We start from the raw sequence: 72,089 nt of genomic DNA, 5'->3' as shown, positions 1-72,089 counted from the left end.
GTCCAGAGCATGGAGGCGCTACCAGGAGACAGGCCAGTACATCAGGAGATGTGGAGGAGGCCGTAGGAGGGCAACAACCCAGCAGCAGGACTGCTACCTCCGCCTTTGTGCAAGGAGGAGCAGGAGGAGCACTGCCAGAGCCCTGCAAAATGACCTCCAGCAGGCCACAAATGTGCATGTGTCTGCTCAAACGGTCAGAAACAGACTCCATGAGGGTGGTATGAGGGCCCGACGTCCACAGGTGGGGGTTGTGCTTACAGCCCAACACCGTGCAGGACGTTTGGCATTTGCCAGAGAAGACCAAGATTGGCAAATTCGCCACTGGCGCCCTGTGCTCTTCACAGATGAAAGCAGGTTCACACTGAGCACATGTGACAGAGTCTGGAGACACCGTGGAGAACGTTCTGCTGCCTGCAACATCCTCCAGCATGACCGGTTTGGCGGTGGGTCAGTCATGGTGTGGGGTGGCATTTCATTGGGGGGGCCGCACAGCCCTCCATGTGCTCGCCAGAGGTAGCCTGACTGCCATCAGGTACCGAGATGAGATCCTCAGACCCCTTGTGAGACCATATCCTGGTGCGGTTGGCCCTGGGTTCCTCCTAATGCAAGACAATGCTAGACCTCATGTGGCTGGAGTGTGTCAGCAGTTCCTGCAAGAGGAAGGCATTGATGCTATGGACTGGCCCGCCCGTTCCCCAGACCTGAATCCAATTGAGCACATCTGGGACATCATGTCTCGCTCCATCCACCAACGCCAAGTTGCACCACAGACTGTCCAGGAGTTGGCGGATGCTTTAGTCCAGGTCTGGGAGGAGATCCCTCAGGAGACCATCCGCCACCTCATCAGGAGCATGCCCAGGTGTTGTAGGGAGGTCATACAGTCATACAGGCATATTTTTTCCACACACTACTGAGCCTCATTTTGACTTGTTTTAAGGACATTACATCAAAGTTGGATCAGCCTGTAGTGTGGTTTTCCACTTTAATTTTGAGTGTGACTCCAAATCCAGACTTCCATGGGTTGATAAATTTGATTTCCATTGATCATTTTTGTGTGATTTTGTTGTCAGCACATTCAACTATGTAAAGAAAAAAGTATTTAATAAGAATATTTCATTCATTCAGATCTAGGATGTGTTATTTTAGTGTTCCCTTAATTTTTTTGAGCAGTGAATATATTTTAGTTACGAATTGAACTTTAATTAAATGAGTTGACTCTTCACATGCATATTGCATCTCCATCCCAAAGCATCCCAAAGCCATCCCCAAGCTCTTGCTTGGAAGTGTACTCTGCCAGACTGCCAAGAACCTTGCCCTCATCCAGGCCAAGGTGGCGAGACACGGTAGTGATGACACCATAGGCCTTGTTGATCTCTGCACCAGACAGGATGCTCTTGCCAGCGTACTTGGGGTCCAACATGTACTCTGCGGGGTGCACGGGCTTCAGGCAGAAGTCTTCACACTTTTTGATGTATTTCAGAACTTCATTTTCCTCTGCTTGGAGCAACAGTGAAGTGGGCAGGGCAGTACAGATTTCTTCTCTTACATCTGCATGCAGAGTCTGAACATCAGACAAGATGGCATTGTCTTCCTCAATCTGTGCAATGTCTACTGCTATAGGTTTCAGGAGTTTCAGGCTGCTTACCACTCTCTCCCAAAATACATCATCCAGGAGGATCCTCTTGATGGAGCTGTCCATATCGGCAGACTGTGATATGGCCATTTCTTCCCCTCCAGGAGACTGTCAAACATGATGACAACACCACCCCAACCGGTGTTGCTGGGCAGCTTCAATGTGGTGCTCTTATTCTTCTCACTTTGCTTGGTGAGGTAGATTGCTGCTATAACTTGATGACCCTTCACATACCTAACCATTTCCTTGGCTCTCTTGTAGAGTGCATTGTTTTCAGTGCCATGATGTCCTTGAGGAGCAGATTCAATGCATGAGCAGCACAGCCAATGGGTGTGATGTGAGGGTAGGACTCCTCCACTTTAGACCAAAGCAGCCTTAATGTTCGCAGCATTGTCTGTCACCAGTGCAAATACTTTCTGTGGTCCAAGGGCATTGATGACTCCCTTCAGCTCATCTGCAATGTAGAGACCGGTGTGTCTGTTGTCCCTTGTGTCTGTGCTCTTGTAGAATACTGGTTGAGGGGTGGAGATTATGTAGTTAATTATTCCTTGCCCAGGAACATTCGACCACCCATCACAGATGATTGCAATACAGTCTGCTTTCTCTATGATTTGCTTGACCTTCACTTGAACTCTGTTGAACTCTGCATCCAGCAAATGAGTAGATAAAGCATGTCTGGTTGGAGGGGTGCATGCTGGACGAAAAACATTCAGAAATCTCTTCCAATACACATTGCCTGTGAGCATCAGAGTTGAACTAGTAGCATACACAGCTCGAGCAAGACATTCATCAGCATTTCTCTGACTACGTTCCTCCATTGAGTCAAAAAAAACTTCTGATTCCAGGAGGACCCTGAGCTGTTGCTATCGATAAGGTGTCTGATTCATCATTTTCACCTCGGAATAGTAGAGGGACTTTTGTCAGAGGTTGTTTGTTGTGAGGGCTGAGGGAACCTTATGCACTTTGCCAGATGATTCTGCATCTTTGTTGAGTTCTTCACATATGATTTGGCACTGTATTTGCAAATGTACACAGCTTTTCCTGTAGTGAAATGTCTCCACTCATCAGATAGTGCCCGTGGCATTTTCCTGTAAAGATTAGAAACAAATGAGTAAAAAAAAAAAAAAAAAAATTATATGTACAGATAAATAGTTAAGCAGTTAGATTAAACAACTCCTATGTAAGATGCATGTTTTAAAATGAAACATGTATGGAAACAGGTGAATTAACACTCCTCAGTTACCAGGCTGAAGCAAGCTAAAACCCACATGGTAGCAAAAACTAACTAGCAGAAATTGTTAACAAGTTAGAAATGATTTAAACACACTTTGCTGTAGGCTACTATTTACTAGTTAACTTCTTGACACTACCAATCTCTGTAGCGGGATAATTTTAGCAACCGCTGAATAGCATAGTGCAACAGTCAAATAATATGACTAGAAAATATTTATATTCATGAAATCACAAGTGCAATATTTTGAAACATAGCTTAGCCTTTTGTTAATCACTGTCGTCTCAGATTTTGAAATTATGCTTTACAGAGAAAGCAATCCAAGCGTGTAAGTTTATCGATAGCCTAGCATAGCATTATGTACACTTAGCATCAGGAAGCTTGGTCACGAAAACCAGAAAAGCAATCAAATGAACCGTTTACCTTTGATGATCTTCAAATGTTTTCACTCACGAGACTCCCAGTTACACAGCAAATGTTCCTTTTGTTCCATAAAGATTATTTTATACCCAAAATACCGACGTTTGTTTGTCGCGTTATGTTCAGAAATCCACAAGGAAAGAGCAGTCATGACAACGCAGACGGAAATTCAAAATGGTCTTCATAATGTCCACAGAAACATGTCAAACGTTTTTTTATCATTCCTCAGGTAGTTTTTAAAATATATATTTGATAATATATCAACTGCAATATCAGTTCTGCTATAACCACAGACAATATTTTTACAGTTTTGGAAACTTTAGAGTGTTTTCTATCCTAATCTGTCAATTATATGCATATTCTAGCATCTGGTCATGAGAAATAGGCCGTTTACTTTGGGAACGTTATTTTTCCAAACATAAAAATAGTTCCCCCTAGCTTCAAGAGGTTTTAACAAAAAATCACGTGTGTCATATAAAATATATTCACCCCTACCCAGTATTGTAATCAAAACTTACCAGAAAGCATGTAGTCCTGGGCTCAGACAGTGTAGTAGTGTGGACTCAATAGCATCTCATTAGTGTGTAAGATCTTGAGAATCAGCTGTACATGTGATGGAAGAATGCACTGTGCATGCAGAGGGTTGCAATTCTATTGAATTGGGGATAGTATGCCACAAAATATGCCACAAGACCTATAATTGCCTTATGTGTATCCCACAAAAAGGTTCACTGTTATAAGATAACTTTTTTTAATGAATTTAAGCAGAATTCCCCAAATTCCAGGGCCTAACTTCCCATGGAAAAATTACGGAAATGTACCAGAAAGTTTCCGACCCTTTGCAACCCTAATCCTGACTTTCTTTAATCCTGACTTTCTTTAATCCTGACTTTCTTTAATCCTGACTCAGAAATATCTTTATGTTTCTTGTAACCGATAACTATTGAGAAACTCCACATTGAGTTGGAATGTGCAATGATTTTGTTAACACTGATAGGATTGTGCCAACTCATTCTAATGAGGGAAAGACAGATTTTAAAATCATGAAAGACACTGGAAAATGTTTACAAAATATTTAGGGAAAAAAAATGTATTGGGAGAAAAATATAGAATATATTAAAATATGCCAAGGAGTGTATTTTTTATTGTTATTATATTACAGTCTGTATTAAAGAGTTGTAGCATGTTAGCATTTTGAAAAAGGGTCAACTAGGGAGAACTTATATTTGTCCTGTATCATTGCATGTACAAGTGGGTAACCTGTACGAGGTGTGAAATGGAAACGTATTTTTGCATATCCCACCTCGCCATGAGACACGCTCGGAGAGCCACGTCCAGGTGTCAGACATTTTTCACCTGGTCGGCTCAGGGATTCAATCCAGAAACCTTTTTTGGTTACTTGCCCAATGTTAATCGGTAGCTTATCTGCCGCCCTTAGTATGGGTACTGTGTTACATTAACTTAGTAGTTCAGACACTGTAGAATGCCTTAAGTCAAGACTGCTATTATTGTTCAACTGAATAATCCAAGCTAATAGTTAGCCATTATAAATTCACTAAAAAATATAGTTCTCATGATTGATCCCTTTTTAGATTTGATTTGTGTAAAAAAAAAATTGCAACTAATAAAGGCTATTTGCAATTTGGCACATAGATGTGTCTTTATACTGTGACACAGTCTGGTTTGGAAGGCCTGGCGTGACAGTCTGGTTAGGAAGGCCTGGCGTGACAGTCTGGTTAGGAAGGCCTTGTGTGACAGTCTGGTTAGGAAGGCCTTGTGTGACAGTCTGGTTTGGAAGGCCTGGCGGGACAGTCTGGTTAGGAAAGCCTGCCGTGACAGGCTGGTTAGGAAGGCCTGCCGTGACAGTCTGGTTAGGAAGGCCTGGCGGGACAGTCTGGTTAGGAAGGCCTTGTGTGACAGTCTGGTTAGGAAGGCCTGGCGGGACAGTCTGGTTAGGAAGGCCTTGTGTGACAGTCTGGTTAGGAAGACCTTGTGTGACAGTCTGGTTAGGAAGGCCTTGTGACACAGTCTGGTTAGGAAGGCCTGGCGGGACAGTCTGGTTTGGAAGGCCTGGCGGGACAGTCTGGTTAGGAAAGCCTGCCGTGACAGGCTGGTTAGGAAGGCCTGCCGTGACAGTCTGGTTAGGAAGGCCTGGCGGGACAGTCTGGTTAGGAAGGCCTTGTGTGACAGTCTGGTTAAGAAGACCTTGTGACACAGTCTGGTTTGGAAGGCCTTGTGACACAGTCTGGTTTGGAAGGCCTTGTGTGACAGTCTGGTTAGGAAGGCCTGGCGGGACAGTCTGGTTTGGAAGGCCTGGCGGGACAGTCTGGTTAGGAAGGCCTTGTGTGACAGTCTGGTTAGGAAGGCCTTGTGTGACAGTCTGGTTAGGAAGGCCTGGCGGGACAGTCTGGTTAGGAAGGCCTTGTGTGACAGTCTGGTTAGGAAGGCCTTGTGTGACAGTCTGGTTAGGAAGGCCTTGTGTGACAGTCTGGTTAGGAAGGCCTGCCGTGACAGTCTGGTTAGGAAGGCCTGCCGTGACAGTCTGGTTAGGAAGGCCTTGTGTGACAGTCTGGTTAGGAAGGCCTTGTGTGACAGTCTGGTTAGGAAGGCCTGCCGTGACAGTCTGGTTAGGAAGGCCTTGTGTGACAGTCTGGTTAGGAGGACCTTGTGTGACAGTCTGGTTAGGAAGGCCTTGTGTGACAGTCTGGTTAGGAAGGCCTGCCGTGACAGTCTGGTTAGGAAGGAAGGCCTGACAGTCTGGTTAGGAAGGCCTGGCGTGACAGTCTGGTTAGGAAGGTCTTGTGTGACACAGGCTGGTTAGGAAGGCCTGGTGTGACAGTCTGGTTAGGAAGGCCTGCCGTGACAGTCTGGTTAGGAAGGCCTTGTGACACAGTCTGGTTTGGAAGGCCTTGTGTGACACAGTCTGGTTTGGAAGGCCTTGTGTGACAGTCTGGTTAGGAAGGCCTTGTGTGACAGTCCGGTTTGGAAGGCCTTGTGTGACAGTCCGTTTAGGAAGGCCTTGTGTGACAGTCTGGTTAGGAAGGCCTTGTGTGACAGTCTGGTTTGGAAGGCCTTGTGTGACAGTCTGGTTAGGAAGGCCTTGTGTGACAGTCTGGTTAGGAAGGTCTTGTGTGACAGTCTGGTTAGGAAGGCCTTGTGTGACAGTCTGGTTAGGAAGGCCTTGTGTGACAGTCTGGTTAGGAAGGCCTTGTGTGACAGTCTGGTTAGGAAGGCCTTGTGTGACAGTCTGGTTAGGAAGGCCTTGTGTGACAGTCTGGTTAGGAAGGCCTGGCGTGACAGTCTGGTTAGGAAGGAAGGCCTAACAGTCTGGTTAGGAAGGCCTTGTGTGACAGTCTGGTTAGGAAGGCCTGGCGTGACAGTCTGGTTAGGAAGGAAGGCCTAACAGTCTGGTTAGGAAGGCCTGGCGTGACAGTCTGGTTAGGAAGGTCTTGTGTGACACAGGCTGGTTAGGAAGGCCTGGCGTGACAGTCTGGTTAGGAAGGCCTGCCGTGACAGTCTGGTTAGGAAGGCCTGCCGTGACAGTCTGGTTAGGAAGGCCTGCCGTGACAGTCTGGTTTGGAAGGCCTTGTGTGACAGTCTGGTTAGGAAGGCCTGGCGGGACAGTCTGGTTTGGAAGGCCTGGCGGGACAGTCTGGTTAGGAAGGCCTTGTGTGACAGTCTGGTTAGGAAGGCCTTGTGTGACAGTCTGGTTAGGAAGGCCTGGCGGGACAGTCTGGTTAGGAAGGCCTTGTGTGACAGTCTGGTTAGGAAGGCCTTGTGTGACAGTCTGGTTAGGAAGGCCTTGTGTGACAGTCTGGTTAGGAAGGCCTGCCGTGACAGTCTGGTTAGGAAGGCCTGCCGTGACAGTCTGGTTAGGAAGGCCTTGTGTGACAGTCTGGTTAGGAAGACCTTGTGTGACAGTCTGGTTAGGAAGGCCTTGTGTGACAGTCTGGTTAGGAATGCCTGCCGTGACAGTCTGGTTAGGAAGGAAGGCCTGACAGTCTGGTTAGGAAGGCCTTGTGTGACAGTCTGGTTAGGAAGACCTTGTGTGACAGTCTAGTTAGGAAGGCCTTGTGTGACAGTCTGGTTAGGAAGGCCTGCCGTGACAGTCTGGTTAGGAAGGAAGGCCTGACAGTCTGGTTAGGAAGGCCTGGCGTGACAGTCTGGTTAGGAAGGTCTTGTGTGACACAGGCTGGTTAGGAAGGCCTGGCGTGACAGTCTGGTTAGGAAGGCCTGCCGTGACAGTCTGGTTAGGAAGGCCTTGTGACACAGTCTGGTTTGGAAGGCCTTGTGTGACACAGTCTGGTTTGGAAGGCCTTGTGTGACAGTCTGGTTAGGAAGGCCTTGTGTGACAGTCTGGTTTGGAAGGCCTTGTGTGACAGTCTGGTTAGGAAGGCCTTGTGTGACAGTCTGGTTAGGAAGGTCTTGTGTGACAGTCTGGTTAGGAAGGCCTTGTGTGACAGTCTGGTTAGGAAGGCCTTTTGTGACAGTCTGGTTAGGAAGGCCTTGTGTGACAGTCTGGTTAGGAAGGCCTTGTGTGACAGTCTGGTTAGGAAGGCCTTGTGTGACAGTCTGGCTAGGAAGGCCTGGCGTGACAGTCTGGTTAGGAAGGAAGGCCTAACAGTCTGGTTAGGAAGGCCTTGTGTGACAGTCTGGTTAGGAAGGCCTGGCGTGACAGTCTGGTTAGGAAGGAAGGCCTAACAGTCTGGTTAGGAAGGCCTGGCGTGACAGTCTGGTTAGGAAGGTCTTGTGTGACACAGGCTGGTTAGGAAGGCCTGGCGTGACAGTCTGGTTAGGAAGGCCTGCCGTGACAGTCTGGTTAGGAAGGCCTGCCGTGACAGTCTGGTTAGGAAGGCCTTGTGTGACAGTCTGGTTAGGAAGGCCTGCCGTGACAGTCTGGTTAGGAAGGCCTGGCGTGACAGTCTGGTTAGGAAGGCCTGCCGTGACAGTCTGGTTAGGAAAGCCTGCCGTGACAGTCTGGTTAGGAAAGCCTGCCGTGACAGGCTGGTTAGGAAAGCCTGCCGTGACAGGCTGGTTAGGAAGGCCTGCCGTGACAGGCTGGTTAGGAAAGCCTGCCGTGACAGGCTGGTTAGGAAGGCCTGCCGTGACAGTCTGGTTAGGAAGGCCTTGTGTGACACAGTCTGGTTAGGAAGGCCTTGTGTGACAGTCTGGTTAGGAAGGCCTGCCGTGACAGTCTGGTTAGGAAGGCCTGCCGTGACAGTCTGGTTAGGAAAGCCTGGCGTGACAGTCTGGTTTGGGAGGCCTGGCGTGAAACAAATACTTCACTTTGAGCAAATGATGGTGAACTTATAATTTTTTTTACAAAATCACAAAAAATGTCATTCATATTACTACACTGCTACTAGACTGACAATTAAAATTTCTCCTTATGGCATTTCATTAGAGAGAGAGAGAGATCAAAGTTACATTTCGTCATGCATTGGAGGTATTGATACTTTAGGAAAAGTTCATTGAGGTTCATTTAACCTAATAAAGGGATTGTAATTCATATGAAGGGGCATTCTGTTACAGAAAGGGGGACATATATAGCCTATCTAAATAGAGGACCTGCCAGAGAAACATATTAGGGGGACATACACGTGACTGGTGAGTGCAGAAAAGGGCTCTGATAGGCTTACCTGGTGACTATGTCATCCCTAATAGGCTTACCTGGTGACTATGTCATCCCTAATAGGCTTACCTGGTGACTATGTCATCCTGATAGGCTTACCTGGTCATTATGTCATACCTGATAGGCATACCTGGTCACTATGTCATCCCTGATAGGCATACCTGGTCACTATGTCATCCCTAATAGGCTTACCTGGTGACTATGTCATCCCTGATAGGCATACCTGGGCACTATGTCATCCCTGATAGGCATACCTGGTTACTATGTCATCCCTGATAGGCATACCTGGTCACTATGTCATCCCTGATAGGCATACCTGGTCATTATGTCATACCTGGTCATTATGTCATACCTGGTGACAATGTCATCCCTAATAGGCTTACCTGGTGACTATGTCATCCCTGATAGGCTTACCTGGTGACTATGTCATCCCTAATAGGCTTACCTGGTGACTATGTCATCCTGATAGGCTTACCTGGTCATTATGTCATACCTGATAGGCATACCTGGGCACTATGTTATCCCTGATAGGCATACCTGGGCACTATGTCATCCCTGATAGGCATACCTGGTCACTATGTCATCCCTGATAGGCATACCTGGTCACTATGTTATCCCTGATAGGCATACCTGGGCACTATGTCATCCCTGATAGGCATACCTGGTCACTATGTTATCCCTGATAGGCTTACCTGGTCACTATGTCATCCCTGATAGGCATACCTGGTCATTATGTCATAACTGGTCATTATGTCATACCTGGTGACAATGTCATCCCTAATAGGCTTACCTGGTGACTATGTCATCCCTGATAGGCTTACCTGTTCATTATGTCATACCTGGTCACTATGTCATCCCTGATAGACATACTTGGTCATCATGTCATAACTTGTTTATTCCAGCAGATCTATGTGAGTTTGTTATTGTGACAAAATTACTAACATTTTTTAACACTCAGTGACATGTTTCTAACACTTCATTAACTAAAATGTATGAAATGTCATTAACTAAAATGTATAAAATCTAATTATGAAATGTGTTTCTGAACAAAAAGATAACTATTTAAAAAGGACAATAAAATACATGGCTGAGACTAGAAATGGTTTTATTACTTAATTTCCATGTGAACAAATAGCTATTCGATACTACAGGTCTGGGTAGGGGGTGTACTACAGGTCAGGGTAGTGGGAGGGTACTACAGGTCAGGGTAGTGGGAGGGTACTACAGGTCAGGGTAGTGGGAGGGTACTACAGGTCAGGGTAGTGGGAGGGTACTACAGGTCAGGGTAGAAGGGGGGGATACTACAGGTCAGGGTAGTGGGAGGGTACTACAGGTCAGGGTAGTGGGAGGGTACTACAGGTCTGGGTAGGGGGTGTACTACAGGTCAGGGTAGTGGGAGGGTACTACAGGTCAGGGTAGTGGGAGGGTACTACAGGTCTGGGTAGGGGGTGTACTACAGGTCAGGGTAGAAGGGGGGGATACTACAGGTCAGGGTAGTGGGAGGGTACTACAGGTCTGGGTAGGGGGTGTACTACAGGTCAGGGTAGAAGGGGGGGATACTACAGGTCAGGGTAGTGGGAGGGTACTACAGGTCAGGGTAGTGGGAGGGTACTACAGGTCAGGGTAGGGGGTGTACTACAGGTCAGGGTAGTGGGAGGGTACTACAGGTCAGGGTAGTGGGAGGGTACTACAGGTCTGGGTAGGGGGTGTACTACAGGTCAGGGTAGTGGGAGGGTACTACAGGTCAGGGTAGTGGGAGGGTACTACAGGTCTGGGTAGGGGGTGTACTACAGGTCAGGGTAGAAGGGGGGGATACTACAGGTCAGGGTAGTGGGAGGGTACTACAGGTCAGGGTAGTGGGGGGGTACTACAGGTCAGGGTAGTGGGGGGGTACTACAGGTCTGGGTAGTGGGGGGGGTACTACAGGTCTGGGTAGTAGGAGGGTACTACAGGTCTGGGTAGTAGGAGGGTACTACAGGTCTGGGTAGTAGGAGGGTACTACAGGTCTGGGTAGTAGGAGGGTACTACAGGTCTGGGTAGTAGGAGGGTACTACAGGTCTGGGTAGTAGGAGGGTACTACAGGTCTGGGTAGTAGGAGGGTACTACAGGTCTGGGTAGTAGGAGGGTACTACAGGTCTGGGTAGTAGGAGGGTACTACAGGTCTGGGTAGGGGGTGTACTACAGGTCAGGGTAGAAGGGGGGGATACTACAGGTCAGGGTAGTGGGGGGGTACTACAGGTCTGGGTAGTGGGAGGGTACTACAGGTCTGGGTAGTGGGAGGGTACTACAGGTCTGGGTAGTGGGAGGGTACTACAGGTCAGGGTAGTGGGAGGGTACTACAGGTCTGGGTAGTGGGGGGGTACTACAGGTCAGGGTAGTGGGGGGGGGGGGATACTACAGGTCTGGGTAGTGGGGGGGGATACTACAGGTCTGGGTAGTGGGGGGGGGGGTACTACAGGTCAGGGTAGTTGGGGGGTACTACAGATCAGGGTAGTGGGGGGGTACTACAGGTCAGGGTAGTGGGGGGATACTACAGGTCAGGGTAGTGGGAGGGTACTACAGGTCTGGGTAGTGGGAGGGTACTACAGGTCAGGGTAGTGGGAGGGTACTACAGGTCAGGGTAGTGGGAGGGTACTACAGGTCTGGGTAGTGGGGGGGTACTACAGGTCAGGGTAGTGGGGGGGGGGATACTACAGGTCTGGGTAGTGGGGGGGGATACTACAGGTCAGGGTAGTTGGGGGGGGGATACTACAGGTCTGGGTAGTGGGGGGGGGGGGGATACTACAGGTCTGGGTAGTGGGGGGGGATACTACAGGTCAGGGTAGTTGGGGGGTACTACAGATCAGGGTAGTGGGGGGGTACTACAGGTCAGGGTAGTGGGGGGATACTACAGGTCAGGCGTAGTGGGGGGTATTACAGGTCAGGGTAGTGGGGGAATACTACAGGTCAGGGTAGTGGGGGGGATACTACAGGTCAGGGTAGTGGGGGGGGATACTACAGGTCAGGGTAGTGGGGGGGGGTACTACAGGTCAGGGTAGTGGGGGGGTACTACAGGTCAGGGTAGTTGGGGGTTACTACAGGTCAGGGTAGTGGGGGGGTACTACAGGTCAGGGTAGTGGGGGAATACTACAGGTCAGGGTAGTGGGGGGGCCGGACCACATGTCAGGGTAGTGGGGGGGGGTACTACAGGTCAGGGTAGTGGGGGGGGGGTACTACAGGTCAGGGTAGTGGGGGGGTACTACAGGTCAGGGTAGTGGGGGGGGTACTACAGGTCAGGGTAGTGGGGGGGTACTATAGGTCTGGGTAGTGGGGGGGGTACTACAGGTCAGGGTAGTGGGGGGGTACTACAGGTCAGGGTAGTGGGGGGGTACTACAGGTCAGGGTAGTGGGGGGGTACTACAGGTCAGGGTAGTGGGGGGGTACTACAGGTCTGGGTAGTGGGGGGGGTACTACAGGTCAGGGTAGTGGGGGGGTACTACAGGTCAGGGTAGTGGGGGGATCCTACAGGTCAGGGTAATGGGGGGATACTACAGGTCAGGGTAGTGGGGGGATACTACAGGTCAGGGTAGTGGGGGGATACTACAGGTCAGGGTAGTGGGGGGATACTACAGGTCAGGGTAGTGGGGGGATACTACAGGTCAGGGTAGTGGGGGGATACTACAGGTCAGGCGTAGTGGGGGGTATTACAGGTCAGGGTAGTGGGGGGGGTATTACAGGTCAGGGTAATGGGGGGGATCCTACAGGTCAGGGTGGTGGGGGGGTATTACAGGTCAGGGTAGTGGGGGGGTACTACAGGTCAAGGTACTGGGGGGGGGGGGGGGTACTACAGGTCAGGGTACTGGGGGGGAGTACTACAGGTCAGGGTAGTGGGGGATACTACAGGTCAGGGTAGTGGGGGGGTACTACAGGTCAGGGTACGGGGGGGGGGGGGGTACTACAGGTCAGGGTACTGGGGGGGAGTACTACAGGTCAGGGTAGTGGGGGATACTACAGGTCAGGGTAGTGGGGTGGTACTACAGGTCAGGGTAGTGGGGGGATCCTACAGGTCAGGGTAATGGGGGGATACTACAGGTCAGGGTAGTGGGGGGATACTACAGGTCAGGGTAGTGGGGGGATACTACAGGTCAGGGTAGTGGGGGGATACTACAGGTCAGGGTAGTGGGGGGATACTACAGGTCAGGGTAGTGGGGGGATACTACAGGTCAGGGTAGTGGGGGGGTATTACAGGTCAGGGTAGTGGGGGGATACTACAGGTCAGGGTAGTGGGGGGATACTACAGGTCAGGGTAGTGGGGGGATACTACAGGTCAGGGTAGTGGGGGGGTATTACAGGTCAGGGTAGTGGGGGGGATACTACAGGTCAGGGTAGTGGGGGGGGTACTACAGGTCAGGGTAGTGGGGGGGGGGGTACTACAGGTCAGGGTAGTGGGGGGGATACTACAGGTCAGGGTTAGTGGGGGGGTACTACAGGTCAGGGTAGTGGGGGGATACTATAGGTCAGGGTAGTGAGGGGATATTACGGTTCAGGGTTAGTGGGGGGGTCCTACAGGTCAGGGTAGTGGGGGGATACTATAGGTCAGGGTAGTGAGGGGGTATTACGGTTCAGGGTAGTGGGGGGTGCTACAGGTCAGGGTAGTGGGGGGATCCTACAGGTCAGGGTAGTGGGGGGGGGTACTACAGGTCAGGGTAGTGGGGGGATACTACAGGTCAGGGTAGTGGGGGGGTACTACAGGTCAGGGTAGTGGGGGGATACTACAGGTCAGGGTACTGGGGGGGGGGGGGGGTACTACAACTCAGGGTAGTGCATGCTTTGTGTTGTCTGTTCTATATTTCTCTGTCTGTGTGCTACGTGTCTGTCTGTGTGCTACATTACTGTCTGTGTGCTACGTGTCTGTCTGTGTGCTACGTGTCTGTCTGTGTGCTACGTGTCTGTCTGTGTGCTACGTGTCTGTCTGCGTGCTACGTGTCTGTCTGCGTGCTACGTGTCTCTCTGCGTGCAACTTGTCTGTCTGCGTGCTACGTGTCTGTCTGTGTGCTACATTACTGTCTGCGTGCTACGTGTCTGTCTGTGTGCTACGTGTCTGTCTGTGTGCTACGTGTGTGTGCTACGTGTCTGTCTGTGTGCTACGTGTCTGTCCGCGTGCTACGTGTCTGTCTGCGTGCTACGTGTCTGTCTGCGTGCTACGTGCCTGTCTGTGTGCTACGTGTCTGTGTGCTACGTGTTCTATCTTGCTCTGCAGGTGAGGTCAATGCTCCTTGTTTGTCTGTATTGTTGTTGTAATTGTTTTTAATAACCTTCCCAGGACCTGCGGTGGAACATTTTTGCAATCATGTTAGCACAACTGAAAACTGTTGTCCTGATTAAAGAAGCTCTGGTGACCAACTGGACCTGGTACTGTAGAGCTTGATCTGTGGATCTCTCTCTGTTTAGGTCCCAAATGGCACCCTATTCCCTATATAGTGCACTACTTTTGACCAGGGCCCGATGGGGTAAAAAGTAGTACAACAAATATATATTTTTACAGCTTTTTTGTTACACGTACATGTTACATACAGTGCGGCAAAAAAGTATTTAGTCGGCCTCCAATTGTGCAAGTTCTCCCACTTAAAAAGATGAGAGAGGCCTGTAATCAGCTATGACAGACAAAATGAGGGGAAAAAATCCAGAAAATCACATTGTAGGATTTTTTATGAATTAATTTGCAAATTATGGTGGAAAATAAGTATTTGGTCAATAACAAAAGTTTATCTCAATACTTTCTTATATACCCTTTGTTGGCAATGACAGAGGTCAAACATTTTCTGTAAGTCTTCACAAGGTTTTCACACACTGTTGCTGGTATTTTGACCCATTCCTACATGCAGATCTCCTCTAGAGCAGTGATGTTTTGGGGCTGTTGCATGGATTTTTTTTCTCATTTTGTCTGTCATAGTTGGTGTACCTATGATGAAAATTACAGGCCTCTCTCATCTTTTTAAGTGGGAGAACTTGCACAATTGGTGGCTGACTAAATACTTTTTTGCCCCACTGTACATGGTAGTTTTACATTAAGCAGTCTCATAACTATCAATTTATCAATGGAAATCAAATCTATCAACCCATGGAGGTCTGGATTTGGAGTCACACTCAAAATTAAAGTGGAAAACCACACTACAGGCTGATCCAACTTTGATGTAATGTCCTTAAAACAAGTCAAAATGAGGCTCGGTAGAGTGTGTGGCCTCCACGTGCCTGTATGACCTCCCTACAACGCCTGGGCATGCTCCTGATGAGGTGGCGGATGGTCTCCTGAGGGATCTCCTCCCAGACCTGGACTAAAGCATCCGCCAACTCCTAGACAGTCTGTGGTGCAACTTGGCGTTGGTGGGTGGAGCGAGACATGATGTCCCAGATGTGCTCAATTGGATTCAGGTCTGGGGAACGGGCGCGCCAGTCCATAGCATCAATGTCTTCTTCTTGCAGGAATTGCTGACACACTCCAGCCACATGAGGTCTAGCATTGTCTTGCATTAGGAGGAACCCAGGGCCAACCACACCAGGATATGGTCTCACAAGGGGTCTGAGGATCTCATCTCGGTACCTAATGGCAGTCAGGCTACCTCTGGCGAGCACATGGAGGGCTGTGCGGCCCCCCAAAGAAATGCCACCCGACACCATGACTGACCCACCGCCAAACCGGTCATTCTGGAGGATGTTGCAGGCAGCAGAACGTTCTCCACGGCGTCTCCAGACTGTCACGTCTGTCACATGTGCTCAGTGTGAACCTGCTTTCATCTGTGAAGAGCACAGGACGCCAGTGGCGAATTTGCCAATCTTCGTGATCTCTGGCAAATGAAAAACGTCCTGCACGATGTTGGGCTGTAAGCACAACCCCCACCTGTGGACGTCGGGCCCTCATACCACCCTGATGGAGTCTGTTTCTGACCGTTTGAGCAGACACATGCACATTTGTGGCCTGCTGGAAGTCATTTTGCAGGGCTCTGGCAGTGCTCCTCCTTGCACAAAGGCGGAGGTAGCGGTCCTGCTGCTGGGTTGTTGCCCTCCTACGGCCTCCTCCACATCTCCTGATGTACTGGCCTGTCTCCTGGTAGCGCCTCCATGCTCTGGACACTACGCTGACAGACACAGCAAACCTTCTTGCCACAGCTCGCATTGATGTGCCATCCTGGATGAGCTGCACTACCTGAGCCGCTTGTGTGGGTTGTAGACTCCGTCTCATGCTACCACTAGAGTGAAAGCACCGCCAGCATTCAAAATTGACCAAAACATCAGCCAGGAAGCATAGGAATTGAGAAGTGGTCTGTGGTAACCACCTGCAGAACCACTCTTTTATTGGGGGTGTCTTGCTAATTGCCTATAATTTCCACCTGTTGTCTATTCCATTTGCACAACAGCATGTGAAATGTATTGTCAATCAGTGTTGCTTCCTAAGTGGACAGTTTGATTTCACAGAAGTGTGATTGACTTGGAGTTACATTGTGTTGTTTAAGTGTTCCCTTTATTTTTTTGAGCAGTATATATATATGTAGATATAAAGAGAGATGTCTCTATCAGTGTTATAAGTGTTTACTACGATATATATTTAAATAGCATTCTGTTATGGCAAGAATTTTAGATAATTTAAATTGGAAAAAGTGTTGTGTTTTGTACCGGTTCATCAACCAGGTGCCATGGAAACGGAACATCGAACATCTCCTCCCATTTATTTTGCAACCTGCACGGCGCAGCTGTCAACATTTTTGTGTTCAAATGAAACTGGTATATTTTTCTATTTATGCCAGTTCCTTACAGTCAATTAGTATCTTTAATATGGCAGGCAAACAAGTTCCTTACCTTCTCCCTTTTCCACTTGCCTCCTCCGTGTGTGGTAATGCTGCAATCAGTTGGTTTTAAGTGTGGATTGAGCAGACGTTCCATATATTTCCGATAGCTGCATATGTGACTTAACTCCTCCATTTCCATTCATAATATCATTCATACATATAAAACATTTTGTTTTATCCATAAATAATGTTGTTAAGTTTTGTTTCATCAGTATATTGGGTTTAACCATAATAAATAATGTCTTGTTTAATCAGTATATTTGCGTTTAACCATAATAAATAATGTTGTTTTGTTTAATCATAATATAATATATTTGCGTTTAACATTCGTCGTAATATTTCTTGTCTTTTCTGGAGGATAAGTAATTGTTTAAGAAAAGGGCGATACTTTAATGTGTATAAAGGGAAAAGCCATTTTTTGATCAAAGGATGAGCCTTCCATAATAATCTACTGGAGAACCATTTGGGGTTTAAGTATAATTTATATATGAGTGAAGCTTTTAGTGAGAGGTTTAAGGCTGTAGTATTTCATCATGTTATCCCCCCCCCCCCACCAAACTCATATTAATTTTATAAACGTTTAATTTTGTCTGGCTTTGCATTCCAAATAAAATGAGTCATCTGGACTAGGCAGTGCCATTAGTAAGTCAGTAAACTTTCATAGGACCAAATAGTTAGTCAATGTGATTTTTCCATAAATAGACTAGTATTTTCCTCTCTATGGTGCAGAATCAGATCTATTTTTGTTAACTCTCTATTGAAATGAATTGTAGTAAATTCATTTATATTTTTTGAGATGTGAATACCAAGTATGTCTTTTTTTAAAAAACATTTTTTACCTTTATTTAACTAGGCAAGTTAGTTAAGAACAAATTCTTATTTACAATGACGACTTGTTCCTGCCAGTCTTTAATGCCAGCCGGCCCTCTGGCTAGGCTAAAAACAGAAAGACTTGTTCCTGCCAGTCCCTAATGCCCGCCGGCCCTCTGGCTAGGCTAAAAACAGAAAGACTTGTTCCTGCCAGTCCCTAATGCCAGCTGGCCCTCTGGCTAGGCTAAAAACAGAAAGACTTGTTCCTGCCAGTCCCTAATGCCCGCCGGCCCTCTGGCTAGGCTAAAAACAGAAAGACTTGTTCCTGCCAGTCCCTAATGCCAGCCGGCACTCTAGCTAGGCTAAAAACAGAAAGACTTGTTCCTGCCAGTCCCTAATGCCAGCCGGCACTCTGGTTAAAAACAGAAAGGGTTAAGAAGCTTTGTGTGCCAGTTTAGGACTGCCAATGAAGAGTGCTCTTCTCCCTGAGAGAGGGGGGGAGGAGAGGAGAGAGGGGGGGAGGAGAGGAGAGAGGGGGGGGGGCGAGGAGAGAGGGGGGGGGGCGAGGAGAGAGGGGGGGAGGAGAGGAGAGAGGAAGAAAGAGGGGGAGGGGAAAAGAGGGGGGAGGAGAGAGGGAAAGAGGGGGGAGATAGAGAAGAGAGCTCTGTTCATACGCTCTGCTGCTGGCTCCGAGATTAACGGGGGATAGAGAGGGATTACAGTCTGCCTTCCCCAGGAACGCTTTGTTGTAAAATCACAGACATGTTGTCACCGGGACTGTGTACTTTGTTCTGAAACATGACCTAAAATATAAGGTGATCGTCACTGGAGAGACCTGTTTCACTGGAGAGACCTGTTTCACTGGAGAGACCTGTTTCACTGGAGAGACCTGTTTCACGAGGTCAGGGGTGAAGGAAGTGTCTGAGAAGGTACGATTTCATTTTTCACTTTTGTAAACATTGATTGCTAAGTTTGTTGTCAGTGATGGCTTGCCTGTATCAGAGAGAGTCAACTATTTGGATAAACGTAGCTATCACAATCAGTCGTACCACTGATCACATATATACAATCCACTCTAGTCGTTTTGTTCCACTCTAGTCTTCCTCGGGTCATGTTAAATTGTAGTTTTTCTTTGTACTCAAACTACTAGCTATTCATTTTGAGAAACCACAGTGCAATCTACCATCTGACCTCGTCCAAGGACTTTAATCACAGTATAATAAATCCCTCATTATATAAGAGAACTATCTGAGGTTTGTTTTAGCATTTAATCCCTGACTTCATCCATATGTTTACTTTTAGAACCGATGTCACCAATGTCAATGGAAGTTAACCCTAACCCTGGATGCTCCTAACCCTGGATGCTCCTAACCCTGGGTGCTCCTAACCCTAACCCTGGATGCTCCTAACCCTGGGTGCTCCTAACCCTGGATGCTCCTAACCCTGGGTGCTCCTAACCCTAACCCTGGATGCTCCTAACCCTAACCCTGGATGCTCCTAACCCTAACCCTGGATGCTCCTAACCCTGGGTGCTCCTAACCCTAACCCTGGATGCTCCTAACCCTAACCCTGGGTGCTCCTAACTCTAACCCTGGATGCTCCTAACCCTAACCCTGGATCCTCCTATCTCTAACCCTGGATCCTCCTAACCCTAACCCTGGATGCTCCTAACTCTAACCCTGGATGCTCCTAACTCTAACCCTGGATGCTCCTAACTCTAACCCTGGATGCTCCTAACCCTAACCCTGGATGCTCCTAACTCTAACCCTGGATGCTCCTATCTCTAACCCTGGATGCTCCTATCTCTAACCCTGGATCCTCCTATCTCTAACCCTGGATCCTCCTAACCCTAATCCTGGATGCTCCTAACTCTAACCCTGGATGCTCCTAACTCTAACCCTGGATGCTCCTAACCCTAACCCTGGATGCTCCTAACCCTAACCCTGGATGCTCCTAACCCTGGATGTTCCTAACCCTGGATGCTCCTAACCCTGGATGCTCCTAACTCTAACCCTGGATGCTCCTAACTCTAACCCTGGATGCTCCTAACCCTAACCCTGCATGCTCCTAACCCTAATCCTGGATCCTCCTATCTCTAACCCTGGATGCTCCTATATCTCTAACCCTGGATGCTCCTATCTCTAACCCTGGATGCTCCTATCTCTAACCCTGGATGCTCCTATCTCTAACCCTGGATGCTCCTATCTCTAACCCTGGATGCTCCTAACTCTAACCCTGGATGCTCCTAACCCTAACCCTGCATGCTCCTAACCCTAATCCTGGATCCTCCTATCTCTAACCCTGGGTGCTCCTAACTCTAACCCTGGGTGCTCCTAACTCTAACCCTGGGTGCTCCTAACTCTAACCCTGGATGCTCCTAACTCTAACCCTGGATGCTCCTAACTCTAACCCTGGATGCTCCTAACTCTAACCCTGGATGCTCCTAACCCTGGATGTTCCTAACCCTGGATGCTCCTAACCCTGGATGCTCCTAACTCTAACCCTGGATGCTCCTAACTCTAACCCTGGATGCTCCTAACCCTAACCCTGCATGCTCCTAACCCTAATCCTGGATGCTCCTAACCCTAACCCTGGGTGCTCCTAACCCTAACCCTGGATGCTCCTAACCCTAACCCTGGATGCTCCTAACTCTAACCCTGGATGCTCCTAACCCTGGATGCTCCTAACTCTAACCCTGGATGTTCCTAACCCTAACCCTGCATGCTCCTAACCCTAATCCTGGATGCTCCTAACCCTAACCCTGGATGCTCCTAACTCTAACCCTGGATGCTCCTATCTCTAACCCTGGATGCTCCTATCTCTAACCCTGGATGCTCCTATCTCTAACCCTGGATGCTCCTATCTCTAACCCTGGATGCTCCTAACCCTAACCCTGGATGCTCCTAACCCTAACCCTGGATGCTCCTAACCCTAACCCTGGGTGCTCCTAACTCTAACCATGGATGCTCCTAACTCTCACCCTGGATGCTCCTAACTCTAACCCTGGATGCTCCTATCTCTAACCCTGGATGCTCCTATCTCTAACCATGGATGCTCCTAACTCTAACCCTGGATGTTCCTAACCCTAACCCTGCATGCTCCTAACCCTAATCCTGGATGCTCCTATCTCTAACTCTGGATGCTCCTAACCCTAACCCTGCATGCTCCTAACCCTAACCCTGGATGCTCCTAACCCAACCCTGGGTTTATTTTTAAATCTTCCGTGGCTTTGTGGGGGGTGTTTAGTTCAACCCGGATGTGTGGTGATCAGTGAGGGTGAAGATAAGAGGTTCCAGGAACAACATTCTGAGTATTGGTAAACGTTAGCTACATCCTCTATTGTAACACACGGACAGTTGACTAGATCAACGTGTTTGCAAAGCGTATTGTTTAGTGCATATCTATCTAGTGGAGTCGTCTTCATACATGGCATGAGTTATTTTTTTAAGCTGCACTATACATTTATAACATATTTTAGTGTTTAGAGTTTAGGTGTAATGGATTTTAATGTGATCAGTTTCATCTGTCTAGTTCTCAGTTTGTGATTAATCTGCCGGGTACAGTGTGTGGTTTATTAACCGCTGTGTCTCTAGTGACCCAGCCAGGTGTTTCTCTAGTGACCCAGCCAGGTGTCTCTCTAGTGACCCAGCCAGGTGTCTGTCTAGTGACCCAGCCAGGTGTCTGACTAGTGACCCAGCCAGGTGTCTCTCTAGTGACCCAGCCAGGTGTCTCTCTAATGACCCAGCCAGGTGTCTGTCTAGTGACCCAGCCAGGTGTCTGACTAGTGACCCAGCCAGGTGTCTCTCTAGTGACCCAGCCAGGTGTCTCTCTAGTGACCCAGCCAGGTGTCTCTCTAGTGACCCAGCCAGGTGTCTCTCTAGTGACCCAGCCAGGTGTCTCTCTAGTGACCCAGCCAGGTGTCTGTCTAGTGACCCAGCCAGGTGTCTGTCTAGTGATCCAGCCAGGTGTCTGTCTAGTGATCCAGCCAGGTGTCTGTCTAGTGACCCAGCCAGGTGTCTCTCTAGTGACCCAGCCAGGTGTGTCTCTAGTGACCCAGCCAGGTGTGTCTCTAGTGACCCAGCCAGGTGTCTCTCTCTCTCTAGTGACCCAGCCAGGTGTCTCTCTCTCTAGTGACCCAGCCAGGTGTCTGTCTAGTGATCCAGCCAGGTGTCTGTCTAGTGACCCAGCCAGGTGTCTCTCTAGTGACCCAGCCAGGTGTGTCTCTAGTGACCCAGCCAGGTGTGTCTCTAGTGACCCAGCCAGGTGTCTCTCTCTCTAGTGACCCAGCCAGGTGTCTCTCTCTCTAGTGACCCAGCCAGGTGTCTCTCTCTCTAGTGACCCAGCCAGGTGTCTGACTAGTGACCCAGCCAGGTGTCTGTCTAGTGACCCAGCCAGGTGTCTGTCTAGTGACCCAGCCAGGTGTCTGTCTAGTGCCCCAGCCAGGTGTCTGTCTAGTGACCCAGCCAGGTGTCTGTCTAGTGCCCCAGCCAGGTGTCTGTCTAGTGCCCCAGCCAGGTGTCTGTCTAGTGCCCCAGCCAGGTGTCTCTCTAGTGTCCCAGCCAGGTGTCTCTCTAGTGACCCAGCCAGGTGTCTGTCTAGTGCCCCAGCCAGGTGTATGTTTAGTGACCCAGCCAACATAAGGCCAGCTATGGAGGCTGAGACAGGACCACCCCAGGGCCTCTATGAGAATGGGGAGTCTAGCGTTAAAACATTCATTGCATGAATACCCTATCACTTCCATTGTTTGTTAGCTAGTGGTGGCTACAGTTAGCTGTTTGTAAAGACTGTTTAAAGGAAACCAAACCATGGAGTATAGTTTCTCCTGGCCCAGAGACCACTTTCAGGGTGGGGAACCATCTAACATCCTGTTGTAAAATCCTGAACTTCCCCTTAAAACCTCACTACCAACTAACCCTGCACCCATTAAAACTTCACCACTATACCAACTAACCCTGCACCCATTAAAACCTCACTACCAACTAACCCTGCACCCATTAAAACCTCACTACCAACTAACCCTGCACCCATTAAAACCTCACTACCAACTAACCCTGCACCCATTAAAACCTCACTACCAACTAACCCTGCACCCATTAAAACCTCACTACTATACAAACTAGCCCTGTACCCATTAAAACCTCCCCACGATACAAACTAACCCTGTACCCATTAAAACCTCACCACTAGACCAACTAACCCTACACCCATTAAAACCTCACCACTAGACCAACTAGCCCTACACCCATTAAAACCTCACTACTATACAAACTAACCCTGTACCCATTAAAACCTCCCCACGATACAAACTAACCCTGTACCCATTAAAAACTCACCACTATACCAACTAACCCTACCCCATTAAAACCTCACCACTATAGCAACTAACCCAGCACCCATTAAAACCTCACCACTATACCAACTAACCCTACACACATTAAAACCTCACTACTATACCAACTAACCCTACACACATTAAAACCTCACCACTATACCAACTAACCCTACACCCATTTAAACCTCACTATCAACTAACCCTGTACCCATTAAAACTTCACTACTACACAAACTAACCCTATTATTGCATGGGGAGGTTCTGGTCTCACTGGTATTATTGCATGTTAAGGGGGAGGTTCCGTTCTCACTGGTATTATTGCATGTTAAAGGGTGCAGGGTTAGTTGGTAGTGAGGTTTTAATGGGTGCAGGGTTAGTTGGTAGTGAGGTTTTAATGGGTGCAGGGTTTGTTTTTTAGTGAGGTTTTAATGGGTGCAGGGTTAGTTGGTAGTGAGGTTTTTAATGGGTGCAGGGTTAGTTGGTAGTGAGGTTTTAATGGGTGCAGGGTTAGTTGGTAGTGAGGTTTTAATGGGTGCAGGGTTAGTTGGTAGTGAGGTTTTAATGGGTGCAGGGTTAGTTGGTAGTGAGGTTTTAATGGGTGCAGGGTTAGTTGGTAGTGAGGTTTTAATGGGTGCAGGGTTAGTTGGTAGTGAGGTTTTAATGGGTGCAGGGTTAGTTGGTATAGTAGTGAGGTTTTAATGGGTGCAGGGTTAGTTGGTAGTGAGGTTTTAATGGGTGCAGGGTTAGTTGGTAGTGAGGTTTTAATGGGTGCAGGGTTAGTTGGTGTGGAAGGGCCACTTTTCTTCGTTTTCACCTCCCCTTTGTGTGTTATGAATTGACACTCCAGAACAGTAGGATACAGGCCACACAGTAGGTGGCAGCATATACCTCTACCGAATGTTTGCGGACCGTCATAATACCATAGAAAAAGAAAAGAGGAAGAGACTCAAACACGCTTTTCTATGTATCAAGCTGATATTCAATGGGCTAATGGCAGTACGGCCAATTCAGGGTTCCATTACATTTTTTTTTACATATCTATTTTCGCTATCTCTATTGTCTCTGTCTCCCCTGTGCCTTTATCTCTATTGTCTCTGTCTTCAGTGTGTCTTTATCTCTATTTTCTCTGTCTCCCCTGTGTCTTTATCTCTATTGTCTCTGTCTCCCCTGTGTCTATATCTCTATTGTCTCTGTCTCCCCTTTGTCAGAGATGTCTCTAGCATTACCTCACTAGATTACACCACCCCCTTCTGTGTGTTCTATTGTCTCTGTCTCCAGTGTGTCTTTATCTCTATTGTCTCTGTCTCCCCTGTTCCTTTATCTCTATTGTCTCTGTCTCCCCTGTGTCTTTATCTCTATTGTCTCTGTCTCCCCTGTGTCTTTATCTCTATTGTCTCTGTCTCCAGTGTGTCTTTATCTCTATTGTCTCTGTCTCCCCTGTGTCTTTATCTCTATTGTCTCTGTCTCCCCTGTGTCTTTATCTCTATTGTCTCTGTCTCACCCTGTGTCTTTATCTCTATTGTCTCTGTCTCCCCTTTGTCAGAGATGTCTCTAGCATTACCTCACTAGACTACACCACCCCCTTCTGTGTGCTCTATTGTCTCTGTCTCCAGTGTGTCTTTATCTCTATTGTCTCTGTCTCCCCTGTGTCTTTATCTCTATTGTCTCTGTCTCCCCTGTGTCTTTATCTCTATTGTCTCTGTCTCCCCTGTGTCTTTATCTCTATTGTCTCTGTCTCTCCTGTGTCTTTATCTCTATTGTCTCTGTCTCCAGTGTGTCTTTATCTCTATTGTCTCTGTCTCCCCTGTGTCTTTATCTCTATTGTCTCTGTCTCCCCTGTGTCTTTATCTCTATTGTCTCTGTCTCCCCTGTGTCTTTATCTCTATTGTCTCTGTCTCCCCTGTGTCTTTATCTCTATTGTCTCTGTCTCCCCTGTGCCTTTATCTCTATTGTCTCTGTCTCCCCTGTGTCTTTATCTTTATTGTCTCTGTCTCCCCTGTGTCTTTATCTCTATTGTCTCTGTCTCCAGTGTGTCTTCATATCTAATGTCTCTGTCTCCCCTGTGTCTTTATCTCTATTGTCTCCATCTCCCATGTGTCTTTATCTCTACTGTCTCTGTCTCCCCTGTGCCTTTATCTCTATTGTCTCCATCTCCCCTGTGTCTTTATCTCTACTGTCTCTGTCTCCCCTGTGTCTTTATCTCCAGTGTCTCTGTCTCCCCTGTGTCTTTATATCCAGTGTCTCTGTCTCCCCTGTGTCTTTATATCCAGTGTCTCTGTCTCCCCTGTTTCTATCTCTATTGTCTCTGTCTCCCCTGTGTCTTTATCTCTATGGTCGCTGTCTCCCTTGTGTCTTTATCTCTATTGTCTCTGTCTCCCCTTTGTCAGAGATGTCTCTAGCATTACCTCACTAGATTACACCACCCCCTTCTGTGTGCTCTATTGTATCTGCTTCTCTCTCTCTCTGTCTCTGTGTGTCCTTTGCCGCTTCCTGTCCCTGTCTCTGTCCCTGCTCCTGTTCCGGTCCCTGTCTCTGCCTGTCTCTATCCCTGCCTCTCCCTGTCTCTCTTCCTGCCCTTGTCTCTTCTTCTGCCTATCTCTTTCTCTGACCTTATCCCTGCCTGTATTTGTCTCTTCTTCTGACTGTCACTGTCTCTTCTACTGACTGTCTCTGTTTAGGTGTCTGTCCCTGTCTCTTCTTCTGCCTGTCTCTGTCCCCGGTCCCTGTCTCTGTCTCTTCTAATGACTGTCCATGTCTCCTGTCTCTTCTTCTGCCCTTCTCTGTTTAGGTGTCTGTCCCTGTCTCTTCTTCTGCCTGTCTCTGTCCCCGGTCCCTGTCTCTGTCTCTTCTTCTGACTGTCTCTGTCTCCTGTCTCTTCTTCTGCCTGTCTCTGTTTAGGTGTCTTTCCCTGTCTCTTCTTCTGCCTGTCTCTGTTTAGGTGTCTGTCCCTGTCTCTTCTTCTGCCTGTCTCTGTTTAGGTGTCTGTCCCTGTCTCTTCTTCTGCCTGTCTGTGTCTCTTCTTCTGCCTGTCTCTGACTCCTGTCTCTGTCTCTCCTTCTGACTGTCTCTGTCTCTCCTTCTGACTGTCTCTGTCTCTCCTTCTGACTGTCTCTGTCTCTTCTTCTGCCTGTCTCTGTCTCTGTTTAGCTGTCTGTCCCTGTCTCTTCTTCTGCCTGTCTCTGTTTAGGTGTCTGTCCCTGTCTCTTTTTAGGTGTCTGTCTATGTCTCTGTTTAGGTGTCTGTCCCTGTCTCTGTTTAGGTGTCTGTCTCTGTCTCTTCTTCTGCCTGTCTCTGTTTAGGTGTCTGTCTCTGTCTCTGTTTAGGTGTCTGTCTCTGTCTCTTCTTCTGACTGTCTCTGTTTAGGTGTCTGTCTCTGTCTCTGTTTAGGTGTCTGTCTCTGTCTCTTCTTCTGACTGTCTCTGTTTAGGTGTCTGTCCCTGTCTCTGTTTAGGTGTCTGTCCCTGTTTCTGTTTAGGTGTCTGTCTCTGTCTCTTCTTCTGCCTGTCTCTGTTTAGGTGTCTGTCCCTGTCTCTGTTTAGGTGTCTGTCTCTGTCTCTTCTTCTGACTGTCTCTGTTTAGGTGTCGGTCCCTGTCTCTGTTTAGGTGTCTGTCCCTGTCTCTGTTTAGGTGTCTGTCTCTGTCTCTTCTTCTGACTGTCTCTGTTTAGGTGTCTGTCTCTGTCTCTGTTTAGGTGTCTGTCTCTGTCTCTTCTTCTGACTGTCTCTGTTTAGGTGTCGGTCCCTGCAACTTCTACTTTATGTCTCTGTCCGTGTGACTGTCTCTGTTCCTGTCCATGTCTCTGTCTCTTCTTCTGCCTGTCTGTGTCTCTATCCCTGTCTCTGTTCAGTTCCCTGTTCCGTTCCCTGTCCTTGTCTCTCATCCCTATCTGTGTCTCTATCCCTGTCTCTGTTCAGTTCCCTGTCCCTGACTCTTCTTCTGGTTAACTATGTGCCTGTCTCTGTCCAGGTCCTTGTCTCTGTCTCTGCTGTATGTCTTTATCTCAATCCCCCCCCCCCCCCCCCCCCCCCCAGGTCTGACAGAGATGCTGTCCAGTGTGGCAGAGGAGGTGAGGCTGGCTATCCACAGTGACATCAGTGGGTCTGAAGTCCTCTACAGCCTTCTCAGTGCCCCCTGGCTACAGTCCCTACTCAAGGTCTCAAATCTTTATTTTTTTTATACAGTCTCTGCTAAAAGTCTGTCATATTAATTTTTACATGTTTTATACAGGGTCTGAAATCTGACCATTAATCCAACCCCTTTATGAGCCAAACCATACATCACCCAGATTTTGGCCAGATTTTGGCCTGTGTATAATACTACCATAATGACAGCTTTAAGTGTTAGTTAGCTTCTTATCAACCACACATGCTGATTGTACCTAACAATCCATACTTTTTTAATCAATACCTTTTAATCCATACCCTTTAATCCCTTATCTTTTTAATCAATACATTTTTAATCCATACCTTTTAATCCATAGCTTTTTAATCAATACCTTTTAATCAATACATTTTAATCAATACCGTTTAATCAATACATTTTTAATCCATACCTTTTAATCCATACCTTTTTAATCAATACCTTTTAATCAATACATTTTTAATCCATACCTTTTTAATCAATACCTTTTAATCCATACCTTTTTAATCAATACCTTTTAATCCATACCTTTTTAATCAATACCTTTTAATCCATACCTTTTTAATCAATACCTTTTAATCAATACCTTTTAATCAATACCTTTTAATACATACATACAGACAAACATGGTAGTGACATGGTACATGAATTATATGTATGCTTGTTATCCTAGTCGCTATGCTTGCCCTCTTTAATGTTACCTTGTTATCTTGGTGTTTTCTACAGTAGTCGCTATGCTAGCCCTCTTTAATGTTACCTTGTTATCTTGGTGTTTTCTACAGTAGTCACTATGCTAGCCCTCTTTAATGTTACCTTGTTATCTTGGTGTTTTCTACAGTAGTCGCTATGCTAGCCCTCTGTAATGTTATCTTGGTGTTTTCTACAGTAGTCGCTATGCTAGCCCTCTGTAATGTTATCTTGGTGTTTTCTACAGTAGTCACTATGCTAGCCCTCTGTAATGTTATCTTGGTGTTTTCTACGGTAGTCGCTATGCTAGCCCTCTTTAATGTTATCTTGGTGTTTTCTTCAGTAGTCGCTACGCTAGCCCTCTTTAATGTTATCTTGGTGTTTTCTTCAGTAGTCGCTACGCTAGCCCTCTGTAATGTTGGTGTTTCTACAGTAGTCACTATGCTAGCCCTCTGTAATGTTATCTTGGTGTTTTCTACAGTAGTCGCTACGCTAGCCCTCTTTTTCTACAGTAGTCACTATGCTAGCCCTCTTTAATGTTATCTTGGTGTTTTCTACAGTAGTCGCTACGCTAGCCCTCTTTAATGTTATCTTGGTGTTTTCTACAGTAGTCGCTACGCTAGCCCTCTAATGTTATCTTGGTGTTTTCTACAGTAGTCACTATGCTAGCCCTCTGTAATGTTGGTGTTTTCTACAGTAGTCGCTATGCTAGCCCTCTAATGTTATCTTGGTGTTTTCTACAGTAGTCACTATGCTAGCCCTCTGTAATGTTGGTGTTTTCTACAGTAGTCACTATGCTAGCCCTCTGTAATGTTATCTTGGTGTTTTCTACAGTAGTCACTATGCTAGCCGTCTGTAATGTTATCTTGGTGTTTTCTACAGTAGTCACTATGCTAGCCCTCTTTAATGTTACCTTGTTATCTTGGTGTTTTCTACAGTAGTCGCTATGCTAGCCCTCTTTAATGTTATCTTGGTGTTTTCTACAGTAGTCGCTACGCTAGCCCTCTAATGTTATCTTGGTGTTTTCTACAGTAGTCACTATGCTAGCCCTCTGTAATGTTGGTGTTTTCTACAGTAGTCACTATGCTAGCCCTCTGTAATGTTATCTTGGTGTTTTCTACAGTAGTCACTATGCTAGCCGTCTGTAATGTTATCTTGGTGTTTTCTACAGTAGTCACTATGCTAGCCCTCTGTAATGTTATCTTGGTGTTTTCTACAGTAGTCACTATGCTAGCCCTCTGTAATGTTATCTTGGTGTTTTCTACAGTAGTCACTATGCTAGCCCTCTGTAATGTTATCTTGGTGTTTTCTACAGTAGTCACTATGCTAGCCCTCTGTAATGTTATCTTGGTGTTTTCTACAGTAGTCGCGATGCTAGCCCTCTGTAATGTTGGTGTTTTCTACAGTAGTCGCTATGCTAGCCCTCTTTAATGTTGGTGTTTTCTACAGTAGTCGCTACGCCAACCCTGTTAATGTCATACCCAGTGCCTGTCTGTCTGTTTTGTCTCTGTGTAATGAACAGATAAAGATGCATTGTATTGCATGTCTGTTCTCTCTACAGATCTACGAGTGTCTGCAGAAGTTCAGAAGGCTTCCACCCAGTCCCTACCTGCCCTATGCCTCTGGTCTGTCTCACGAGGTCAGTCCACCCAGTCCCTACCCGCCCTATGCCTCTGGTCTCTCTCACGAGGTCAGTCCACCCAGTAACTACCTGCCCTATGCCACTGGTCTCACTCTCAAGGTCAGTACCTTGGCAGGTAGCCTAGTGGTTAGAGCGTTGGACTAGTAACCGGAAGGTTGCTAGATCAATTCCCGAGCTGACAAGCTGACAAGAATTTGTCGTTCTGCCCCTGAACAAGGCAGATAACCCACTGTTTCTAGACCGTCATTGAAAATAAGAATTTGTTCTTAATTGACTTTATATCTCTATATAGGGAGTAGGGTAGCATTTAGGACGTACCCTCACTCTCCGACAGAGAACTAGATGACTTGGGCTAACTGTGCAGCCCACAACATCATGAATGACAGCTAATGGTATTGATCTTGTGTTTGTTTGTATGCCTGTTTAACAGATCCTGTCCAACATCAGAGCAGTACCAGCTCCGTCCCCAGAGGCCAGACAGCTCTATAGTCTACTGAAGTCCCCCCATCTACAGGTAAGCTGTGGGAGCTTTCATTCACCTTATTCAGACCGTTGGGCTTTTACTGTCAGAACAGATTAGACTACTTGTGGCCTTCTCCCACTAGCGTGCTAACCCAAACACTAGCGTGCTAACCCGAACGTTAGCGTGCTGTCTTGATTATTTTCCTTTCAATAAACTATTCTAGATGGGTAAATGGCCAGTGAAGTATCACTTGGTTCGGCTCAGTTTAGCTTGGCTTAGTACTGTGAAAGAGGCTATAGGACTTCCCTCTGTTGATCTGTGTTCCTCTTGCTGACTGACTGACTGGCTAACTGACTGACTGGCTGGCTGACTGACTGGCTAACTGGCTGACTTGCTGACTGACTGGTTGGCTGACTGACTGACTGGTTGGCTGACTGGCTAACTGACTGACTGGCTGGTTGGTTGACTTGCTGACTGACTGACTGGCTGGTTGGCTAACTGACTAACTGGCTGGTTGGCTGACTTGCTGACTGACTGACTGGTTGGCTGACTGACTGGCTAACTGACTCACTGACTGACTGGCTACCTGGTTGGCTGACTTGCTGACTGACTGACTGGTTGGCTGACTGACTGGCTAACTGACTCACTGACTGACTGGCTACCTGGTTGGCTGACTTGCTGACTGACTGACTGGTTGGCTGACTGACTGGCTAACTGACTCACTGACTGACTGGCTAACTGACTCACTGACTGACTGGCTACCTGGTTGGCTGACTTGCTGACTGACTGGCTGGTTGGCTGACTTGCTGACTGACTGGTTGGCTGACTGGCTAACTGGCTAACTGACTCACTGGCTAACTGACTCACTGACTGACTGACTGACTAGCTGGTTGGCCGACTGACTGACTAGTCGGCCTACTTGTTGGCTGACTGACTAGTCGGCCTACTTGCTGGCTAACTGACTGACTGGCTAACTGACTGACTGACTGACTGACTGGTTGGCTGACTGACTAGTTGGCGTACTTGCTGACTGACTGGCTAACTGACTGACTGACTGACTGTCTAGTTGGCGTACTTGCTGGCTGACTGCCCGTGTTCTTCCTCTCCCAGGCCCTCCTCTCAGCCCATGACATGGTGGCCCAGACGGACTATGAGCCAGTTCTCCCTCCGCTCCCTGAGGACCTGCCGGAAGACGAGGAGGCCATGAGGATCGTCTGTCTGGTCAAGAACAAACAGCCTCTGGTACATATATCTACTAGAACTCTACACCTCACAATGCTGTTACACTCACACATTACACTACTGTTTTTTATTTGATTTGATTTATTTCACCTTTATTTAACCAGGTAGGCTAGTTGAGAACACCTTTATTTAACCTGGTAGGCTAGCTGAGAACACCTTTATTTAACCAGGTATGCTAGTTGAGAACACCTTTATTTAACCAGGTAGGCCAGTTGAGAACAAGTTCTCATTTACAACTGCGACCTGGCCAAGATAAAGCAAAGCAGTGCGACAGAAACAACGACAGAGTTACACATAAACAAACATACAGTCAATAATACAGTAGAAAAATCTATATACAGTGTGTGTAAATGAGGTACGATAAGGGAGATAAGGCAATAAACTCTGTTACTGATGACGGCTCAAAGTAGCTGAAGTTACATTCTCAAGGGGAATATTCTGTGGTATACGTATCATGAACATGCAAAACAGTAATCTCTATTTATACGGTCTGTTAGTCACTCTGAGGACATTACAGAAGCTATAATCTGTAGTGACTGCTACTCTCTCGTAGCTCCCCTAAAGACTTCGGTCTCATCCCTGGGGCTGTTAACTTGTTGACTGGGGTGCTAGTCCTAATGTAACCCCAGACTCTGTCTCTACTTATAAGAACGGTGGACGAGGTAGTGCCAGCGGAGGGTTTATGCGTAGTCGTTGGGACAGCCTGCGGCGCATCACCCTCGAGAGACTGGTCCACGGGAGGAGAGCGTGGTCAGGGGAGCATTTAGCCGCGTCAGGGGTGCACAGGGACAGTTATACCTCTGCTGACCTGCTGGCCCCCCTGCTTCCTGGTCAGTCCCGGCCCCTCCCTCGCTTCGAGTCCATCGGGTCGCGACTCCTTCCTCGCTATGACTCCATAGGCAGCTGCAAGCTGTGTCGCCAGACAGGAGACCTCTGGGAGAGAGGCTTGAACCACTCTGCTCCCTCTGTCTACAGCCCTGTACACACAGATGGTAGGAGGACAGAGGGGACACAGGAAGCAGCTACAATACGTGTTAGTGTATTGTGATGCTTCTTCTTTCCTTTCCAGGAAGTATTTTTAAATGTGATTCGTCCTCATCACTGTTTCTGTTACTTCTTTCTGCTGGGTTGGATCTTCTTCTTAATGATCATGAATGTTTCTGCTTTCTTTCTCTTCCATCTTCTCCTCTGACCTCTAACCTCTACGACTGTCTTCCTCGTCCCCCTGTGGAGATAAAACCTCGCCTGAGGACAAACAGAACGGAGACAACAGGAATTACGACCTAAGAAAGGGGGACTATGCCTACCCTCTCTCTCACTGGAAGGGCCCCGTCCCAACCATCACTAAGTCCCCTGTCTATCACTCCGCTTTGGGGGACCACCCCAGTAAGATCCTAACTCCTGGTAGTAGTAGCGGTGGCCCCCGGGCTCGGACGGCTCCCTCTAGCCCCACGCCCAGGCGTCGGAGTTGGCTAGGCTCCCAGAACGGAGCTAGCAGGGACCACTCTCTGGATATGACTGAGCAGCCCAGCTTGGACGAGCTGAGGAGTACGGTCCAGGCCGTAGCCAGCAGCATGGAGAACAGCAGTATTGATGTCCGTGACCTGGGCCAGAAGATGGTGTCCGCCACGCAGCTGATGTCAGATAGCGTGGATGAGAATGCTCTAGCTCTCAACTTGTTAGTGGAGGTGGTCGATAAACTGCAGGGACTCGTTATTGAATCCAAGTCTCACGACACACCTCCGCCGCCGCCTCCTCCTCGACCCATACTCTTCCGTTCACCTCCCTCTTCTCTTCCTCCTCCTCAACCCATACTCTTCCGTTCACCTCCCTCTTCTCTTCCTCCTCCTCAACCCATACTCTTCCGTTCACCTCCCTCTCCACCACCACCTCCTCCTCGACCCATACTCTTCCGTTCACCTCCCTCTTCTCTTCCTCCTCCTCAACCCATACTCTTCCGTTCACCTCCCTCTCCTCCACCACCACCACCTCCTCAACCCATACTCTTCCGTCCACCTCCCTCTCCTCCTCCTCCTCCTCAACACATACTCTTCCGTTCACCTCCCTCTCCTCCACCACCTCCTCCTCCTCAACCCATACTCTTCCCTTCACCTTCCTCTCCTCCTCCTCCTCATCAACCCATACCCTTCCCTCCACCTCCCTCTCCTCCTCCTCCTCAACCCATACTCTTCCGTTCACCTCCCTCTCCTCCACCACCTCCTCCTCCTCAACCCATACTCTTCCGTTCACCTCCCTCTCCTCCACCACCTCCTCCTCCTCAACCCATACTCTTCCCTTCACCTCCCTCTCCTCCACCACCTCCTCCTCCTCAACCCATACTCTTCCCTTCACCTCCCTCTCCTCCACCACCTCCTCCTCCTCAACCCATACTCTTCCCTTCACCTCCTTCTCCTCCTCCACCACCTCCTCTTCGTCCTCAAATCAAACGCTTCCCATCTCCTCCCCCTAGCCACTTTTTCACCTCCTCCTCCTCCTCCTCTTCTTCCTCCTCCTCATCCTCCATCGTAGCCTTTATGGATAGTCACCTCTCACCTCCAAGTTCCAGGAAGTCTTCCTCAGTCTCGGGTCAGAAGGGCAGCGGTAAGAGGAGGGTGGCCATCAGTGGTCCTCTCCAGGGACCTGGTAACGGACAGGCCCATCTCTCCAACGGGTTCTCTGGTTCAGGTTCAGGAGTAGAGGAGGACCAGAACACCACAGGATGCTTTTCCAGTAAGAAGAAGAATAAGAAGAAGTAACACTCAGGATCCTGGTCTCCTCTCCTCCTTCATCTGCTCTGCTGTCTTCAACAACGAACATAACCGTGAAAGGTAAATAGACTGAATTCGGTTGACGGCGTTATCATTCCCAAGGGTTCTGTCTCCTGTATTTGGACTGTTGACCTCCTGTGATCTCAGTCAAAGGTTCAGTGGTACATCCCGTCATTGCAGTGTATAACTTACTTACTATCTCTCCTTTAATCTGGTCTCTACCTTGTTACTGGTTTTACTCTGTCTCACATTCTGGCATCTCTTCATTCTCAAAAATTCAATTAAACTTTCCATCATCATCATCATCACCACCACCACCACCATCATCACCACCACCACCATCATCATCACCACCACCATCATCATCATCATCATCATCATCATCATCATCATCATCACCACCATCATCATCCCCACCATCATCACCATCACCATCATCACCATCATCATCATCATCACCACCATCATCATCACCACCATCATCACCATCACCACCATCATAACCATCATCATCCCCACCACCACCACCATCATCCCCACCATCATCATCATCATCACCACCATCATCATCACCATCACCATCATCACCATCATAACCATCATCATCACCACCATCATCACCATCACCATCATCACCATCATAACCATCATCATCACCACCACCACCATCATCACCACCATCATCATCATCATCACCACCATCATCACCATCACCATCATAACCATCATCATCAATACCACCACCATCATCACCACCACCATCATCACCACCACCATCATCACCATCATCACCACCACCATCATCACCATCACCATCATCACCATCATCACCATCACCATCATCACCATCATCACCACCATCATCACCATCACCATCATCACCATCACCACCATCACCACCACCACCATCATCACCACCACCATCATCACCATCACCATCATCACCATCACCATCATCACCATCACCATCATCACCATCATCACCACCATCATCACCATCACCATCATCACCATCATAACCATCATCATCACCACCACCACCATCAGCACCATCACCATCATAACCATCATCATCACCACCACCACCATCATCACCACCATCATCATCACCACCATCATCATCACCACCATCATCACCATCACCATCATTACCACCACCACCATCACCACCACCACCATCACCACCACCACCATCATTACCATCATAACCATCATCATCACCACCACCACCATCATCACCACCATCACCATCACCATCATTACCATCACCACCATCATCACCACCACCATCACCATCACCATCATAACCATCATCACCACCACCACCATCACCATCACCATCACCACCACCATCATCACCATCACCATCATCACCACCACCACCATCATCACCATCACCATCATAACCATCATCACCACCATCATCATCATCATCATCACCATCATCACCACCATCATCACCACCATCTGCCTCCTTTTCACTGCTGTTTCATATCATTCATTTCCTCCTGATCACATCGGCTCCTACCGGCATCACCACCTCCGTCAGCTTGACAGGGCATGTTTTGTTGATCGTCATCGTGTCCATCGTCATCGTGTCCATCGTCATCGTGTCCATCGTCATCGTGTCCATCTTCATCGTGTCCATCGTCATCGTGTCCATCGTCATCGTGTCCATCTTCATCGTGTCCATCTTCATCGTGTCCATCGTCATCGTGTCCATCTTCATCGTGTCCATCTTCATCGTGTCCATCGTCATCGTGTCCATCTTCATCGTGTCCATCTTCATCGTGTCCATCTTCATCGTGTCCATCTTCATCGTGTCCATCGTCATCGTGTCCATCTTCATCGTGTCCATCTTCATCGTGTCCATCTTCATCGTGTCCATCATCATCGTGTCCATCTTCATCGTGTCCATCGTCATCGTGTCCATCGTCATCGTGTCCATCGTCATCGCTTTCCCCATGAACCAGAACCATGTCTCGTCTCCATTCACACAAAACACTTCAATTAGGAACTTTTTTATGTCAAAGAAATGCATGCGATCACGTTTTTTTAATGTTTTACCCACCAGGGAGCCACGATAAAGAGGGACGAGGAAACAGGAGAGATATACATAGCCCGGGTGATACACGGAGGCCTTGCAGATCGCAGTGGTGAGTCTGTCTGACTGGGTTCATTCACACATACTATTGACCTTTTCTTCTCAAATGTGACAATTCTGCCTGGTGCATTTATCTAACCGTTACGTCCACCTAGCCTTGACTCCCACCTAGCCTTGACTTCCACCTAGCCATGACTTCCACCTAGCCTTGACTTCCACCTAGCCTTTACGTCCACCTAGCCTTGACTTCCACCTAGCCTTGACTTCCACCTAGCCTTGACTTCCACCTAGCCTTGACTTCCACCTAGCCTTGACTTCCACCTAGCCATGACTCCCACCTAGCCATGACTCCCACCTAGCCATGACTTCCACCTAGCCTTGACTTCCACCTAGCCTTGACTACCACCTAGCCATGACTACCACCTAGCCATGACTTCCTCCTAGCCATGACTTCCACCTAGCCATGACTTCCACCTAGCCATGACTTCCACCTAGCCTTGACTTCCACCTAGCCTTGACTTCCACCTAGCCTTGACTTCCACCTAGCCATGACTTCCACCTAGCCATGACTTCCACCTAGCCATGACTTCCACCTAGCCATGACTTCCACCTAGCCATGACTCCCACCCAGCCATGACTTCCACCTAGCCTTGACTTCCACCTAGCCTTGACTTCCACCTAGCCTTGACTTCCACCTAGCCATGACTTCCACCTAGCCATGACTTCCACCTAGCCTTGACTTTCACCTAGCCTTGACTTCCACCTAGCCATGACTTCCACCTAGCCTTGACTTCCACCTAGCCATGACTTCCACCTAGCCTTGACTTCCACCTAGCCATGACTTCCACCTAGCCTTGACTTCCACCTAGCCTTTACGTCTACCTAGCCATGACTTCCACCTAGCCATGACTTCCACCTAGCCATGACTTCCACCTAGCCTTGACTTCCACCTAGCCTTGACTTCCACCTAGCCTTGACTTCCACCTAGCCATGACTCCCACCTAGCCTTGACTTCCACCTAGCCTTGACTTCCACCTAGCCATGACTTCCACCTAGCCTTGACTTCCACCTAGCCTTGACCTCCACCTAGCCATGACTTCCACCTAGCCTTGACTTCCACCTAGCCATGACTTCCACCTAGCCATGACTCCCACCTAGCCATGACTTCCACCTAGCCATGACTTCCACCTAGCCTTGACTTCCACCTAGCCTTGACTTCCACCTAGCCATGACTCCCACCTAGCCTTGACTTCCACCTAGCCTTGACTTCCACCTAGCCATGACTTCCACCTAGCCTTGACTTCCACCTAGCCTTGACCTCCACCTAGCCTTGACTTCCACCTAGCCATGACTTCCACCTAGCCTTGACTTCCACCTAGCCTTGACTTCCACCTAGCCTTGACTTCCACCTAGCCATGACTTCCACCTAGCCATGACTTCCACCTAGCCATGACTTCCACCTAGCCATGACTTCCACCTAGCCATGACTCCCACCCAGCCATGACTTCCACCTAGCCTTGACTTCCACCTAGCCTTGACTTCCACCTAGCCTTGACTTCCACCTAGCCATGACTTCCACCTAGCCATGACTTCCACCTAGCCTTGACTTTCACCTAGCCTTGACTTCCACCTAGCCATGACTTCCACCTAGCCTTGACTTCCACCTAGCCATGACTTCCACCTAGCCTTGACTTCCACCTAGCCATGACTTCCACCTAGCCTTGACTTCCACCTAGCCTTTACGTCTACCTAGCCATGACTTCCACCTAGCCATGACTTCCACCTAGCCATGACTTCCACCTAGCCTTGACTTCCACCTAGCCTTGACTTCCACCTAGCCTTGACTTCCACCTAGCCATGACTCCCACCTAGCCTTGACTTCCACCTAGCCTTGACTTCCACCTAGCCATGACTTCCACCTAGCCTTGACTTCCACCTAGCCTTGACCTCCACCTAGCCATGACTTCCACCTAGCCTTGACTTCCACCTAGCCATGACTTCCACCTAGCCATGACTCCCACCTAGCCATGACTTCCACCTAGCCATGACTTCCACCTAGCCTTGACTTCCACCTAGCCTTGACTTCCACCTAGCCATGACTCCCACCTAGCCTTGACTTCCACCTAGCCTTGACTTCCACCTAGCCATGACTTCCACCTAGCCTTGACTTCCACCTAGCCTTGACCTCCACCTAGCCATGACTTCCACCTAGCCTTGACTTCCACCTAGCCATGACTTCCACCTAGCCATGACTTCCACCTAGCCTTGACTTCCACCTAGCCATGACTTCCACCTAGCCTTGACTTCCACCTAGCCTTGACTTCCACCTAGCCATGACTTCCACCTAGCCTTGACTTCCACCTAGCCTTGACCTCCACCTAGCCATGACTTCCACCTAGCCTTGACTTCCACCTAGCCATGACTTCCACCTAGCCATGACTTCCACCTAGCCTTGACTTCCACCTAGCCATGACTTCCACCTAGCCTTGACTTCCACCTAGCCTTGACTTCCACCTAGCCATGACTTCCACCTAGCCATGACTTCCACCTAGCCTTGACTTCCACCTAGCCATGACTTCCACCTAGCCTTGACTTCCACCTAGCCATGACTTCCACCTAGCCATGACTTCCACCTAGCCTTGACTTCCACCTAGCCTTGACTTCCACCTAGCTTTGACCTCCACCTAGCCATGACTTCCACCTAGCCTTGACTTCCACCTAGCCATGACTTCCACCTAGCCTTGACCTCCACCTAGCCATGACTTCCACCTAGCCTTGACTTCCACCTAGCCATGACTTCCACCCAGCCATGACTTCCACCTAGCCTTGACTTCCACCTAGCCATGACTTCCACCTAGCCTTGACCTCCTCCTAGCCTTGACTTCCACCTAGCTTTGACCTCCACCTAGCCATGACTTCCACCTAGCCTTGACTTCCACCTAGCCTTGACTTCCACCTAGCCTTGATTTCCACCTAGACATGACTTCCACCTAGCCATGACTTCCACCTAGCCATGACTTCCTCCTAGCCTTGACTTCCACCTAGCCTTGATTTCCACCTAGACATGACTTCCACCTAGCCTTGACTTCCACCCAGCCATGACTTCCACCTAGCCTTGACCTCCACCTAGCCATGACTTCCACCTAGCCTTGACTTCCACCTAGCCTTGACTTCCACCTAGCCTTGACTTCCACCTAGACATGACTTCCACCTAGCCTTGACTTCCACCCAGCCATGACTTCCACCTAGACATGACTTCCACCTAGCCTTGACTTCCACCTAGCCTTGACTTCCACCTAGCCTTGACTTCCACCTAGCCTTGACTTCCACCTAGACATGACTTCCACCTAGCCTTGACTTCCACCCAGCCATGACTTCCACCTAGACATGACTTCCACCTAGCCTTGACTTCCACCTAGCCTTGACTTCCACCTAGCCTTGACTTCCACCTAGCCATGACTTCCACCTAGCCATGACTTCCACCTAGCCTTGACTTCCACCTAGACTATACGTCTACCTAGCCATGACTTCCACCTAGCCTGGACTTCCACCTAGCCTTGACCTCCACCTAGCCTTGACTTCCACCTAGCCATGACTTCCACCTAGCCATGACTTCCACCTAGCCATGACTTCCACCTAGCCTTGACTTCCACCTAGCCTTGACGTCCACCTATTCATGACCTCCACCTAGCCTTGACTTCCACCTAGCCTTGACTTCCACCTAGCCTTTACGACTACCTAGCCATGACTTCCTCCTAGCCTTGACTTCCACCTAGCCTTGACTTCCACCTAGCCATGACTTCCACCTAGCCTTTACATCTACCTAGCCATGACTTCCACCTAGCCTTGACTTCCACCTAGCCTTGACTTCCACCTAGCCTTGACTTCTACCTAGCCATGACTTCCACCTAGCCTTAACTTCCACCTAGCCTTGACTTCCACCTAGCCTTGACTTCCACCTAGCCTTGACCTCCTCCTAGCCTTGACTTCCACCTAGCCTTGACCTTCACCTAGCCTTGACCTCCTCCTAGCCTTGACTTCTACCTAGCCTTGACTTCCACCTAGCCTTGACTTCCACCTAGCCTTGACCTCCTCCTAGCCTTGACTTCCACCTAGCCTTGACCTCCACCTAGCCTTGACCTCCTCCTAGCCTTGACTTCTACCTAGCCTTGACTTCCACCTAGCCTTGACTTCCACCTAGCCTTGACTTCCACCTAGCCTTGTGTGCTTTTTTTGTGGCTAATATAGAAACAATTGCCTGACTTGAGAGACTAGCATTTACCTGTACAGTCATGATTATCTCTATCAAACCTCTTAGCGACTTGCTGCTGCCTGAGTCTGTAAGATCAAGTTGTGGATCCAAGGTTTCCTTACTGTGTTTGTTGTGCAGGTCTTCTGCATCCAGGGGATCTGCTGGTGGAGGTGAATGGGAACCCTGTAGAAGGACTGGACCCAGAACAGGTCATACAGATACTGGTCAGTTATTCTCCTCTCTCTCTCTCTCTCTCTCTCTCTCTATGCATCTCTCTCTTTTCTTCTCTCCCTCTCTCTCTGTCTCTTTTCTTCTCTCCCTCTCTCTCTCTCTTTTCTTCTCTCCCTCTCTCTCTGTCTCTCTCTCTCTCTCTCTCTCTCTCTCTCGTCTCTCTATTCTTCTCTCCCTATCTCTCGTCTTCTCTCGTCTCTTTATTGTTCTGTTTTAAACTCATCCCTCTAGGTCCAATCTCAAGGCACTATTTTGTTCAAAGTGATTCCAAGCACACCACAATCAACTAAGACCCAACAGCCAGCCTTGGTGAGGTCACTATAACAATCTCTCAATAATCCAGGTAGTTTCCTAATAGCATGTGTGTTGTTTGTTTACTCATGTCCTTCCTCTCCGCTCCAACTTCTTCTTCTGCTGCTTCTTCTTCTTCTTCTTTTTCTTCTGCTTCTTCTGCTGCTTCTTCTTCTTCTTTTTCTTCTGCTTCTTCTGCTGCTTCTTCTTGTTCTTCTGCTGCTTCTTCTTCTTCTTCTTTTTCTTCTGCTTCTTCTGCTGCTTCTTCTTCTTCTTTTTCTTCTGCTTCTTCTGCTGCTTCTTCTTGTTCTTCTGCTGCTTCTTCTTCTTCTTTTTCTTCTGCTTCTTCTGCTGCTTCTTCTTGTTCTTCTGCTGCTTCTTCTGCTTATTTTTCTCTCTCCTCAGCTGTATGTGCGGGCCATGGCAGACTACTGCCCCCTGCAGGACCCAGCCATCCCCTGCCCTGACGCTGGCATGGTCTTCAGTAGAGGAGACCTGCTGGAGATAGTCGACCAGACAGACATCCACTGGTGGCAGGCTAGGAAGCTGCCCAGTGCCTCAGCCTGCGCTGGCCTCATCCCCTCCACCAGTCTGCTCAAGAGGTGACAGACAGACAGACAGACAGACAGACAGACAGACAGACAGACAGACAGACACACAGACAGACAGACACACAGACACACAGACACACAGACACACAGACACACAGACACACAGACACAGACACACACACACACACACACACACACACACACACACACACACACACACCACAGCCTTCACAAGAGATGGGACACCACCTGGGATCAATTCCATTTCAATTCAGTCAATCAGTTTACTTCCTTAATTGACTAAATGAAAATGGAATTGACCCCAACCCTGGAAGACTCCTAATTTAACCCGTAGCCAGACCAACACAGCACAGTTATAGCGGTCACTCAATCGAAGAAGTGTATGTTCAGTGTGATCAAATCAGTGAAGGAGTACGAGGGACTTCTGTCATATAGACTGAACGAAAATATAAACACAGCATGTAAATTGGTCCCATATTTCATGTGCAGAAAAAATGTATTCTGATTGGCTGGACCTGGCTCCACAGTGGGTGGGCATATGCCCTCCCAGGCACACCTGGGAAGTTTCAGTCATAGGATTTTTCATGTCGACGTTTTCGGGCATGCACTGTGAACGTAGATTCGAATTGGGAGCGTGAGCACAGTGACTGTCTGAATGTAGGCCTCATACCAGCAGCTGCTAGGTTACAGCGCCATGAGAGCATGGAAGAGGTCATTTTTAGGCCAAAAATCCCAACTCAGATATAACGACATTTATATAATTTAAAAAAGGTAGGTTACCTTGGCTACGCAGACAATCGATCTGAGATCGACTTAAGTTTCAGGGATGTTTTTGTTGTTTTTGTTTTTGTTGCTTTAACCCCCTGACCTCTCTGGTCTCCATTGTGCAGCAAACAGAGGGAGACATGGTGGTCACAGCCTTTCCAGGCCCATACCTGCATCAAATCCTGTGAGTAACAGCACTAACATCCTACTCTTAGACTGTCTGTACACCTATAGTATCACCTATACTATTATATACTATTACACCTATACTATTATATACTATTACACCTATACTATTATATACTATTACACCTATACTATTATACTACTATTAAGGACCCCCATTAGTTCCTGCCAAGGCAGCGGCTACTCTTCCTGGGGTTTATTATGGATCCCCATTAGTTCCTGCCAAGGCAGCAGCTACTCTTCCTGGGGTTTATTATGGATCCCCATTAGTTCCTGCCAAGGCAGCGGCTACTCTTCCTGGGGTTTATTATGGATCCCCATTAGTTCCTGCCAAGGCAGCGGCTACTCTTCCTGGGGTTTATTATGGATCCCCATCAGTTCCTGCCAAGGCAGCATCTATTCTTCCTGGGGTTTATTATGGATCCCCATTAGTTCCTGCCAAGGCAGCAGCTACTCTTCCTGGGGTTTATTATGGATCCCCATTAGTTCCTGCCAAGGCAGCAGCTACGCTTCCTTGGGTTTATTATGGATCCCCATTAGTTCCTGCCAAGGCAGCAGCTACCCTTCCTGGGGTCCAGCAACATTAAGGCAGTTATTTACAATTAAAAATATTACATGACATTACATTTGACCTGCCTTGTTGATAGTGCTGTTAAGAAGGTAGAAACTAGGGCCTGTAGGACCTGCCTTGTTGATGGTGTTAAGAAGGTAGAAACTAGGGCCTGTAGGACCTGCCTTGTTGATAGTGTTGTTAAGAAGGTAGAAACTAGGACCTGCCTTGTTGATAGTGCTGTTAAGAAGGTAGAAACTAGGGCCTGTAGGACCTGCCTTGTTGATAGTGTTGTTAAGGAGGTAGAGCAACACTTTATTATGGACAGACTTCTCCCCATCTTAGCTACTACTGCATCAATATGTTTTGACCATGACAGTTTACAATCCAGGGTAACTCCAAGCAGTTTAATCACCTCAACTTGCTCATTTTCCACATTATTCATTACAAGATTTAGTTGAGGTTTTGAGTTTAGTGAATGATTCCTCCCAAATACAAATCTATTAGTTTTTGAAATATTTAGGACCACCCATTCTGAAACTGACTCCAGCTCTTTAAGTGTCACAGTGATTTTCAGTCGCTGTAGTAGCTGACGTGTATTGTGTTGAGTCATTCTCATACATACACACTGTCATTAGTAAAAAAAAAAAAATGAAAAAAGTAAGGGGCCTAGAGCGCTGCCCTGGGGAATGCCTGATTCTACCTGGATTATATTTGAGAGGATTCCATTAAAGAACACCCTCGGTGTTCTGTTAGACAGGTAACCCTCAAAACACAATATAGAAGGGGATGTAAAGACATAACAGATACGTTTTACCAGCAGCTGACTATGATCGATGATGTCAAAAGCCGCACTGAAGTCATACAAAACAGCCCCCGCAATCTTTTTATCATCAATTTCTCTCAGCCAATCAGTCATTTGTGTAAGTTTCGGTGCATGTTGAAGGCCCTTCCATATAGGCGTGCTGAAAGTCTGTTGTCAATTAGTATACTGTGAAATATCATTGTATCTGGTCAAACATAATTTTTTCCAAAAGTTTACTAAGGGTTGGTAACAGGTCAACATTCACAGGGCCAGACGGATTAGGTTTAGAACATCTACTCATTTCATTATTTTTACTATTTTCTACATTGTACAACTATGAAATAACACATATGGAATCATGTAGTAACCAAAAAAGTGTTAAACAAATTAAAAAATATATTTTATATTTGCGATTTTTTTGACCGGTAGTGTATATTCATTGAGCAATAAAACAACGGCCTCCACCGTGAGGTCTGAAAATGCCATAACGAGCACACGCTTATTCTGTGTTGCCAAAGGAATAGCACCTTGGCATATTTTTCCTGTTGTCATATTCTGAGGAGTTTTCTCAGCCAAAATAATTAGCCAGAGGGCTAATTCAAAAGAAAGAGAGAAACTCTCTCGTAAGTCCCCTCCTTAACGAATTCTCGCATGTTTTCAACAGGACCCTTTGTGTCACGTGAAAGACGTGATCCCCTGTGTAAATTCACTGTTAAGACTATTGTTGATGTAATTGTTCATGATAACTACTGATACAGTAAATTCAAGGGATCTGTCTATGTCAAAACACCTTACTGGTTCGTTCAGTTCATTTGGATAAAAAAAAACAAATTAAATAAATCAGATGCATGTAAGTCATTGTTCAGTAAATTATCTTGAATATCCATAGCCAAAGTCACAACACTCTATAGTGTGAATTCTAGATAAGATACATAGAGCTTCTGTAAAAAATGGACCACAAAGCTCCACCCTCTTTTGTGTGTTTGGTGTTTGTCAGGTTGTCCAAATGTCTTTATCATGAGTTCTGTTTCCTTTGTCTTCTCTGCTGACCCTAAAGTGAGCATAGCTGCTGATGGTACGTACAATATATAAACAAATACTTTTTTTGTGGTGTGGGTGGGACTTGGATTTGTCTTGACCGAGACAGTAGCAGGATCTCTGTTTGACCTTGTGCTTTCTCTTCCAGAGGACGACGTTAAGACCAACATTGGAAACGGTGCCATAGCAGGTAACCACATCGTCCTCATTCCATATCACTCTTATCTGTTGTATACTAACTACTATTGCTCCGTAACAACAGGCAGCGAATTAACACTTTTTTTTTGATCGGTCTTTATTAGATGAAGAAGATTTTGAATCTGGTAGGTAAGTTTTTATTAGAGTCATGGTTTTGATCAATTCTGTCGATGTATCTGTTTTCTTTCAATATAGTGTTCATCAGTATTTTTTGTGGTTCATCTGTACGATGAAAAGAGACCGTTATTCACCAGTTTTTTTTCTTCTCTTTATTTTCCACCGTTGTGATATTCTAGAGGACCTCAGAGAAGGTCAATATACCAATTAATATTTCTTGCTGTGAATCGTTTTGTCAATTTATCATTTGACTGTTTACTGTAGTAGTTGTTTACCTGTATTCTCTTGGTTTGGAGAGTATAAAACAATATTATAATACATTTTCCCAGTGTATTCAGAAGAGGACAATACAGTGCCTTCATAAAGTATTCACACCCCTTGACTTTTTCCACATTTTGTTGTGTTACTGCCTGAATTTAAAATGGATTATATGTAGATTATTTTGGTAAATAGCCTACACACAATAAACCATAATGTCAAAGTGGAATTATGTTTTTAGATTTTTTTTTGAAAGGCACTAAAGTAAAACTACAACTACTTTGTGTTATGTTTGGAGGCAATCCAATACAACACATTACTGAGTACCACTCTCCAACACAACACATTACTGAGTACCACTCTCCAATACAACACATTACTGAGTACCACTCTCCAATACAACACATTACTGAGTACCACTCTCCAATACAACACATTACTGAGTACCACTCTCCAACACAACACATTACTGAGTACCACTCTCCAACACAACACATTACTGAGTATCACTCTCCAACACAACACATTACTGAGTACCATTCTCCAACACATTACTGAGTACCACTCTCCAATACAACACATTACTGAGTACCACTCTCCAATACAACACATTACTGAGTATCACTCTCCAACACAACACATTACTGAGTACCATTCTGCATCATGTTATGGGTATGCTTGTAATCGTTAAGGACTGAGGAGTGTTTCAGGATAAAGCACAGGAACAATCCTAGAGAAAAACCTGGTTCAGTCTGCTTTCCACCAGACACTGGGAGATGAATTCACCTTTCAGCAGGACAATAACCTAAAACACAAGGCCAAATTTACACTGGAGATACTTATAGAGTTATAGATTTGACTTAAATGTGCTTGAAAATCTGTGGCAAGACCTGAAAATGGTTTTCTAATAATGATCAACAGCCAATTTGACAGAGCTTGAAGAATTTGGAAAAGAATCATGGGCAAATGTTGCACAATCCAGGTGTGGAAAGTTCTAATAGACTTACCCAGAAAACTCACAGCTCACAGAGACTGACCCAGAAGACTCACAGCTCTTAGAGACTTACCCAGAAGACTCACAGCTCTTAGAGACTTAACCAGAAGACTCACAGCTCTTAGAGCCTTACCCAGAAGACTCACAGCTCTTATAGACTGACCCAGAAAACTCACAGCTCTTAGAGACTTACCCAGAAGACTCACAGCTCTTATAGACTGACACAGAAAACTCACAGCTCTTATGGACTGACCCAGAATACTCACAGCTCTTATAGACTGACCCAGAAGACTCACAGCTCTTATGGACTGACCCAGAAGACTCACAGCTCTTATGGACTGACCCAGAAGACTCACAGCTCATATGGACTGACCCAGAAGACTCACAGCTCTTATGGACTGACCCAGAAGACTCACAGCTCTTATAGACTGACCCGGAAGACTCACAGCTCTTATAGACTGACCCGGAAGACTCACAGCTCTTATAGACTGACCCAGAAGACTCACAGCTCTTATAGACTGACACAGAAAACTCACAGCTCTTAGAGACTGACCCAGAAGACTCACAGCTCTTAGAGACTTACCCAGAAGACTCACAGCTTTATAGACTGACCCAGAAAACTCACAGCTCTTAGAGACTTACCCAGAAGACTCACAGCTCTTATAGACTGACACAGAAAACTCACAGCTCTTAGAGACTGACCCAGAAGACTCACAGCTCTTAGAGACTTACCCAGAAGACTCACAGCTTTATAGACTGACCCAGAAAACTCACAGCTCTTAGAGACTTACCCAGAAGACTCACAGCTCTCATAGACTGACACAGAAAATTCACAGCTCTTATAAAAAAATATATATAAAAAAAAATCTAAAACCATGTTTTCACTTTGTCATTATGGGGTATTGTGGGTAGATGAGTGGGACAAAAACATATATTTAATCCATTTTGAATTCAGGCTGTAACACAACAAAATGTGGAATAAGTCTCGGGGTATGAATTCTTTCTGAAGGCACCGTATATAATAACATTGTAATGAATGTTCCCAGTGTATCCCGAAGAGGCTGAAGAAGGAGCACATACAATGGGTGGCATCTACATCTGTAAGATGTTTTTTCATTGACAAATTCATTGACACGTTTATTAATCAATCATCCTTTTTTTGTAAGCTAACGATGCTAGATTTACAGCTTTTTGTTGTTGTTGATGATGTTAATCTTGTAGTCGTTTATGTTGTTGTTGTTGATGATGTTAATCTTGTAGTCATTTATGTTGTTGATAATCTTGTAGTCGTTTATGTTGTTGTTGATGTTAATCTTGTAGTCGTTTATGCTGTTGTTGATCATGTTAATCGTGTAGTCGTTATTGTTGTTGTTAATCTTGTTGTCGTTTATGTTGTTGTTGTTGATGATGTTAATCTTGTAGTCATTTATGTTGTTGATAATCTTGTAGTCGTTTATGTTGTTGTTGATGTTAATCTTGTAGTCGTTTATGTTGTTGTTGTTATTGATGATGATGTTAATCTTGTAGTCGTTTATGTTGTTGTTGATGATGTTAATCTTGTAGTCGTTATTGTTGTTGTTAATCTTGTAGTCGTTTATGTTGTTGTTGATGTTAATCTTGTAGTCGTTTATGTTGTTGTTGTTATTGATGATGATGTTAATCTTGTAGTCATTTATGTTGTTGTTGATGATGTTAATCTTGTAGTCATTTATGTTGTTGTTGATGATGTTAATCTTGTAGTCGTTTATGTTATTGTTGATGATGTTAATCTTGTAGTCGTTTATGTTGTTGTTGATGATGTTAATCTTGTAGTCGTTTATGCTGTTGTTGATGATGTTAATATTGTAGTCGTTTATGTTGTTGATAATCTTGTAGTTGTTTATGTTGTTGTTGATGATGTTAATCTTGTAGTCGTTTATGTTGTTGTTGATGATGTTAATCTTGTAGTCGTTTATGCTGTTGTTGATGATGTTAATATTGTAGTCGTTTATGTTGTTGATAATCTTGTATTCGTTTATGTTGTTGTTGTTATTGATGATGATGTTAATCTTGTAGTCGTTATTGTTGTTGTTGATGATGTTAATCTTGTAGTCGTTTATGTTGTTGTTGATGATGTTAATCTTGTAGTCGTTATTGTTGTTGTTAATCTTGTAGTCGTTTATGTTGTTGTTGATGATGTTAATCTTGTAGTCGTTATTGTTGTTGTTGATGATGATAATCTTGTAGTCGTTATTATTGTTGTTGATGATGTTAATCTTGTAGTCGTTTATGTTGTTGTTAATCTTGTAGTCGTTTATGTTGTTGTTAATCTTGTAGTCATTTATGTTGTTGATGATGTTAATCTTGTAGTCGTTTATGTTGTTGTTGATGATGTTAATCTTGTAGTCGTTATTATTGTTGTTGATGATGTTAATCTTGTAGTCGTTATTGTTGTTGTTGATGATGTTAATCTTGTAGTCGTTTATGTTGTTGTTAATCTTGTAGTCATTTATGTTGTTGATGATGTTAATCTTGTAGTCGTTTATGCTGTTGTTGCTCATGTTAATCTTGTAGTCGTTATTGTTGTTGTTAATCTTGTAGTCGTTTATGTTGTTGTTGTTGATGATGTTAATCTTGTAGTCATTTATGTTGTTGATAATCTTGTAGTCGTTTATGTTGTTGTTGATGTTAATCTTGTAGTCGTTTATGCTGTTGTTGATCATGTTAATCTTGTAGTCGTTATTGTTGTTGTTAATCTTGTTGTCGTTTATGTTGTTGTTGTTGATGATGTTAATCTTGTAGTCATTTATGTTGTTGATAATCTTGTAGTCGTTTATGTTGTTGTTGATGTTAATCTTGTAGTCGTTTATGTTGTTGTTGTTATTGATGATGATGTTAATCTTGTAGTCGTTTATGTTGTTGTTGATGATGTTAATCTTGTAGTCGTTATTGTTGTTGTTAATCTTGTAGTCGTTTATGTTGTTGTTGATGATGTTAATCTTGTAGTCGTTATTGTTGTTGTTAATCTTGTAGTCGTTTATGTTGTTGTTGATGTTAATCTTGTAGTCGTTTATGTTGTTGTTGTTATTGATGATGATGTTAATCTTGTAGTCATTTATGTTGTTGTTGATGATGTTAATCTTGTAGTCATTTATGTTGTTGTTGATGATGTTAATCTTGTAGTCGTTTATGTTATTGTTGATGATGTTAATCTTGTAGTCGTTTATGTTGTTGTTGATGATGTTAATCTTGTAGTCGTTTATGCTGTTGTTGATGATGTTAATATTGTAGTCGTTTATGTTGTTGATAATCTTGTAGTCGTTTATGTTGTTGTTGATGATGTTAATCTTGTAGTCGTTTATGTTGTTGTTGATGATGTTAATCTTGTAGTCGTTTATGCTGTTGTTGATGATGTTAATATTGTAGTCGTTTATGTTGTTGATAATCTTGTATTCGTTTATGTTGTTGTTGTTATTGATGATGATGTTAATCTTGTAGTCGTTATTGTTGTTGTTGATGATGTTAATCTTGTAGTCGTTTATGTTGTTGTTGATGATGTTAATCTTGTAGTCGTTATTGTTGTTGTTAATCTTGTAGTCGTTTATGTTGTTGTTGATGATGTTAATCTTGTAGTCGTTATTATTGTTGTTGATGATGATAATCTTGTAGTCGTTATTATTGTTGTTGATGATGTTAATCTTGTAGTCGTTTATGTTGTTGTTAATCTTGTAGTCGTTTATGTTGTTGTTAATCTTGTAGTCATTTATGTTGTTGATGATGTTAATCTTGTAGTCGTTTATGTTGTTGTTGATGATGTTAATCTTGTAGTCGTTATTATTGTTGTTGATGATGTTAATCTTGTAGTCGTTATTGTTGTTGTTGATGATGTTAATCTTGTAGTCGTTTATGTTGTTGTTAATCTTGTAGTCATTTATGTTGTTGATGATGTTAATCTTGTAGTCGTTTATGCTGTTGTTGATCATGTTAATCTTGTAGTCGTTATTGTTGTTGTTAATCTTGTTGTCGTTTATGTTGTTGTTGATGATGATGTTCATCTTGTAGTCATTTATGTTGTTGACAATCTTGTAGTCGTTTATGTTGTTGTTGATGTTAATCTTGTAGTCGTTTATGTTGTTCTTGTTATTGATGATGATGTTAATCTTGTAGTCGTTTATGTTGTTGTTGATGATGTTAATCTTGTAGTCGTTTATGTTGTTGTTGATGATGTTAATCTTGTAGTCGTTTATGTTGTTGTTGATGATGTTAATCTTGTAGTCGTTTATGTTGTTGTTGATGTTAATCTTGTAGTCGTTTATGTTGTTGTTGTTATTGATGATGATGTTAATCTTGTAGTCGTTTATGTTGTTGTTGATGATGTTAATCTTGTAGTCGTTTATGTTGTTGTTGATGATGTTAATATTGTAGTCGTTTATGTTGTTGATAATCTTGTAGTCGTTTATGTTGTTGTTGATGATGTTAATCTTGTAGTCGTTATTGTTGTTGTTGATGATGTTAATCTTGTAGTCGTTTATGTTGTTGTTAATCTTGTAGTCATTTATGTTGTTGATGATGTTAATCTTGTAGTCGTTTATGTTGTTGATAATCTTGTAGTCGTTTATATTGTTGTTGATGATGTTAATCTTGTAGTCGTTTGTTGTTGTTGATGATGTTAATCTTGTAGTCGTTATTGTTGTTGTTAATCTTGTAGTCGTTATTGTTGTTGTTGATGATGTTAATATTGTAGTCGTTTATGTTGTTGATAATCTTGTAGTCGTTTATATTGTTGTTGATGATGTTAATCTTGTAGTCGTTATTGTTGTTAATCTTGTAGTCGTTATTGTTGTTGATGATGTTAATATTGTAGTCGTTTATGTTGTTGATAATCTTGTAGTCGTTTATATTGTTGTTGATGATGTTAATCTTGTAGTCGTTATTGTTGTTGTTGATGATGTTAATCTTGTAGTCGTTATTGTTGTTGTTAATCTTGTAGTCGTTTATGCTGTTGTTGATGATGTTAATATTGTAGTCGTTTATGTTGTTGATAATCTTGTAGTCGTTTATGTTGTTGTTGATGTTAATCTTGTAGTCGTTTATGTTGTTGTTGATGATAATCTTGTAGTCGTTATTGTTGTTGTTGATGATGTTAATCTTGTAGTCGTTATTGTTGTTGTTAATCTTGTAGTCGTTTATGCTGTTGATGATGTTAATCTTGTAGTCGTTATTGTTGTTGTTAATCTTGTAGTCGTTTATGCTGTTGTTGATGATGTTAATCTTGTAGTCGTTATTGTTGTTGTTAATCTTGTAGTCGTTTATGTTGTTGTTGATGATGTTAATCTTGTAGTCGTTTATGTTGTTGTTGATGTTGTTAATCTTGTAGTCGTTTATGTTGTTGATGTTGTTAATCTTGTAGTCGTTTATGTTGTTGATAATGATAATCTTGTAGTTGTTTATGTTGTTGATGATGTTAATCTTGTAGTTGTTTATGTTGTTGATGATAATCTTGTAGTTGTTTATGTTGTTGATGATGTTAATCTTGTAGTCGTTATTGTTGTTGTTAATCTTGTAGTCGTTTATGTTGTTGTTGATGTTAATCTTGTAGTTGTTTATGTTGTTGTTGATGATAATCTTGTAGTTGTTTATGTTGTTGATGATAATCTTGTAGTTGTTTATGTTGTTGATGATGTTAATCTTGTAGTCGTTATTGTTGTTGTTAATCTTGTAGTCGTTTATGTTGTTGTTGATGTTAATCTTGTAGTTGTTTATGTTGTTGATGATAATCTTGTAGTTGTTTATGTTGTTGATGATAATCTTGTAGTTGTTTATGTTGTTGATGATGTTAATCTTGTAGTCGTTATTGTTGTTGTTAATCTTGTAGTCGTTTATGTTGTTGTTGATGTTAATCTTGTAGTTGTTTATGTTGTTGATGATAATCTTGTAGTTGTTTATGTTGTTGATGATAATCTTGTAGTTGTTTATGTTGTTGATGATGTTAATCTTGTAGTCGTTATTGTTGTTGTTAATCTTGTAGTCGTTTATGTTGTTGTTGATGTTAATCTTGTAGTTATTTATGTTGTTGATGATGTTTATCTTGTAGTCGTTATTGTTGTTTCCAGCGGGATTCCGGCGTAGTTTCCGTCTGTGGCGGAGGATGACCCACCGTAAGCGTCGCCAATCCTGCTACTCCTGTTCTCCCAACACCTCGGCTCTGTCCAGCCCCTATGAAGAGGTGGTCAGCTACCAGAGACGACCTGACGACCCGCACAGACTGATCATCCTCGTAGGTGAGGAGCTCACTGCTTATATATTGTTTATGTTCTGTATCAGAAGACGATGATGATACATGATTTGTTATTGTCCTTTGTCACAGGGGAAACAGAAATTAGTCTCCCTAAACCCTCTGAGACAGTCTTACACACACACACACACACACACACACACACACACACAGCTTATAGGTTGGGGTATCACATCTACTGTAGTGGTGTAGGGCTGACAGTGTGTGTTTCTACAGGTCCTTCTGGTGTAGGGGTGAATGAACTGAGGAAAAGACTGATCAAACTCAACCCACACACCTTCCAGGGAGCTGTGCCTCGTAAGTTTATATTCCATCTATAGTGTCTAGTATCATATGTTTATATTCAGTAGTGGAAAAAAGTACCCCATTGTCAATCTGGAGTAAAAGTATAGATACCTTCATAGAAAGTTACTGAAGTAAAAGTGGAAGTCACCCAGTAAAATACTACTTGAGGAAAAGTCTAAAAGTATTTGGGTTTAAATATACTTAAGTCTCAACGTTAAATGTAATTGCTAAACTATACTTAAGTATCAAAAGTAGAAGTTAAAAAGTATAAATAATTTTAAATTCCTTCCATCAAGCGAACCAGATTGCACCATTTTCTTGTATTTAAAAATGTACGGATAGTCAGGGGCACATTACAACACAATTACAACAAGTACGTGAATTTCACCGTTCTCCTGTCCTGCTAAGTACTCAGCATGTAACGAATACTTTGTGTTGTCAGGGAAAATGTATGGAGTAAAAAGTACAATATTTTCTTTAGGAATGTAGTGAAGTAAAAGTTGTCAAAAATATAAGTAAAGTAAAGTACAGATACCTCCCAAAAACTACTTAAGTAGTACTTTAAAGTATTTTTTACTTAAGTACTTTACACCACTGGTTATATTCCATCTATAGTATTGTATGTTTATATTCTATCTATAGTATATAGTATTGTATGTTTATATTCCATCTATAGTATTGTATGTTTATATTCCATCTATAGTATTGTATGTTTATATTCCATCTATAGTATTGTATGTTTATATTCTATCTATAGTATATAGTATTGTATGTTTATATTCCATCTATAGTATTGTATGTTTATATTCTATCTATAGTATTGTATGTTTATATTCCATCTATAGTATTGTATGTTTATATTCTATCTATAGTATATAGTATTGTATGTTTATATTCCATCTATAGTATTGTATGTTTATATTCCATCTATAGTATTGTATGTTTATATTCCATCTATAGTATTGTATGTTTATATTCCATCTATAGTATTGTATGTTTATATCCCATCTATAGTGTTGTATGTTTATATCCCATCTATAGTATATAGTATTGTATGTTTATATTCCATCTATAGTATTGTATGTTTATATTCTATCTATAGTATATAGTATTGTATGTTTATATTCTATCTATAGTATATAGTATTGTATGTTTATATTCCATCTATAGTATTGTATGTTTATATTCCCTTAAAGTGCCTTTGTAGTTGGATAGAAATCATTCAACTGTTGTGTCACAGTAAGGAAATGCAAACAGGCCCTGTGGAGGATCTAGTCAAGGCTTTACATCACCACTTAGTATGATTTATAATGAACATGTGTCTAACTTGGCACCGTTATGCAATTATAACAAAGGTACACTATGCAGAAATTGCTCCGCCATTTCCTGGTTAATAATACAATTCGAATAGTTTGCCTAATTTCAGTTTATGTCACAAAACAAGCAAGTATAGTGTTGAGAATTATTGTACGAACTAAACCGCTGTGAAATATATATTTTTATTTTCCCAAAATATTGTATTTTCAGCTGTTTGAAGCTGCTTTACAAAACCGAAAGTAAAAGACGCAAAAACTTAATTTAAGGGAAGCATAGAACTAGTGCACGTAGAACAGATCTATTGCTTCTTAGACTTGCTTTCAATGAGAATGACAGATCTATAACACATAGGACAGAATGACAGATCTATAACACATAGAACAGAATGACAGATCTACAACACATAGAACAGAATGACAGATCTATAACACATAGAACAGAATGACTGATCTACAACACAGAACAGAATGACAGATCTACAACACATAGAACAGAATGACAGATCTACAACACATAGAACATAATGACAGATCTATAACACATAGAACAGAATGACAGATCTATAACACATAGAACAGCATGACAGATCTATAACACACAGAACAGAATGACAGATCTATAACACATAGAACAGAATGACAGATCTATAACACATAGAACAGAATGACAGATCTATAGTTACATACTGCAGCTTTAAGGCGTGGTGGCCATGATGGCCCAGAGCCAGAGATGAGGCTGTGTGAGATACACACAGGAGCTTGCTAACAAGTTATCAAAGTAAACTAATTCACTTTCCTTTGAACCTTTTAACCAAATTCAAGCCGGAAACTCACGCTCAACCTGAATTAGCATTTCTTTGCACTTTGCTAGTAAAAACAATAGACAGGAACAACACACCCAGATTATAATCTAATCAATTGATGATGGGAGAGCACCCCAGTGTCACTCCTATTTGAACTACCCGCCAATCGAAGAACAAAATAACCCTGTTTCTCTGTAACAGTAAATCCACTTCCTGTACAATAGAACACATACAAATTCACAGATCTTTATTGAACTCTTGAAACAATCAAAACATGACAATTTGATCCACACAGTAACATTCAATTCGTCGATTCACGTGCCCCCATGATTCTGTGGGAACGTCCCTCCCCTGCGATAGCCCGCAGATAAGGTTTGGTAGACCCCTGCCATAGCCCACAGATAAGGCGTGTTAGACTCCTGCCATAGCCCACAGATAAGGCGTGGTAGACCCCTGCCATAGCCCACAGATAAGGCGTAGTAGACCCCTGCCATAGCCCACAGATAAGGCGTAGTAGACTCCTGCCATAGCCCACAGATAAGGCGTGTTAGACTCCTGCCATAGCACACAGATAAGGTGTGGTAGACCCCTGCCATAGCCCACAGATAAGGTGTGGTAGACCCCTGCCATAGCCCACAGATAAGGTGTGGTAGACCCCTGCCATAGCCCACAGATAAGGTGTGGTAGACCCCTGCCATAGCCCGCAGATAATGTGTGGTAGACCCCTGCCATAGCCCACAGATAAAGTGTAGTAGACCCCTGCCATAGCCCACAGATAAGGTGTGGTAGACCCCTGCCATAGCCCACAGATGGTCAGCCATCCAAACAATGTTATAAATGGTGTCTGAGTCATCACGCTGGGCCTCGGCGCCTGCAAGTCACTAGTACCACCTTCTGTCATTCTTCCACTACACCTTGTATGCATGTATTCCATCTATAATGTCTAGCATCATATGTTACTTTAGCATATATAGTGTATGTGGACACCTATTCAAATTAGTGGATTCGGCTTTTTCAACCACACCCTTTGCTGACAAGTGTATAAAATCGAGCACACAGCCCTGCAATCTCCATAGACAAACATTGTCAGTAGAACGGCCTTACTGAAGAGCTCAGTGACTTTCAACGTGGCACCGTCATAGGATGCCACCTTTCCAACAAGTCAGTTCGTCAAATGTCTGCCCTGCTAGAGCTGCCCCAGTCAACTGTAAGTGCTGTTATTGTGAAGTGGAAATGCCTTGGAGCAACAACGGCTCAGCCGTGAAGTGGTAGGCCACACAAGCTCACAGAACGGGACCTCAGAGTGCGGAAGCGTGTAGCGCGTAAAAATCCTCTGTCCACAGTTGCAACTCTCACTACCGAGTTCCAAACTGCCTCTGGAAGCAACGTCAACAAAATACCTGTTTGTATGGAGCATCATGAAATGGGTTTCCATGGCCGAGCAGCCGCACAGATCACCATGCGCAATGCCAAGTGTCGGCTGGAGTGGTGTAAAGCTCGCTGAACTCTGGAGTAGTGGAAATGCATTCTCTGGAGTGATGAATCAGGCTGCACCATCTGGCAGTCCCACTTACGAATCTGGGTTTGTCGAATGGCAGGAGAACGCTACCTGCCCCAATGCATAGTGCCAACTGTAAAGTTTGGTGGATGAGGAAATGGGCTGTTTTTCATAGTTCGGGGCTGGGCACCTTAGTTCCAGTAAAGGGACATCTTAATGTTACAGCATACAGTACAATCAGACCATATGTCTCCTCTATGTATCTCTGTACTGTATGTATCCTCTATGACTCCTCTATGTATCTCTGTACTGTATGTATCCTCTATGTATCTCTGTACTGTATGTATCCTCTATGACTCCTCTATGTATCTCTGTACTGTATGTATCCTCTATGTCTCCTCTATGTATCTCTGTACTGTATGTCTCCTCTATGTATCTCTGTACTGTATGTATCCTCTATGACTCCTCTATGTATCTCTGTACTGTATGTCTCCTCTATGTATCTCTGTATTGTATGTCTCCTCAATGACTCCTCTATGTATCTCTGTACTGTATGTATCCTCTATGACTCCTATATGTATGCGAAAGTATTCGGCCCCCTTGAACTTTGCGACCTTTTGCCACATTTCAGGCTTCAAACATAAAGATATAAAACTGTATTTTTTTGTGAAGAATCAACAACAAGTGGGACACAATCATGAAGTGGAACGACATTTATTGGATATTTCAAACTTTTTTAACAAATCAAAAACTGAAAAATTGGGCGTGCAAAATTATTCAGCCCCTTTACTTTCAGTGCAGCAAACTCCCTCCAGAAGTTCAGTGAGGATCTCTGAATGATCCAATGTTGACCTCAATGACTAATGATGATAAATACAATCCACCTGTGTGTAATCAAGTCTCCGTATAAATGCACCTGCACTGTGATAGTCTCAGAGGTCCGTTAAAACCGCAGAGAGCATCATGAAGAACAAGAACACACCAGGCAGGTCCGAGATACTGTTGTGAAGAAGTTTATAGCCGGATTTGGATACAAAAAGATTTCCCAAGCTTTAAACATCCCAAGGAGCACTGTGCAAGCGATAATATTGAAATGGAAGGAGTATCAGACCACTGCAAATCTACCAAGACCTGGCCGTCCCTCTAAACTTTCAGCTCATACAAGGAGAAGACTGATCAGAGATGCAGCCAAGAGGCCCATGATCACTCTGGATGAACTGCAGAGATCTACAGCTGAGGTGGGAGACTCTGTCCATAGGACAACAATCAGTCGTATATTGCACAAATCTGGCCTTTATGGAAGAGTGGCAAGAAGAAAGCCATTTCTTAAAGATATCCATAAAAAGTGTTGTTTAAAGTTTGCCACAAGCCACCTGGGAGACACACCAAACATGTGGAAGAAGGTGCTCTGGTCAGATTAAACCAAAATTGAACTTTTTGGCAACAATGCAAAACGTTATGTTTGGCGTAAAAGCAACACAGCTGAACACACCATCCCCACTGTCAAACATGGTGGTGGCAGCATCATGGTTTGGGCCTGCTTTTCTTCAGCAGGGACAGGGAAGATGGTTAAAATTGATGGGAAGATGGATGGAGCCAAATACGGGACCATTCTGGAAGAAAACCTGATGGAGTCTGCAAAAGACCTGAGACTGGGACGGAGATTTGTCTTCCAACAAGACAATGATCCAAAACATAAAGCAAAATCTACAATGGAATGGTTCAAAAATAAACATATCCAGGTGTTAGAATGGCCAAGTCAAAGTCCAGACCTGAATCCAATCGAGAATCTGTGGAAAGAACTGAAAACTGCTGTTCACAAATGCTCTCCATCCAACCTCACTGAGCTCGAGCTGTTTTGCAAGGAGGAATGGGAAAAAATTTCAGTCTCTCGATGTGCAAAACTGATAGAGACATACCCCAAGCGACTTACAGCTGTAATCGCAGCAAAAGGTGGCGCTACAAAGTATTAACTTAAGGGGGCTGAATAATTTTGCACGCCCAATTTTTCAGTTTTTGATTTGTTCAAAGTTTGAAATATCCAATAAATGTCGTTCCACTTCATGATTGTGTCCCACTTGTTGATTCTTCACAAAAAAATACAGTTTTATATCTTTATGTTTGAAGCCTGAAATGTGGCAAAAGGTTGCAAAGTTCAAGGGGGCCGAATACTTTCGCAAGGCACTGTATCTCTGTACTGTATGTATCCTCTATGACTCCTCTATGTATCTCTGTACTGTATGTCTCCTCTATGTATCTCTGTACTGTATGTCTCCTCTATGTATCTCTGTACTGTATGTCTCCTCTATGTATCTCTGTACTGTATGTCTCCTCTATGTATCTCTGTACTGTATGTCTCCTCTATGACTCTTCTATGTATCTCTGTACTGTATGTCTCCTTTATGACTCCTCTATGTCTCCTCTATGTATCTCTGTACTGTATGTCTCCTCTATGTCTCCTCTATGACTCCTCTATGTCTCCTCTATGTATCCAATCCCCTCTATGGCATTTTATCTTGTCACATAACTGGACTTGCGGTCTGTTCTGACGGATGTTATTGTGTTTTAGTGGTTGTACTCTGTGGTGTTATGTTGTGATGTGATAGAGGTTGGTTGTAATTCTGTATGGATGTGTTTTCTGTTATCGTCCTCAGACACAACGCGACCAGCCAGAGATGGAGAGGGGACTGGAAAAGAATATAACTTTGTCACCAAAGAGCTGTTTGATTACATGGTGTGCAACCACAGGTAATGCTAGGGATTTGTTATCATATTAGTTCTAATCATTTCCAAGTAGCCTACCTCTTAGACTAGCGGTTAAGAGCATTGGGCCAGTAAGCGAAAGGTCGCTGGTTCGAATCCCTGAGCCGAGAAGGTGAAAAATCTGTAGATATCCTTAACGCTAATTGCTCATGTAACTCGTACCCGGATAGGAGCGTCTGTTACATGACTCAAATGACTCAAACAAAATTGTAGACCTGCACCAGGCTGGGAAGACTGAATCTGCAATAGGTAAGCAGCTTGGTTTGAAGAAATCAACTTTGGGAACAATTATTAGGAAATGGAAGACATACAAGACCACTGATAATCTCCCTCGATCTGGGGCTTCACGCAAGATCTCACCCCGTGGGGTCAAAATGATCACAAGAACGGTGAGCAAAAATCCCAGAACCACACGGGGGGACCTAGTGAATGACCTGCAGAGAGCTGGGACCATTGTAACAAAGCCTACCATCAGTAACACACTACGCCGCCAGGGACTCAAATCCTGCAGTGCCAGACGTGTCCCCCTGCTTAAGCCAGTACATGTCCAGGCCCGTCTGAAGTTTGCTAGAGAGCATTTGGATGATCCAGAAGAAGATTGGGAGAATGTCATATGGTTAGATGAAACCAAAATATAACTTTTTGGTAAAAACTAAACTCGTCGTGTTTGGAGGACAAAGAATGCTGAGTTGCATCCAAAGAACACCATACCTACTGTGAAGCATGGGGGTGGAAACATCATGCTTTGGGGCTGGTTTTCTGCAAAGGGACCAGGACGACAGATCCATGTAAAGGAAAGAATGAATGGGGCCATGTATCGTGAGATTTTGAGTGAAAACCTTCTTCCATCAGCAAGGGCATTGAAGATGAAACGTGGCTGGGTCTTTCAGCATGACAATGATCCCAAACACACCGCCCGGGCAACGAAGGAGTGGCTTCGTAAAAAGCATTTCAAGGTCCTAGAGTGGCCTAGCCAGTCTCCAGATCTCAACCCCATAGAAAATCTTTGGAGGGAGTTGAAAGTCCGTGTTGCCCAGCAACAGCCCCAAAACATCACTGCTCTAGAGGAGATCTGCATGGAGGAATGGGCCAAAATACCAGCAACAGTGTGTGAAGACCTTGTGAAGACTTACAGAAAACGTTTGACCTCTGTCATTGCCAACAAAGGGTATATAACAAAGTATTGAGATAAACTTTTGTTATTGACCAAATACTTATTTTCCACCATAATTTGCAAAGAAATTCATTAAAAGTCCTACAATGTGATTTTCTGGATTTTTTTTTCTCATTTTGTCTGTCATAGTTGAAGTGTACCCATTATGAAAATTACAGGCCTCTCTCATCTTTTTAAGTGGGAGAACTTGCACAATTGGTGGCTGACTAAATACTTTTTTGCTGCACTGTATATATATATGAAATACCACATTTACATAAGTATTCAGACCCTTTTCTCAGTACTTTGTTGAAGCACATTTGGCAGCGACTACAGCCTCGGGTCTTCTTGGGTATGATGCTACAAGCTTGGCACAGCTGTACTTAGGAAATTGCTCTCATTCTTCTCTGCAGATCCTCTCAAGCTCTGTCAGGTTGGATAGGGAGCGTTGCTGTACAGCTTTTGTCAGGTCTCTCCATAAATGTTCGATGGGGTTCAAGTCCGGGCTCTGGCTGGGCCACTCAAGGACATTCAGAGACTTGTCCCAAAGCCACTCCTGCGTTGTCTTGGCTGTGTGTTAGGGTTGTTGTCCTGTTTGAAGGTGAACCTTCTCCCCTTTCTGAGGTCCTGAGTGCTCTGGAGCAGGTTTTCATCAAGGATCTCTTTCTACTTTGCTCCATTCATCTTTGCCTCGATCCTGACTAGTCTCCCAGTCCTTTCCACTGAAAAACATCCCCACAACATGATGCTGCCACCACCATGCTTCACCGTAGGGATGGTGCCAGGTTCCCTCCAGACGTGACGCTTGGCATTCAGGCCGAAGAGTTCAATCTTGGTTTCATCAGACCAGAGACTCTTGTTTCTCATTGTCAGAGTACTTTAGGCCTGATTGGTGGAGTGCTGCAGAGATGGTTGTCCTTCTGGAAGATTCTCCCATCTCCACAGAGGAACTCTAGATCTCTGTCAGAGGGACCATCGGGTTATTGGTCACCTCTCTGACCAAGGCCCTTCTCCCCCGATTGCTCAGTTTGGCCTGGCGGACAGCTTTAGGAAGAGTCTTGGTGGTTCAAAACTTTTTCCATTTAAGAATGATGGAGGCCACTGTGTTCTTAGGGACCTTCATTGCTGCAGAAATGTTTTGGGGCCCATTTCCAGATCTGTGCCTTGACACAATCCTGTCTCGGAGCTCTATGGACAATTCCTTCAACCTCATGGCTTGGTTTCACTCTGACATGCACTGTCAACTGTGGGACTTTATATAGACAGGTGTGTGCCTTTCCAAATCATATCCAATCAATACCTAAGGGTTTATTTTACATTTTTTAATACATTTGCAAACATTTCTAAAAAAACAGTTTAGCTTTTTCTTTATGGGGTATTGTGATGTCATTATGGGGTATTGTGATGTCATTATGGGGTATTGTGATGTCATTATGGGGTATTGTGTTGTCATTATGGGGTATTGTGATGTCTTTATGGGGTATTGTGATGTCTTTATGGGGTATTGTGATGTCATTATGGGGTATTGTGATGTCATTATGGGGTATTGTGATGTCATTATGGGGTATTGTGATGTCATTATGGGGTATTGTGATGTCTTTATGGGGTATTGTGTGTAGATTGATGAGGGATATTATTTATTTAATCCATTTTAGAATAAGGCTGTAACGTAACAAAATGACCCTTTGGAGTTAGAAACCTCTTTTGCGAAATGGCAGGATTGACCTTGCGACCTGGCAGGATTGACCTTACTTCCTGTTTCTGAATCAACAGTCATTTCATAAGAGATGAAACAGAATCCATCGGGGGATTTCATGGGTTTCTCATAGTTGTTATATACGTGTTGTAATATAGCTGTAATACAGTTCATGAGTTTTATAGAGTATCTTTGGTCTGTTCTAGGTTCCTGGAGTACGGTGAATATAAAGGCCATCTATATGGGACCAGTATTGATGCTGTCAAAGACGTGATAGACAGTGGAAGGATGTGTGTTATTGACACTGAGCCACATGTAAGTTATATTCCTTTCCTTCCTTTACTTCTGTATCTATAGGAAGGTTTTTTATCACATCAGGAAAAAGGATTCATTTTTAAATAGTAAAAATGGGATTAAAATTAAGTTGCTAATAGAGTTGAAGTCAGAAGTTTACATACACCTTTCGCCAAATACATTTAAACTCAGTTTCTCACCATTCCTGACATATAATCATAGTAAACATTCCCTGTTTTAGGTCAGTTAGGAGCACCACTTTATTTTAAGAATGTGAAATGTCAGAATAATAGTAGATAGAGTGATTTATTTCAGATTTTATTTTTTTCATCACATTCCCAGTGGGTCATACGTTTACATGCACTCAATTAGTATTTGGTAGCATTGCCTTTAAATTGTGTAACGTGGGTCAAACGTTTCAGGTAGCCTTGCACAAGCTTCCCACAATAAATTGGGTGAATTTTGGCCTATTCCTCCTGACAGAGTTGGTGTAACTGAGTCAGGTTTGTAGGCCTCCTTGCTCGCACACGCTTTTTCAGTTCTGCCCACAATTTTCTATAGGATTGAGGTCAGGGCTTTGTGATGGCCACTCCAATACCTTAATTTTGTTGTCCTTAAGCCATTTTGCCACAACTTTGGAAGTATGCTTGGGGTCATTGTCCATTTGGAAGACCCATTTTGCGACCAAGCTTTAACTTCCTGACTGATGTCTTCAGATGTTGCTTCAATATATCCACATAATTTTCCACCCTCATGATGCCATCTATTTTGTGAAGTGCACCAGTCCCTCCTGCAGCAAAGTACCCCCACAACATGATGCTGCCACCCCTCGTGCTTCACGGTTGGGATGGTGCTCTTCGGCTTGCAAGCCTCCCCCTTTTTCCTCCAAACATAACAATGGTCATTATGGCCAAACAGTTCTATTCCTGTTTCATCAGACCAGAGGACATTTAAGTATCTTTGTCCCCTTGTGAAGTTGTAGTCTGGCTTTTTTATGGCGGTTTTGGAGCAGTGGCTTCTTCCTCGCTGAGTGGCCTTTCAGGTTATGTCGATATAGGACTCGTTTTACTGTGGATATAGATACTTTTGTACCTGTTTCCTCCAGCATCTTCACAGGGTCCTTTGCTGTTGTTCTGGAATTGTTTTGCACTTTTCCCACCAAAGTATCTCTAGGAGACAGAACGCGTCTCCTTCTTGAGCGATTTAACGGCTGTCTGGTCCCATGGTGTTCATACTTGCATACTATTGTTTGTACAGATGAACATGGTACCTTCAGGCATTTGGATATTGATCCCAAGGATGAACCAGACTTGTGGAGGTCTACAATTGTTTTTTCTGAGGTCTTGGCTGATTTCTTTTGATTGTCCCATGATGTCAAGCAAAGAGGCACTGAGTTTGAAGGTAGGCTTTGAAATACATCCACAGGTACTGTCGTGGTAATTTCCTGTATTAAAAAAAGGAGAGTTTACAAACCATACACAAGTCAGTTATGCTTTAAACTTAATATTTTAATAACATGAGCTTCACCATAGCCCTTTGACTCTCAGATCAATTCAGTGTCTATAAATTAATTCTGAGAGTGTCACCATAATGGCAACTGAGATCTTTTATAGCAAAGATCCACCCCCTCCCAACTCACAATGACAAACCACAGGTCTTAGGAAAACCGCACAAAGGAAGACTTTTTACTTGAGAGAGGAGTATCCCAGAGCCAGACAGCATTAGCTATAAATTATCGTTCAGATTGGTCTCCTAAACAAAGTTCTTATCTTGTTTTTGGTACAACATAGTACCAAAACATTACCTCATCCAATGGCATATATCAATTGTCAATTCTAGATACTCCCATCTCAAACACCTTGACAAGCTCACGGAGGAGAGTGAGCCTCTAGGTCATATACTAGGTCAAGATAAGGGCAACATCAGAGGGGACATACAATGGTTCCAGACACTTCCGTACTCCTCCCCCCAATGGGAAAAGGAGAGAGTGACTGGCGTACAGACATTGTGGAGCCCTTCACATGGTTTAACAGATACGTTGACATATGAAGACAATCCTGACCTCTCCCCTCTCTGGGCCCCAAGTGACTTGCCCACATAAGCATATTTATGAAAGTAAATAAAACATCTTATTTATCAATGTTACCTAATTGATTCTGATTCTGCTATGACAGTACGCCACCAATAGACTCAAATTATGTCAATTAGCCTATCAGAAGCTTCTCAAGCCATGACATCATTTTCTGGAATTTTCCAAGCTGTTTAAAGGCACAGTCAACTTAGTGTATGTATACTTCTCACCCACTGGCATTGTGATACAGTGAATTATAAGTGAAATAATCTGTCAGTAAACAATTGTTGGAAACATTACTTGCGTCATGCACAAAGTAGATGTCCTAACCGACTTGCCAAAACTATAGTTTGTTAACAGGAAATTTGTGAAGTGGTTGAAAAACAAGTTAGTGACTCCAACCTAAGTGTATGTAAACTTCCGACTTCAACTGTATATAACTGCCATTTATTCATGTATACATTTATTTTATACAGTATGTGTGTATGTATTGTGTCTTTCAGAGCATCCTGTCCGTGAGGAATAAGAAATTCAAGCCTTATGTCATCTTTATAAAGCCTCCCAGTTCAGAACGACTGAGACAGACACGGAGGGATGCACGCATCATCACCAGCTGTGTTGTCAACAGACCTTTTAAAGTGAGATGAATGTGTTGTCACTGTCCCTTTTGAATGTAGATAATTAGGGTTGTAAAGATTCATCGGTACGCATCTGTCCCAATTCAAATATTTAAGATAGTACTGTTACAAATCGCAGATTTAATCAAATGTTTTGCTTATACTTTCTTTCTACCATTTCCCGAAAATACCTCATCTTTTGTGTAAACCGACGCGTCCTTTCCTTCAGTGTCGAACCGCGTGTAACTGGGTACACAGGGTAACTGTATTGACATCCATTGATCTACAAGTCATTTTGCTGAAACAAAATCCAGCCAATATCAGTAGCCTAGTTAAACTGCGGGCTGTGCCCAGCTTCGGCCCGCTGACCAACATCAGGTCACGGAAGGCGTGTTCCTGATCTTGCGGCACCTTCAGCATTGAAATCCTCAAATGTCTTGCGTGATATTAGGCTTTATTAGTTGAGTGACAAACCTATGTAATTGGCTATTGTGTGTTTTACCAGAATAAAATAAATCTGAGACACAACTTTCATCTGGTTGAAACCTACTGAATATCCTCCATCTCCTATATATATCAATATATATTAATTATATATTATATTATATATATATACCCAATTATATATTATATTAATATATATATATATTTTTTATGTATTTTTGATTGCACAGGTTCACCATCCGCGATAGTCGTGGTCGTTTTCCTATAAACAATCAGTGTATATGGCCGTTTTTTTAGATATACAGGGTAAAGTTGATAATTTCATAACGAGGACAAGCAATCACTTTGCGAGGCGCACTGCATGGCCAAAGCAGGCGGAGAAAATAAACTCACTAAAAACTAAAAAAATAGTCAAAATCTATTGATTTTGAGATGGGGGTGAAATCCAAAGTTGTGCTACAGTATAAATTCACAGGCTATGTCATAGTTAATCTGCAACCAGTACATATTGATACATTTCTAACTGAAACACTTCATCTGCAAACATGACAAGTTAATTAGTGATGGTGATTTCAACGTTGTGGGGACAAAAACACATAGGCTACATTTCCCACCCTAATCTGATAGTGGTAGTGGGGTGGTAGATGTCCTTTATGGCTCTAATCTGATAGTGGGGTGGTAGATGTCTAGTCTCCTTTATGGCTCTAATCTGATAGTGGGGTGGTAGATGTCTAGTCTCCTTTATGGCTCTAATCTGATAGTGGGGTGGTAGATGTCTAGTCTCCTTTATGGCTCTAATCTGATAGTGGGGTGGTAGATGTCTAGTCTCCTTTATGGCTCTAATCTGATAGTGGGGTGGTAGATGTCTAGTCTCCTTTATGGCTCTAATCTGATAGTGGTAGTGGGGTGGTAGACAAATATAGACAGATTCAGCTCAGAGAGGCCCAGCTCAGAGAGGCCCAGCTCAGAGAGGCCCAGCTCAGAGAGGCCCAGCTCAGACAGATTAAGCTCAGAGAGGCCCAGCTCAGAGAGGCCCAGCTCAGAGAGGCCCAGCTCAGACAGATTAAGCTCAGAGAGGCCCGGCTCGGACAGGCCCGGCTCAGAGAGGCCCGGCTCAGAGAAGCCCGGCTCAGAGAGGCCCGGCTCAGACAGGTCCGGCTCAGAGAGGTCCGGCTCAGAGAGGCCCGGCTCAGAGAGGTTTGTCTACCACCCCACTACCACTATCAGATTAGAGCCATAAAAGAGACAGGTCCTGCTCAGAGAGGCCCGGCTCAGAGAGGTCCGGCTCAGAGAGGCCCGGCTCAGAGAGGTCCGGCTGAGGCAGGTCCGGCTCAGAGAGGCCCAGCTTATGATCTCCATCAGCAGCAGGTTTTAATTTAGAATGGAACATTAATGTGTTTATGCAACAGATGTTAGTGCATTGAATCGTATCGCATCGAACCGATTCGAATCGATTCGTTCTCTAATCAAACCAAATCCCCATGAATTGTATCGTTCCTGTATCGTATTGGAGCCCAGATGCACATCCCTATAGATAAAACATTATGGACCCCCTGCTCTTTCCATGACATAGACTCAGGAAGGTTTTCTTAATGGTTTGTACACTCAGTGTATATATTTGATGTTGATGTGTTCAAATATACTATAGTATACTATACTGACCCGCCTGCTCATATTCTGTCTTGTCAGACACGCTTGAGTTCCTCTTTTTTTATAATGCTGTCTGGCTCCTCCCTGGCCCCTCCTCTGCTCCTCCCTGGCCCCTCCTCCGCTCCTCCCTGGCCCCTCTGTTCCTCCCTGGCCCCTCCTCCGCTCCTCCCTGTCCCCTCCTCCGCTCCTCCCTGGCCCCTCCTCTGTTCCTCCCTGGCCCCTCCTCCGCTCCTCCCTGGCCCCTCCTCCGCTCCTCCCTGGCCCCTCCTCTGCTCCTCCATGGCCCCTCCTCTGTTCCTCCCTGGCCCCTCTGTTCCTCCCTGGCCCCTCCTCCGCTCCTTCCTGGCCCCTCCTCCGCTCCTCCATGGCCCCTCCTCTGCTCCTCCCTGGCCCCTCTTCCACACCTCCCTGGCCCCTCCTCCTCCCTGGCCTCTCCTTCCCCCCACCCCTCTTCCTCCCTGGCCTCTCCTTCCCCCCACCCCTCTTCCTCCTTCCCCTCAGGATGTTGACTTTGAGGAGATGGAGGATTCTGCCAGGTTCATGGAGAGGAAGTACGGTCAGTACTTCGACCGCGTCATAGTCAACGAGGAGCTGCAGGATGCCTGTATGAAGCTGTTCAATACCATACAGCTGGCTCAGGAGGGACCACATTGGATACCTGCCGCATGGCTCAGTACTGAGGACTAGAGAAAGGAGAGGGAGGGCAGGAGAGGAGGGGAGAGCAGGGGAGGAGGGGAGAGGAGGGGCAGGAGAGGAGGAGGGGGAGAGGGAGGAGGGGAGAGGGAGGGCAGGAGAGGAAGGAAGGGGTAAAGCAGGAGAGGAGAGGAGGGGGAGGGCAGGAGAGGAGAGGAAGAGGAAGAGGATAGAGGAGATGGAGGGATGGCCCAGGAGGAACTACAATGCATCCCTGCTGCATTACTCGGATCGGGAGAGAGGGGGTGAGGGATATACAGTATATAGGAGATGGAGGATATACAGGATATATATAGGAGATAGAGGATATACAGGATATACAGTATATAGGAGATACAGGATATATATAGGAGATAGAGGATATACAGGATATATATATATATATATACCGAGAGAGGAGGTGAGGGATATACAGGATATATATAGGAGATAGAGGATATACGGGATATATATATATACAGAGAGAGGAGATGGAGGATATACAGGATATATATATATATATATATATATATATATATATATATATATATATATATATATATATATATATATATATATATATACAGGAGATGGAGGATATACAGGATATATATAGGAGATAGAGGATATACAGGATATACATACAGAGAGAGGAGATGAGGGATATACAGGATATACATATATATATACAGAGAGAGGAGATGAGGGATATACAGGATATATATATATATATATATATATATATACACAGAGAGAGGGGGTGAGGGATATAGAGGATATATACAGGCGTTGTTGAACAGTATAATTCAGATGGCGAATGTTTCAGACCAACTAGGAGGAAGAGACAGCCAACGATACATTAAATGTTGAAATTAAAACTGGAAAGTAGAGTCCAGTATAGTTAGAAGGTGCCTTTATGTACTGTATATTTGTATTGACAATAAAACAAATATATATGTTTTCCTACATACATACGTACATAAATAGTACCAGTCAAATGGTTGGACACAGCTGCTCATTCAAGGGTTTTTCTTTATTTGTACTATTTTCTACAAAAAATGGACAGGATCCCAGGTGTGCAAAGGGTGGCGACTTTGAAGAATCTCAAATATAAAATATATTTTGATTTAAACACTTTTTGTTGGTTTACTACATGATTCCATATGTGTTATTTTCATAGTTTTGATGTCTTCAGTATTATTCTACAATGTAAAAAATAAAGACAAACCCTTTAATGAGTAGATGTTTCCCAAAACTTTTGACTGGTATATATATTTATATATATTTTAGTAATGTTCTGTGTTATTATGGTTGGTTTAGATTGGATTGAGTGCTGAGCAGAGAAGCTGTGTTGTGCCATCGTAGTAAACACTTATAACACTGATAGAGACATCTCTCTTTATATCTACATATATATATATACTGCTCAAAAAAATAAAGGGAACACTTAAACAACACAATGTAACTCCAAGTCAATCACACTTCTGTGAAATCAAACTGTCCACTTAGGAAGCAACACTGATTGACAATACATTTCACATGCTGTTGTGCAAATGGAATAGACAACAGGTGGAAATTATAGGCAATTAGCAAGACACCCCCAATAAAGGAGTGGTTCTGCAGGTGGTAACCACAGACCCCTTCTCAGTTCCTATGCTTCCTGGCTGATGTTTTAGTCACTTTTGAATGCTGGCGGTGCTTTCACTCTAGTGGTAGCATGAGACGGAGTCTACAACCCACACAAGTGGCTCAGGTAGTGCAGCTCATCCAGGATGGCACATCAATGCGAGCTGTGGCAAGAAGGTTTGCTGTGTCTGTCAGCGTAGTGTCCAGAGCATGGAGGCGCTACCAGGAGACAGGCCAGTACATCAGGAGACGTGGAGGAGGCCGTAGGAGGGCAACAACCCAGCAGCAGGACCGCTACCTCTGCCTTTGTGCAAGGAGGAGCAGGAGGAGCACTGCCAGAGCCCTGCAAAATGACCTCCAGCAGGCCACAAATATGCATATGTTTGCTCAAATGGTCAGAAACAGACTCCATGAGGGTGGTATGAGGGCCCGACGTCCACAGGTGGGGGTTGTGCTTACAGCCCAACACCGTGCAGGACGTTTGGCATTTGCCAGAGAACACCAAGATTGGCAAATTCGCCACTGGCACCCTGTGCTCTTCACAGATGAAAGCAAGTTCACACTGAGCACATGTGACAGACGTGACAGAGTCTGGAGATGCCGTGGAGAACGTTCTGCTGCCTGCAACATCCTCCAGCATGACCGGTTTGGCGGTGGGTCAGTCATGGTGTGGGGTGGCATTTCTTTGGGGGGCCGCACAGCCCTCCATGTGCTCGCCACAGGTAGCCTGACTGCCATTAGGTACCGAGATGAGATCCTCAGACCCCTTGTGAGACCATATCCTGGTGCGGTTGGCCCTGGGTTCCTCCTAATGCAAGACAATGCTAGACCTCATGTGGCTGGAGTGTGTCAGCAGTTCCTGCAAGAGGAAGGCATTGATGCTATGGACTGGCCCGCCCGTTCCCCAGACCTGAATCCAATTGAGCACATCTGGGACATCATGTCTCGCTCCATCCACCAACGCCACATTGCACCACAGACTGTCCAGGAGTTGGCGGATGCTTTAGTCCAGGTCTGGGAGGAGATCCCTCAGGAGACCATCGCCACCTCATCAGGAGCATGCCCAGGCGTTGTAGGGAGGTCATACAGGCACGTGGATATATATATAAATGAGAGAGAGAGAGAGATAGAGATACAGGCCTCTCTCATCTTTTTAAGTGGGAGAACTTGCACAATTGGTGGCTGACTAAATACTGTACTTTTTTGCCCCACTGTACCTCTTATCTGTTGTATCCTCCGAAGCAGTTTATGTCCTGGGGAATGCTCCTCTAAATCTGTGACTGTCATGGATTCACCTAATACTCACTATGATGTATTTCTCAGGTGATGTACTGTGTATTTCAAATAAAATCAAAGTTTATTGGTCGGCGCACACAGATTTGCAGTGAAATTCTTGTGTTTCTAGGTCCAACAGGGCAGAAATAACACCAAGGGGGAGAAGGGGGAGGGCAGGAGAGGAGGAGGTGGATGGGGAGGGAAGGAGAGGAGGGGGAGGGCAGGAGAGGAGGAGGGGGGGGGGCAGGAGAGGAGGAGGAGAGGGGAAGGAGGGCAGGAGAGGTGGAGGTGGAGGGTAGGAGAGGAGGAGGTGGAGGGGGAGGGCAGGAGAGGAGGAGGAGGAGAAGGGAAGGAGGAGAGGAGGAGGTGGAGGAGGAGGGCGGGAGAGGGGGAGGTGGAGGAAGGCAGGAGGGGGAGGAGGGGGAGGAGGAGGGCAGGAGAGGAGGAAGAGGGGGAGGAGGAGGGAAGGAGGGGAGGAGGAGGGCAGAAATAACACCTAGAAAATAACAATAATAATAATATCTGAGCTGGCCGCCCGGCCAAACTGAGCAATAGGGGGAGATTGATGATCAAAGAAAATGCTCACGGGAGGTAATGCGGTTGGCATTTGATGGTGAGGTATTACAGATCGGGTGAACAACAGGAGTTGCCGTACAAGAAAACCCCGCAGGCTGAATGGACGGGGACAATATATCCTGAGAGAGCCGTGATTCCGTCAAACAGAGTATGTTGTCAGATGTTTCTCTGGAAAGGAGATCCTCGCCCTGAGCTCGTCTACTTTATCATCCAGTGATTGAACGTTAGCGAGTAACTCTGAAGCAGTGCCTGGGGGCTTCCTGGGGCTGATGGCACCGTCACCTGTTAGCTAGGAAATCTAGAAACAGGGTATCTGTCGTCTTGTATCATTTACACACTATCAGACATACAGGCTGCATCCCAAGTGGACCAGCAGCAGGTGGCTGGAGTGTCTGTGAGAGAGAGAAAAAATGTTTTGGAGGTTTATTTGATTCACCAAGTTCCAAACTGACTCTGGAAGCAACATCAGCACAATAACTGTTCGTCGGGAGCTTCCTGCGTTGTATTGATAAAATGGAGGACTCGTTGCACTACCAATGCTGCAGGAGTTGTATATATTTCGCCCTGTTCTGGGATGAAGTCGAACAACCTGACTTTCAGTGCGATAACTGCGATATAACTGCCTGCTCGCGGAGGGCTACAGAGAAGAAGTCGCTACGCTGGGTATACAAATAGCTAATTTGCACAGGCTACTGGGAAAGACAAGACCTGTTTTCCTTGACTCCGAGGGCCGTGCATCGCGCTGGGTTGATGGGAGTCTTGCTTTCGGGCAGGCTATCTTTGGTGGACTGGCCGCTGCTCAGAAGTGTTCGCTCACTGACGGAGAATGGAGTCGGCGGGACCTTTGTTGCTGAATCGCGGGATGATCCTTTACTGGACCTGGCTGGCTGGA

At 45.1% G+C, this 72,089-nt stretch overlaps 1 protein-coding gene across 3 annotated transcripts; it reads left to right on the top strand.

Annotated features, from left to right (window-relative positions):
- The first annotated feature begins 18,231 nt into the window (after positions 1-18,231).
- LOC110502197 (MAGUK p55 subfamily member 4) lies at positions 18,232-67,775 on the top strand. Of its 3 annotated transcripts, none has more exons than XM_036959500.1 (21): positions 18,233-18,478; positions 26,913-27,034; positions 29,270-29,347; positions 29,781-29,864; positions 30,924-31,055; positions 35,898-35,979; positions 40,318-40,403; positions 40,642-40,719; positions 41,107-41,303; positions 42,164-42,222; positions 44,637-44,654; positions 44,766-44,807; positions 44,920-44,940; positions 45,112-45,126; positions 47,231-47,284; positions 52,277-52,444; positions 52,675-52,755; positions 59,015-59,108; positions 62,179-62,287; positions 64,841-64,975; positions 67,550-67,775. In XM_036959500.1, exons 2-21 carry the CDS (start codon positions 26,924-26,926, stop codon positions 67,733-67,735), a joined length of 1,830 nt encoding a protein of 609 aa, XP_036815395.1. In that variant the 5' UTR covers positions 18,233-18,478; positions 26,913-26,923; the 3' UTR covers positions 67,736-67,775. The 3 variants fall into 3 exon arrangements, with proteins under 3 accessions (XP_036815397.1, XP_036815395.1, XP_036815396.1); XM_036959501.1 differs by lacking the exon at positions 18,233-18,478 and adding an exon at positions 20,242-20,865; XM_036959502.1 differs by lacking the exon at positions 45,112-45,126 and having other exon boundaries at positions 18,232-18,478.
- Positions 67,776-72,089: the final 4,314 nt, after the last annotated feature.

Source organism: Oncorhynchus mykiss, chromosome 22 (genome assembly GCF_013265735.2).
Source record: "Oncorhynchus mykiss isolate Arlee chromosome 22, USDA_OmykA_1.1, whole genome shotgun sequence".
Taxonomy (NCBI): Eukaryota; Metazoa; Chordata; class Actinopteri; order Salmoniformes; family Salmonidae; genus Oncorhynchus; species Oncorhynchus mykiss.
This window is presented reverse-complemented; position numbering and strand designations above follow the sequence as displayed.

What these genes read in the sequence shown, in the direction of transcription:
- LOC110502197 (XM_036959500.1), top strand. Translation starts at nt 26,924, where the DNA reads ATGCTGTCCAGTGTGGCAGAGGAGGTGAGGCTGGCTATCCACAGTGAC. An exon ending in CCTCTGGTCTGTCTCACGAG is followed by an intron (nt 29,348 to 29,780) that starts GTCAGTCCACCC and finishes CCTGTTTAACAG; the next exon opens with ATCCTGTCCAACATCAGAGC. An exon ending in TGGAAACGGTGCCATAGCAG is followed by an intron (nt 44,808 to 44,919) that starts GTAACCACATCG and finishes GGTCTTTATTAG; the next exon opens with ATGAAGAAGATTTTGAATCT.